Raw genomic sequence first — 72089 nt, forward strand, 5'->3', positions numbered from 1 at the left:
CGATCAGCCGTTGTACGGCCTTCACATTGTTTACCACCATGATTTCTTTAATGGCTTTGATTTTGTCGGGGTTGATCTCAATCCCCCTGTTTGACACCATGAAGCCTAAGAATTTGCCTGAACCCACTCCGAAGGCACATTTCTCGGGATTAAGTTTCATGTTGTAGCTTCTGAGGATGTCGAATGTCTCCTGCAAATGAGTCAAATGGTCCTCTGCGCGCAGGACTTAACTAGCATATCATCAATGTAAACTTCCATGGATTTGCCTATTTGATGTTCGAACATCTTATTAACTAGGCGTTGATACGTGGCTCCCGCGTTTTTTAGCCCGAAGGGCATCACATTGTAGCAATACGTACCGTACTTCGTGATGAACGAAGTTTTTTCCCTATCCTCGGGGTTCATCTGAATTTGATTATACCCCGAGTAGGCGTCGAGAAAGGTGAGGATCTCGTGGCCGGCCATGGCACTAATCAAGTGGTCGATGTTGGGCAACGGGAATGAATCTTTGGGGCACGCTCTATTTAAGTCTTTATAATCTACACATATTCTTAACTTATTCCCCTTTTTTGGAACTACCACCACATTGGCCAACTATTCGGGATATTTTACCTCCCCAATAGACCCTATTTTGAGGAGTTTTGTTACCTCGTCCTTGATGAATGCGTGTTTTACCTCGGACTGAGGTCTTCTTTTTTGCTTCAACGGTTTGAACCTGGGGTCGACACTTAGTCAATGGGTGGTTATTTCCGGCGGGATCCCTGTCATATCTAAATGGGACCAAGCAAAGCAATCGATGTTATTAATAAGAAATTTAATGAGTTTTTTCCTGAGTTCGAGGGTTAATCCCGTTCCCAGGTATACCTTCCGATCTGGGAGATACTCGATCAAAACAGCTTGCTCCAGCTCTTCAACTGTTGATTTTGTTGCATCCAATTCTTTGGGGGCAACGAAGGTTCGAGGTGCGAGGAAGTCTTCTTCATCGTCCTCGGGGGTCTATTTGCCCTCCGGCTTCTCCGAGGTGGAGGGTATGGAAGTTGGTGCCTCCCTGTGAACCACGAACATCTCCTTCGCTGCATGTTGTTCTCCATATACCGTTTTTATATCGTCTTTTGTTGGAAACTTCATCATCTAATGAAGAGTTAACGGTACTGCCCTCATGTTGTGTATCCATAGCCTTCCAAGCAATGCATTGTACCTCACGTCATCTTTGATGACATGAAATTTGGTATTTCAAACTGTACCGGACATGTTGACCGGGAGGGTGATCTCCCCCTTCATTGCTTTGTCGGCCATGTTGAAGCCGTTGAGGACTCGGGAGGTAGGTATGATTTGATCGAGCAGTCCGAGCTGTTCTACCACCTTTGTCCTGATTACGTTGGCCGAGCTACCTGGATCCACGATTACACGTTTAATTTGAATGTTATTCAAGAGAAATGAAATTACCAGCGCATCGTTATGTGGATGAGACAAGGTCTCGAAGTCCTCTTCACTGAATGCAAGGATGTCCACGGGCATGCGGCCCCAAATTTTCCCTTCTTTTGTAGCGGAGACTTTTGTCCGCTTGATCACGGGTCCTTGAGGGACGTCGGTCCCCCCAATGATCATATGAACGATGTGCTGAGGTTTTCCCGTTCCGTTCCTCCTGTCTGCCTCTCTTTCCTCCCGGGCCGGAGTTTTCCGAGATTCCTGTTGGTTTTCTTGGTGTATACTCCCGTTAATGTGGGAGCTTGTATCGACGTGGGCGTTGTGTGAGCCCACACCCATGGGGATTGGCTCTGGTGCATCCTCAGCGTTTCGCAGTGGCGCACCGGCGCCTGAAACAGCTACACCAGCCCCTCTATGGTCCTCAGGACCGTAGTTTTCATGTGCATTCACTGAGTTAGACATTTTGACCTGAAATCAAAGATTCTTGGACAAGAAAAAGTGTGAAGAATAATTTGCGTTTTTCAGTAAACCAGCACTAAAACAATCACTATTATTGATAGCCCCACGGTGGGCGCCAAACTGTTTACCTTGAAAATGGTAATTACAATTAAATTTGATTTTGTGGTTCTAAAAATTCGTAATTTATTTTAATGCTAATTTTTAAGCGATAGATGCTAAGTGTGAGTTAGGAAAATGAGATAAGAGCTCAAGGCGCATGTTATGCAAATCGAATAGCTGTAAATCGGGGTCTCGAGCTGGCCTACGCTAGGCCTCGGGGTCGAGCTAAAGTGCCTGACTGGGGATGGTTGATGAAGAACTAACAGTTCTGAGGGCCTGGATGATGGATCTTTAAGATCAATGATGGGTAATAAATGAAGAACAATTAATAAAACACAATAAATGTAAGCAATAAAACCAAAGGAGCGACAGTAGAATATGTTTAGGTTGAAGAGCAGAGAATGTTCTTGTTCTTGTATTGAATATCATATGTCTTACAAAATGATAAGGGTCCCCTTTAAATAGGAGGGGGAATCCCAACATGGTACATATGTAATTATTATAAAGAAATGTAGCTGGTACAGCTACTTGTACTATCCTTGCAGGCGTTGTCAGCTTTGACCACGTGCCTAGGGAATTTCCCGCTTATCCATGATAGCCACCGATTAGTGCTGCCCCGAAATCGAGCATAGGGAACCCTCGGGGTCGAACCTCGAGCTGTGCCTCGAGCCTTCTGGAGACGGGCTATGGAGTGTCATAATGATCATAAAATCGGACTCTCCGATTTTAGCCGTATACACATATATATATTTCTTCTTCTTAGTAAAATACATTGGGCCTTAGTTGCTAGGTTAGGCGCCGAAATCTGCGAGTAACTCTACAAGCTTGGGCCATGTTATTCATCCAATGGTTTCTGTCCCCCGAAACGTGGAAATGACACCAGTAGCTACTTTTAAGCATACTGTTTAAAATATCTTTACAGTTTATAATGTATTTAAATATTAGCTAATTCGCTCAAACTTCAAGACAAGACGTCCTGAAGTTCAAATCTCTAAGTTTAAACTTCAGGACATCGTGTCCTAAAATTCGAATATTGTGTCCAGAGATCAAAATTTATGTCTTGAAGTTTAAATTAGCAGTTTAGAAATTCATTACACTTAGTCTTGAATTTCAAATTAACAGATCAAAAATTTAGGACACTAAGTCCTGAATTCCAATTTAGCAGCTCAAAAATTTAGGAAAAAATTCAGGATACTTAGTCGTGATGTTTGGGTGAATTGGCTAATCTTCAAATATATTGTAAATTGTGAATATATTTTAAATAGCAAGCTTAAAAGTAGCCGGTAGCGCACTTTGCCCCCAAAACGCAATCTTTTTGGGCCTCAATTTTCTCCGATCTTCTGTATTCCATCCATTTTTAGGTAATATCTTTACCTTTTAATGAATTTCTTAACAAAAGCTCGGCCAAACTTGTATTTGAACTTTTACAGATACCCTTAATTGGGATTTCTTTATCTTTAATCGATCATAGATTTCGAGCTTCGAGAATGGAGTACTGCATAATAGAGAGCATTTTACCCTTTAATGGACCTACTTGATGCAAATCCTAATAAATCGAGCTGCACTCTCATTAAATCAATAGCAGCACCCACAACCACTTAATTTTTTTTTTTTGTTGATAAACAAACACAGCTAACTTATCAAATGTTCGGCACAACAGGCTTCTTGAAACTGATCAATAATTTTGGAAAACCTCATTTTTAATCATTTCTTTATGTTATCCAAACAGCCTTTTTCTTCATTGTGGAAAACTTTACAAGAAAAAAAGGCTATAACTATAATACATTTAGCTAAACAACTAAAAAAAAGTGAAGGAGTCCACTATATAGAATTTTGTCACAAATGACCGACCATATAGTTGTTGGGCATCACATGATCTTGAAAAAGAATTGTGTACCTCATCTTCATTATAACTTCGCTAGCGTTTTGCTATAGATACCAAATTTATTTTGAAAAATTTAATTTGGGTGAAGTTTGGTTTAAAGATGAAAATGTGTTTGGACATACGTTTTCAAAACATATTTTCCATATTTTTTGGAAAAACATGTATATAATTCCCAAGTTTTGGGATTTTGGCCCAAAATTAGCTCAATAGCTGATTTGGGGATTTGGGATTTGACCAAAATATGAGCAAAATTTATGGCCAAACATGAGTTTTGAAAATAAATCCCTAAACTTATGGTCAAACGGGGCCTTCAATTTTGCACTTTTTGTACCTTTTGAAGTGGGTTATCAGTTGCTTTTTGGTTGTTTCTGTAAATTAATCATATAATCACTTAATGGTCCATGAAACATCCTTTTTCTTTTAAAATAAATTGTATTAAATGGGGAATCAAAAATTATAAAATACAGTCAAATTTTGCTATAACAGTTTTGTTTGTTCCGACAATTTTTGGGTGCTCTTGTTAAGTATTATTATAGAAAACATATATTATAACATAACATGAAAAAATTAGTTCCAAAAAAAGCTTAACCGCTATAATAAAATGCTATTATAGAAAATAATTATTATAAAGAAGTCTGACTGTACAATTTTATATAGACTAAGCCCCATTTCCTTCATGTTTCCTATTATGAACTTAAATTTCTTTCTTTGTTTAACAATTCGTCTAATCATTTAGAGCCTTCTAGTCTACTAGTCTACTCTATAGTTCTGACAATACGTATGAAATATTTATATATAAAATTAGTGGTAGAGTTGGAACTTTGGCATTGAAAGGACAGGGACGAGCTATATGCAAAAAAGTTTTGGTGAAAAAGGGTTAAATTAGCAAAAAAGTAATATTAGATGAGGTACTTTACTTTTTAGTCTGTTCCAAAACAAATGATACATTTTTAAATTTGGAAATAATTCAAACTTTAAACTCTTCATTTTACTCATTTACCCTTAATGAGAAGCTTTTATAGCCACACAAATGGCATGACGCCACAAACCTTTTACCCCTTAAGCTTTTAAGACCACAAGTTTCAGAAGTCTTCTTCTTTCTTCTTAAACTCCGTGCCGAGTCAAACTACCTCATCTAATATGAAACGGAGGGAGTAATATTTTTATATGTAAAAAAATAGAAGTGAAAATGGATTGCATGCCCATATATTATATTCTAGCTTATTGGTTGCCTATTTTATATTTATATATAAATTTAAGTGCATTTTTTCCCCAAAGTGTAAGTGCATGTCGGTCGTCGTTTATGTTATTATTTTCAAGAGTAAAGTATTTTTCTATTTAACAGCTTTTGTTAATTGACAACTTTACATTTATAATGAGTAAATTATATTTCAACCTTTGGTTCTCTTCTCCTTTTGCTTTAAATTTAGACAGGGACGAACCTTTACCTATACACCAAGCAAACCTCAACAAACAATCTTCTTCTCCTTTCTTTTTATTCTTCAAAGCAAATTCAACCAAATTCAGGAATTGATGAGTTCTAGCTTTAAGTTATTTAGCATTAAAACAATTACACTTTTAAAATTCAGAATTCTGATATAATATTTAATGCAAATTTAATCGATATCAAAGTTATGTCTCACATCAAAAATATTAGGTACGTACGGATGACACTTGGTGCCAAATCGCTATATGCTATATATATCTGTCTGACAGGGGCTTCTCAATAAAGTTGGTGACCTATAAGCCAAACCTTGTTCGGAGGCCATAAAATTAATTAGTTAACCCCTGATATATAGTTAAAAAATTCACCAGCTAATATGCGTAAATAAAAGTAAAAAGAGAGCATATTTATTTCAAGAAGACTTTGCTCTTGAATAATAGCAAAGACCAAAGTTATTAGCTTTCCCAACATTTACTAGCATTTAGTGGATTAATCTCTATTAATAACAAGACTGTGAAAATCAAATGATGTAGGTGTAGGAAATTCAAAGTACGAGCATCATTTTAATGAGTTGGCATTTATAAAAGAGATAAAAGTCTTTAGTTATTTTTAGACCTATACTATGTTCCCACACATGCTAGCTAGGAGAAGCATTATTCTTTTTCAGCAGTAGCGAAGCCAAAAGTTTCTCCAAGAGTATTCAAACCTGCAGAAAGAAACAAAAAAAAAATTCCCGACAAAATGTTTTCAATATATATTATATATCTCCGATTTGTGTCAGACAACTGACCACCCTTAACTAAATGTAGCTTCGACCCCTACTTTCAGTATAACTTCTCTTGATTTAAAGTGTAAAAAGATATTTGTTACTGTCAAGTCACCTAAATAACAACTAAGAAATTCATGTTATCGTCTATTAAAAGAGAAATAAGTTCGCAACCTAAAAAGAAAAATTACATATTTCAACAAGTTTGAACACACGATAGTATAAATTTTTTTGACAGCGCTAAATATATATAAGTTTAATCTTTTTTAAAATTGAGTCCAATATGGTCAGTGTCCTAAACATATAGGTGTTAGGTAACTATTTTCAAACTTTAGACTAACCAACCCAAACAACTTACTACATTTTTGACAAATTAAAGTTCCAACCGCATTATTTACAAGCAGAACTGAGAGCAAGAAATCAGCTACAATTACGGAATTCATTTATTCGGGAACTAATAATGGTTAGATTTAGAGACAGTTCCCGGATTTAGATTATGTGGGTTCAATTTTAAAGGTTTCTAGCATTGAACCCATTGTATTTTTAAAGTTATGGGTTCAGACCTATTATTTGTTGCAATTTTAATGAATCTTTTACACATAAATTTATGCTCCCGGGCGAAAGTACTGGGTTCAGATGAACCCGGCGGCCATACTCTACATCAGCCCCTAGTTAGATTACCACGTAGGGTACAAACATTGAAGCTCATGGTGCAATACTTCAAAACCATATTTAACTAGAAGAGAAAAATGCCGCCTCTCGAGTAAAAATTTAAGCGCATCCTGTGTTTAGACCAAACAAATATAACTTTATCATGGTTAAATAACAATAAGGTAAGAATATATATTAATTAACTACACTTAGATGAGAAAAGAGTACACACATGGTCGTAAGCACCTTATCCCAAGCAGTATTATGTGACACCGCTTCGTCATACACATAATAAGAAAAATAAAAATATTGGATATAAAATAAAAAATAGTATCACTTGTTGTAACATTGATTTATTTATTTATTTAATTTTTTAAATATAACACCGTTTACTAAAGTTTCTGCGTACAGTACACAAAAGACACATACATTATGTTATAAATTGATTTAGGGGGTTGGGGTCTTCCTTTTCAGATTACAGAAATTCATAAAGATGCGAAGAATTTGGTACTTACCATCTTAACTCAAAGAATTATAATTAATGATTCTTATTCAAAGTTCAAACCCCTAACAAATGCTCAGCTCTATAAATACAAGAGAGAGGGCATTGTTGAAAGCATATGTCTAGTACTATTTGAAAGAAAAATGAATTGAAACTTTACTTCTTATAAATAACCTTGTAACGCTTTTTCCTCCTTTGAATTCACACCTTAAAAAAACCATACAACATTTGCTTCTTGTCATTGCAGAGGTATGTACATTTTCTGCTTCTTGGTTTTGTTTTGGCGTTATATTCTTCTGTATATCTTCAAGAACAAAATGGCAATGCTAAAAATATGAATTTAAGTTATACACATTCACAGTGTATCCGCGCCCGTTACTATAATACATTGTTGTTACTATTGTTTGCTACTTGAGCCAAGGGTCTATCGGAAACAACCTCTTTATCTATATAAGGTAGGGGTAAGGTTTGCGTACACACTACCCTCCCCAGACCCCATTTATGAGAATATACTGAGTTTGTTGTTGTTATTGTTGTTGTACATTAACAGTGTAAAAAAATTTCACATTATTAATGAATTTTAACATGTAAGAGCAAGTTAGTTACAGTACTATTTTTATATATTAGTTATACTTATCAAGAGATTTATCTGTCTATATAAATACAAAGAGTATTAAACTCTAAGAAACATTCAAAAGATATACTTCAAAGTAAGCTATATATATATATGACATACTAAAGTGTGTTTGCAGGGAGAGTGAAAACTGCAAAAGAGTTGGAAAAATGAAGAAAGTTGGGAGAAATATTAGAGGATGGAGTTCTGTTGTTGGATTGTTGGGTATTTTGCTTCAGCTATTCTTGCTAATTGAATGTGCAGCAACAAGGTATATTTCAGTTATTTATCTTTCTTTTGGTTTTAGTTCAAATCATTATTTCGATTATCATTAAAATATATAATACTATGGTTGTTTTGTTGTCTTCTCTATTCTGTCAACTTATGTTTTCGTAGTTACTTAACATATTATAGGAAATGGAATTCTTGGATTTTGTTTGAGATGATGAATGAGAATATAGAGAAGTGGAACTTTTATTTTTTTTGTTTGGTTTTGTTGCTTTTTGTCTGCTAGTTTGTTTTCAGGTAGTGCTGTTATCTTGTTTTTCCTTTTGGTTTAACTATTGTATATGTTAAACCCACAAACCCGACCTAACTAATTCAGATTCGCACCAAATAAGTACACTAAAAAAGTAAGTAAAATATTCTTCTGAAATTTCATTACTTTAACCCAAGAAATCCAATTAAGGTGGAGAGTTCTCAACAATTCCAAAATATACTTAGTGGTACCTATTGAACTTTTAGTTGAAGGGTCATGGGAAGGACAATGTTCACATTTTTCTGCTTTTGGCTTTTGGCTTTCTGTTTTCTTGTTCTTGTTTCTTTTTATCTTTCCTTTGAGTTTTTAAAAACTATTTAACCACATAATGAGTGAGATGGCAAACTAGCTATATAAAAAATGAGAAGTGACAAAAAGAAAGAAAAAAGAGGGTTTGATCCAAAATATTTTTCTTCTTTCTCCAACCAATTTTTCCCCACATAGTCGTTTTGGAGCTCGAATAATCCAGACTCACGCCATGAAGTCCAACTTTGGAGAAAAAACGCTCTTTATTAAATATGATTAATTCATATAGCATAAATCTAAAACCTCCGATTAAGAATGACGGGATTCTCACCACCTCATCACCACAACCGTTAGTGGTCTCCAACCAGTTACCATTTACATGTGCACCTCTGACTTAAGGACATTCTAAGTTGAAGGGCACACAAGTTGTCTTTTTCATCTTTTTCCCTCTTTTAGTACCGTCATTGATGGGCGCATGACTTAGTTTTCTTCTGCTTAGGGAAAGGTATGTCTTCCTTTCCCAAATAATGCTATTTTATTCCAAAGTGCTTAGTGAATAATGCTTTGTAGCTTTAAAGTGATTATGCTCTACCATAATTAACCTATTAATATATGGGTCCCACACCCCTTTTCCAAGAAAAGAAACATATAGAAAAACAAACAAAAATGTTTAGTGGTTCGATATTAGGAGTCTAACGTAAAAGCAATTGCATGAATATGTTGGCTTTTAAAAAAAGTTATTACTCCCTCCGGTTCAAAATAAGTGATTTTTTGGATGTTTTCACACAGATTAAGAAATCCACCTTTTAGCATTAATTAGGAATGGAATTGACCATATTAACCTTTACTATCTCACATAAACACTCCTAACACGTATTCCAACACTAATTACTCCAAGGACAATGTAGGGAAAAAATAATTAATACATTCTTGAAATCTGAAAAAATCACTTATTTTGGACCACAAGAAAAAGGCCAAAAAATCACTTATTTTGGACCGGAGGGAGTAATAAATAAAGTGTTTGTTTGGCCAAGTTTTTTTTTTTTTTTTTTAGCCTAAAGTGTTGTTTTGGGTCAAAAGTGAATTTTTTTCAAAGTTAAGGTATTTGGCCAAGCTTTTAGAAGGAGAAATAATAGTAATTGTTAGTAGAAGTAAGTAGAAACAATTTTCAATAAGCAAAAAAATAGCTTTTTCTCAAAAACACTTTTTTTGAAAGCACTTTCGAGAAAAATACAATTAGAAGCAGTTTTTAAAAAGTTTGATCAAGTTGCTGCTCAAAAGTGTTTTTCTAAATAATTAGCCAAACACAAACTGTTTCCACCAAAAATATTTTTTTGAAAAGCACTTTTGAAAATTTTTTCCTTCAAAATAAGCTAGATTTTAAAATTTTGGTCAAACACACTATAAAATAAAAAAGTTAGGGGAGATGGGACTAAAATTGTACTATTGTGGTAACTACACTATTTTGTATTGTCGAAGTTATTTTTGGAATTTCAATCTTCTCCTTTGCTGTCTTTTTATTCCTCATATTTGTCAGTCTTAATCGTACGAAAAAAGAATTAAAAAGAGAAATGAAAAATAAAAGTGAAACATGGGAGGTGGTTAAATTTTTATAATTAATCTTCAGAGTAAATTAAAGTTAACTCATCAAAACTCTTATCACATGATTTTCTTTTTTTGGTTTTCTGTATTTGTTTTTCAGGAGAATTACCAAGAAGAACAGCCAATCGGACTTGCAATCCTTATATCCTCCAGTACAATTACATAGACTGAATAATCATGTAATAACCTCTACAATGATTCTTACCACCTTATTCTTCTATTTTTTTCACCTTACTCAAATAATATAAATGCTTTTAATTAGTACAATTTTCTTTTCCCTTTCGCAGGTGTTGGTGGATAATGGCCTATTCAACATTACATTTTCTGTTCCTGGGGGAATGATCAATGCTATACAATACAATGACATCGATAATTTATTGGAAAATGAAAATAAACTAAATAATAGAGGGTACGTTAAGTCTTCTAAGCAGTCTATACTTTTTGGTTTTCGATATTTGCATTGGGATCCCGACTAATCAGGATTCGCGTCGTGTAAGACCCATATAAGCAAAAGCGCTCTCTACCATTATCTTTTTCTAACCTATGGCTCAAACCCGAGACCTTTAGTTAAGGAACGAGGGTTATTATTCATCCTCCCACCATACCTCTTGATGGTCATCTATATATTTTCACTTTTTCTAGGTCACAATATATTGTCATAAGTTGAAAAATTTACACAAAATATTTGTAGGTATTGGGATATTGTTTGGAACAAAGCAGAAAAACCAGGGATCATCTATGACAAGTAAGTTTTTTTTTCTTTATGGATTTCTATTTTGGAATTATTTAAAATTTAGCCTCAATTAGTGAATATGAGAAACTGATGAGTGTTTCCAATTTTATAATTGTAGACTTGAAGGGACAAACTTTGAGGTTATAGTGCAAGATGAAAATCAAGTAGAGCTTTCATTCACAAGGACTTGGAAGTCTTTAAATGCCTCAAATCTTTCTATGAACGTTGACAAAAGGTGCAGTGTAAGTCTTTTAATCTTTGCCTTAAAATATTAATTACCATTAATATCAACCCTTTTGAGTCTTATTTACTCACTCAGAAATTTTTGTATTCGGTATGATACAAAAAAATTACCTTATTTTGTTTGGTCACTTTAAATTAACCAAATCAAGTAATCTGTAGGCATTAATCTCTACTAGTACGGTCAGACATTTTTATAACAACATTCCTATATAACAGCCATTCACAATAAAAGTCAAGTAGGGGTGTTCACGGTTCGGTTTGGTCGGTTTTTGATTAAAATCAAAACCAAACCAATTTAATCGATTTTTAAAATTTTAAAACCAAAACCAAACCAAATTAAATACAAACCACCGGTTCGATTGTTGTTGGCTTGGTTCGGTTTGGTTCGGTTTTTCGGTTCTTAGTAAGCTAATGATAAGTCGATAATATTAAAACAACGCTAGACAACAATCTGAAAATAATTTGCCAAATTTATGCTTTTTATATATTTCTTTGACAACTGAAAGTTTATTTACATGTTTATATGAAAAGAATGAACAAAAAACAAACTATAAGGTTGCTTTTTCAAGCTTTAGTCATTGTTGTCTTGCAATTTGAATGTGCTTTCTTTACTCTTGTGGTGGTTTTTTTTTACCTCTTCTTTTAGGCAAAAGTATGTGCGGAGGGTTAGAGAATTAGAGTCTATTAATGAAAAGAAAATTGGTCGAATCCTACTGTTTTGGGATTAGACAATCTTTTAAGATATAACAGGATAAACCAAAATTCAAAATAACAATTAAAATTATTAACAAAAAGATATTATATTGTATACAAATAATTATTAAATTTTGTATATAATTAATCAGTTTGGTTCGGTTTATTTTTCGGTTTTTTAAAATAGAACCAAAACCAAACCAAATATTATCGGTTTTTAAAATTTAAAACCAAAACCAATCCAAATAAAAAAAAAAGATCGGTTTACTTAATCGGTTTTCAGTTTGGATCGGTTTTCCGTCAAACCGTGAACACCCCTAAACCCAAGTTTTTCTTGGAGCCGATTTTTATATTATGTTATAATATATGCTTTCTATAACATCACTTCACTATAGCAGCCAAAAATATCCAAACAAACGAGACTGTTATAGAGAATTTCAATTTTTACTACAGATCACTTGCTTCGAACAACATCCCGATTGTTGTCGACCTTTCAAATATCATATATTACGTAATTTTATGTGTAACCATATGCGAGAAAATGATTTCGCAAAATAATAGCAGATAACATATTTTTCGCGGAGAGAAATTTCTTGGATTTGAAATGCCAAAATCAGGAAAAACTATGTGAAATTAATGTTTTTCCTTCGCTAATATTTGGTTTAATTTTTGTAGATTTATAATTCTTCGGGGAAATAGTGGCTTTTACTCCTACGCAATTTTGGAACGCTTGGAAGGTTGGCCAGACATAGATGTCTACCAAGGAAGAATGGCTTTCAAGCTTAATGAAAAATTGTATGTAATTAACAATTATTAGTGGCCTTGTAAAGGCAGCTCGGTGCAGTAAACTCCCGCTATGCGCGGGGTTCGGGGTAGGGTCGGACCACAAGGGTCTATTGTACGCAATCTTCCCCTGTATTTCTGCAAGGAGCTGTTTCTACAGCTCGAACTCGTGACCTCCTGGTCACATGGCAGCAACTTTATCAGTTACGCCAAGGCTCCCGTTCTATTAGTGGCCTTATGTTTTTCTCTATTTATTTCCTTTTAATTGTGTGTGTATATTTATTTATACGTGAGTGTGCAAATCCGGATTAGTCGGGTTCAAGTCCTGAAAATGAAAAAATTCGTATAATTACTTATCTTTTACTTTATTGCTCCGAAAATACTAAATTATTTTTTGTAACAAGAAAGTTTTTCAAATTAGTTTTAGTATCACTACCTTAGTTTTGGCCATGGTTGTAAAATAAATAGTTGGCTAACTTTTTGGGCAGGTTCCCATATATGGCTATTTCAGATGAAAGACAGAGGATAATGCCCACAGCAAAAGATCGAGAAATGGGCCGAGAACTTGATTACCCAGAAGCTGTACTTCTTACAAGCCCAACTAATTCTTTCCTCAAAGGAGAGGTAGATTTCGTGATTATTCTTCTTATCTTCTTATTATATATTCTGAATTTAAATTAATCATACACTTCTTAACTACTATTATCTTTTATCTTCTTATTTTTTCATTTCAAATTTGATTTTCTTGCTGCTAAAATGTTTTTAGATCTTTACACAAATAGCCAGCGGATTTACTATTTATTTTTTTTTAGCATGTATATGTAAAATATATATGGTTATACATATATTATACATGGACATTTATGGAGTCAGGATTTTCATTAAAGGATGTCAAAATATAAAAAATTAAAATACACAAAAAAGGAAAAGGGATTAAACGTATAATATGTATACATAAAACTGAATTTTTTTACCTAACAACACAGGGAGTGTCAGTTTACAACCTTAGTTACACGTGGCTCTGCCAATGTACATGGATTAAGCATAAGTAATGTATATTATGATTATTTTTAATTTATACGATCGGGTAGGCGACTATTTAGGTTAATTACTCTATTATTATTTTAATCTAGGTGGATGATAAGTATCAATACTCTCTTGAAGACAAGGATAATCGGGTCCATGGGTGGATAAGCCCAAACCCGAGAACTGGGTTTTGGATGATTACACCTAGTAATGAGTTCAGAACAGGTGGGCCTGTTAAACAAGACCTCACTTCTCACACCGGCCCAATAACTCTATCTGTAAGTATATCATATGTTAGCTGCATAAAGTGTTTTTATTCTTCTTGTAAGATTATATATCCTTTATTTTTTTAATCCATATTTTAAAATGATGCTAGAAATTTCTATAAATAGAAATCATACCATATCTTGAAGAAATAAGAAAAACATAATTTTGGTTTTACCCTATGTTATATGGAAAACACCTAGAATCCGCATTATCAGTGGCGGCGGATGTAGCCTTTGTGCTGTGAATTCAATCGAATCCAGTATTTTCGATGTATGCTTTAAATATGTATGTAAAATTATTATAATTTCAATAAATATTAAATTTGAACATATAATTTTAAAAGTAAAATGAGTTTAGTGCTAAAAACTTAGAAGGTCAAACAATTGATGTAACATATGTTCACACAATTGATGTAACAGATGTTTTTCAGCACACATTATGCGGGAGATATTCTAGCACTGAGATTTCGAAATGGAGAGCCCTGGAAAAAGGTTTTTGGCCCTGTTTTTATCTACTTAAACTCTGTCTCATCAGACGATGAAGATATTCCCACACTATGGACAGATGCAAAGGAACAGGTACTTTTCTATTACAGTATGTTGCTCGAACTCTCCAAAAAATGATGCCGAGTGCATGTCAGATCCTTCAGAAGATGGAGGATTCCCACAGGCCGGCGACATATTTGGAGAGCAATCCAATTTAAAAATAGTAAAAGGTCTCTTCTTAATTATTTGACTGGACTTTAACGTGAACAGATGTTAATAGAAACCGAAAATTGGCCATACAATTTCCCTCTTTCGCAAGATTTTGTTGCAGCTGATCAACGGGGTACTGTAAGTGGCAGATTACTCGTTAGCGATAGGTACATTAACTTACTACGTACTATTTTTCTACTAGTGTATAACAAGATGCATGTTTTTTTTTTATACTTACTATTAACAAGCTACAAGTTTCTTATTGCAGCTATGTAAGTAAAAGACTTATCACAGCAAATTCTTCTTTCATTGGGTTGGCTGTACCTGGAGATGTAGGGTCATGGCAAATTGAAAATAAGGTTTGTATATTTCTTTTTTCTCAAGTATTTTTAACAGCATTGTTTTTTTAAACTTAGCTGCATTAATTTTTTTTTTCACCAATACATGATTTTTGTTATTCTTCAGGGTTATCAATTTTGGACTCAAACGGATAATGAGGGATATTTTTTGATTAAAAATATCATTCCAGGCAATTATAGCTTGTATGCTTGGGTTCCTGGATTTATTGGTGATTACAAATCCAAGAACTACATCAACATTACTCCAGGTTTGCATAAAACACTTTTAGTTGCTCCATCCACTTAAAATCCGATACCATACTAATCGATTAAATTTAGGCTCGATTTGTGAGACAGTACTTTTACTTTTAACCGATAGGTCATGAGTTCGAGCCTGATGATATATATATCAACATTTGATAAAGTTGATAAATTTAACTTCTTATACTAAAAAGAGCAGTCTGGTGCACTAACCTCTCGATATGTGCGGGGTCCGAGGAAGGGTTGGACCACAAGGGTCTATTGGACGCAATCTTACCCTGCATTTCTGCAAGAGGCTGTTTCTACAGCTCGAACACGTGATTTCTTAATCACATGGCAGCAACTTTACCAGTTACGCCAAGGTTTCCCTTCAATTTAACTTCTTACACTGACAATATAATTTTGTTCAACAATATAGGGTGACTTAAAAGCTGCACGTAACTGCGGATAATAAGTAGAAGTAGTTACTTGAAAAAAGAAAGCAGGCAACCTACTATAACAGGTTAAGTTGCACTAATAGCCTAAATATTCTCACTTGGCAGACTCTCTACCCGTTGGGGTAGGAGTAAGGTCTGTTATCGCTACTGTGTTAAAACACAAAATTAGAAAGACTGTTAGAAGATAAACTGGAAAAACAGTAAACTATAAAAAAAAATATTCCGAGTCCACAATTTTTTTGTGCGTCCTTAAGGAATTTTAACCCCCTCACACGTTACCAGGGTAATGGATTAAATCCTCCCAAGATGAAACGGAATAAACCTTCCTGCAACAGTGGCAATACAAACTGCAGGATACCAACGAACTCAAAGAACGGAGCAAAATCACACTTACGAATTTGAGAGAGAGAGACTGCAAAGTAGAATACAGTATTCAGAAGGAAGGAAGTTCTATAATTTTTCAGTGTCGAAAAAAGAAGCCATGCCTCAGATTTATAGGCAATTATCGGAAGAGGTGTGATGTCTGTTCAGGAAAAAGTGTCTGTTCAGGAGGAAAAACAACGTTCAGCAAAGGCAGCGTGAATTTGAATTCCAGTTAATTCCGTTAATGAACTGACTGGCATTTAATTAATTATTAAATAATTAATTAAATAAATTTTGTCCAAAAAATAATCTTATCGATCATTTGACAAATCCAAATCCAAATCCAAACCCGAAGCCGAGCCGATCGAGCGACGACGACGGCGCGAGGGTTCATTCTCTTCAACTCCTTTTAAGAGCTCTAAGAAGTGATCCTATATATATACACACAAATGTAGTTGTCCGTCACCAATGAGGGACAAAGTTCATGACAAAAGCTCACTTGATTCGAATTTTCATTTCCCTCCATTTTATTTCCCACCATTTCCCAATTCACACTCTTAGACTTTAAAGCCCAATGCTTAAAGTCTTTAAAGCCCAATGCTTTAAAGTCCAACAATCCCCCACATGAATGGGAATGGCTGTAACAAGAATGATCATAGATAAAAGTTGTGTGATTTGCAAGTAAGGATTAATTGCATCTGGATAAGTAGGTTTCCCTTTGAACTTTTCATAGTGAACATATGTCGGATATATTCGGTCAATCAGTAGATTTGATATCTTTGAACCGTCGAACTTTAGTGTATACCTAGACAACCATATGTCACACAACCAACCCTTAACCGTCTTTTGGTTCTCATTGTTGTGTTCGTTTCAGCCATGAACACCGCCTGGTTTCATAAGTGCGTAGAGAATTAGCCTTACAGAATTCTCATTGAAGCGGCTTCCACTTCACACTTACATAGGTGATTCCTAAACGTGTAATCCTTTAGATTGACACTATTTGATAAATACCACATCAAACTTAGGTAATCATTAAAGAACGTGTAAAGTTTTATCCTTGTTACTGAACATTGTCTTCATCACGAGAAGGGACCAAAGATTTTACTTTGACAATGTTGAACCGGTCAATCACAACTTTGTTTGAGCTCCTTGAACCTAGATCTCGGAATATTTAAAATTTTAGGTAGAGTTACCGCCATGTTGACTTGTCCTCGGCCATAGTCCCATTCCCTTAAATGACTTCTTAACTCCTTCTCTAGTTAAGCCTTTTGTAAGCGGATCCGCCACATTATCCTTTGATCTTACATAATGAATAGTGATAATTCCACTAGAAAGTAGTTGTCTAATGGTGTTATGTCTTCGTCGTATATGACGAGACTTTTCGTTATACATAACGCTCCCTGCCCGTCCTATTGCAGCCTCACTATCGCAATATATGCAAATAGGAGCCAAAGATTTTGGCCAGAACGGAATGTCTTCTAAGAAATTTCGAAGCCATTCAGCTTCTTCACCGGCTTTATCCAAACCTATAAACTCTGATTCCATTGTAGAGCGAGCAATGCACGTCTGTTTGGAAGACTTCCAAGATACTGCTCCTCCACCAACAGTAAAAACATATCCACTTGTGGACTTTGTTTCTGTTGAGCCTGTTATCCAATTTGCATCACTATATCCTTTGATAACCGCAGGATATTTATTGTAGTACAAAGCATAGTCTTGGGTATATTCCAAATATCCCAGAACTCGTTTCATTGCCACCCAGTGATGTTTGTTGGGATTACTTGTGAATCGACTAAGTTTACTTATTGCACAAGCTATATCAGGTCGTGTACAGTTCATGATATACATTAAGCTTCCCAACACACGAGCATACTCGAATTGAGACGTGCTTTCACCTTTATTCTTTATAAGATGATGGTTTAAGTCAATTGGAGTTCTTGCACTTCTAAATTCCAAGTGTTTGAATTTTTCAAGTACTATTTTCACGTAATGTGATTGAGACAAAGCTAGACCCTGAGGAGTCCTCTGGATTTTAATTCCTAAAATTACATCGGCAACTCCTAAGTCTTTCATATTAAACTTACTAGCAAGCATACGCTTAGTAGCTTGAATGTCGGCAATGTCTTTGCTCATTATTATCATATCATCTACATATAAGCAAACAATGACTATATGATTTGGGATGTTCTTAATGTAAACACATTTATCACATTCATTAATCTTAAAGCCATTTGACAATATTGTTTGGTCAAATTTCGCATGACATTGCTTGGGTGCTTGTTTTAGTCCATAAAGGGACTTAACAAGTCGACACACCTTCTTTTCTTTTCCCGGAACCACAAACCCTTCAGGTTGGTTCATGTAACTTTCTTCCTCTAGATCACCATTTAAGAAGGCTGTTTTTACATCCATTTGATGGATTTGAAGACCATACAAGGCGGCTAACGCTATTAGCATCCAAGTGGATGTAATTCTTGTTACCGGCGAGTATGTGTCAAAATAGTCAAGACCTTCTCGCTTTCTAAATCCTTTGACAACAAGTCTTGCCTTGTATTTGTCAATAGTACCATCGTCTTTCATTTTCTTCTTGAAAATCCATTTAGAACCCAATATTTTGTTACCTGGAGGAAGATCAACCAATTCCCAGGTATGGTTGCTCAATATGGATTCTATTTCACTATTGACAGCTTCTTTCCAATATTGTGCTTCTGAGGAGGACGTTGCTTCCTTGAAGGTACGAGGCTCATTTTCTAGTAGGAAAGTTAGAAAATCCGGACCGAATGAAGTAGATGTCCGTTGACGTTTACTTCTTCTCGGATTTTCCTCATTAGGCATACCATCTATTATTTTCTCCCGAGGTCGTTTTGACTTTTGGTAGGTCAATTCACTTTCCTTTTTATACGGATAAATAGTTTCAAAGAATTCAGCATTATCTGATTCTATTATTGTATTAACGTGAATCTTAGGATTTTCTGATTTATGAACCAGAAAACGATATGCCTTGCTATTGGTTACATATCCAATAAATACACAATTAACCGTTTTTGGACCTATCTTAACCCTTTTAGGTCTAGGAACTTGTACCTTAGCTAAACACCCCCACACTTTGAAGTATTTCAAGTTGGGCTTCCTTCCTTTCCATTTTTCATAAGGAATGGACTGTGTTTTACTATGAGGTACTCGGTTGATTGTTCGGTTAGCTGTAAGTATAGCTTCCCCCCACAAGTTCTGTGGTAAACCAGAACTTATCGACAACGCATTCATCATCTCTTTCAACGTTCGATTCTTTCTCTCCGCAATTCCATTAGATTGTGGAGAGTAAGGGGCAGTTTTTTGGTGAATAATACCATTTTCCAAACATATTTCTTCAAAAGGAGATTCATATTCGCTACCTCTATCACTTCTTATTATTTTGATCTTTTTGTTTAGTTGTGTTTCAACATCACTCTTGTATTGCTTGAAAGCATCAATTGCCTCATCTTTACTATTAAGTAAATAAACATAGCAATATCTCGTGCTATCGTCAATAAAAGTAATAAAATACTTTTTCCCACCGCGAGATAGTGTTGACTTCATGTCGCAAATATCTGTGTGAATTAAGTCTAAAGGACTCGAATTCCTTTCAACAGACTTATAAGGATGCTTAGCATACTTTTATTCCACACATATTTGATATTTGGAATTAATGCAATCAAATTTTGGCAATACTTCTAAATTTATCATTTTTCGCAATGTTTTGAAGTTGATGTGACCTAAGCGTGCATGCCATAAAGTGTTTGACTCAAGTAAGTAAGAAGAAGCATTAACTTTATTGATAGGAACTGCTATTACATTTAGCTTAAAAAGGCCCTCATTCAGGTAACCTTTTCCTACATACACATCATTCTTACTTAGTACAACACTATTAGAAACAAAAATACATTTGAATCCATTCTTGACAAGAAGTGAGGTAGACACAAGATTCTTGCGAATTTCTGGAACATGAAGAACTTGGTTTAGAGTCACAATTTTTCCCGACGTCATCTTCAATGCAATCTTGCCAACTCCTTCAATTTTGGCTGTAGACGAATTTTCCATGAATCTGCGGGGGCATAGGAAGAAAATAACTCCTTGTAAGCACAAACATGGCGGGTGGCCCCAGAATCAATCCACAATTCTTTAGGATTTCCTACCAAGTTGCATTCAGACAACATGGCACACAAGTCCTCCATTTCTTCAGCATTTTCAACCATGTTAGCTTGATTCTTCTTCTTCTTATCATTCTTTGGTGCACGACAATCCACGGCCTTATGCCCAGATTTTCCACAGTTGTGGCAATTACCCTTGAATTTTTTCTTGCTTGGGTAATTCTTTGGTCCAGAAGCCTTCTTTCTCTTCTTATTTTGTGGCGCCTCCTCAGCAAGGAGGTCATGCACAATGACTTGTAATTCTTGGACTTGAGTTATGACCGACCTAGTGTCAATCATCTTGAAATCCAAAAACCTTGCAGCCACGAACTTCTTAAGTCCAGCATCCCCAGTCTTGTACTTTTTCTCAAGCGCATTCTATAACGCTTTTGAAGTTTCCATGACACTATAGACATTGTACAAGCTATCTTCCAAACAACTCAAAATGTAGTTTTTGCACAAGAAATCAGAATGTTTCCATGCTTCAGTTACAACAAATCGTTCATCATCTGGTGTGTCTTCATCCAGGACTGGAGGATCCTCCTTGATGAATCGCTGCAAACTCAACGTAGTAAGATAGAAGAGCATCTTCATTTGCCAACGTTTGAAGTCGATACCGGAAAACTTTCCGGGTTTTTCTGCTGGTGCCATAGCATGAGCAGGAGTTGAACGGCTTGACGAGGCAGCAACATTCGTAACAGTAGCACCCGTTCCCGCGACATTTCCATTAGTTTGGTTTTCATTCGTCATTTTTCTGTAGAGTTGGAAACAAAACAGAACTTTGTTAAATCAGTGAAGTTTTGATATCTTCAAACTGAATACCAAACCAAACATACAACACGTAACAATGGTGAAGTTTTTATATACTTCAAACTCGTACGTTTATTATTCCGGTAAAGTTTTGATATACTTTAAACCGGAAAGAACAATTATAGAAAGCACGAAGGCTTTAGTCTCCAAACCAGTATACAAAATATAGATAACAATTTAATATATATTTCAACACAGAAACGTTAGATAAAATTCCTTAAGCTTGTTGTCGCTACTGTGTTAAAACAAAAAATTAGAAAGACTGTTAGAAGATAAACTGGAAAAACAGTAAACTATAAAAAAAATATTCCGAGTCCACAATTTGCTTGTGCGTCCTTAAGGAATTTTAACCCCCTCACACGTTGCCAAGGTAATGGATTAAATCCTCCCAGGATGAAACGGAATAAACCTTCCTGCAACAGTGGCAATACAAACTGCAGGATACCAACGAACTCAAAGAACGGAGCAAAATCACACTTACGAATTTGAGAGAGAGAGACTGCAAAGTAGAATACAGTATTCAGAAGGAAGGAAGTTCTATAATTTTTCAGTGTCGAAAAAAGAAGCTATGCCTCAGAATTTAAAGGCAATTATCGGAAGAGGTGTGATGTCTGTTCAGGAAAAAGTGTCTGTTCAGGAGGAAAAACAACGTTCAGCAAAGGCAGCGTGAATTTGAATTCCAGTTAATTCCGTTAATGAACTGACTGGCATTTAGTTAATTATTAAATAATTAATTAAATAAATTTTGTCCAAAAAATAATCTTATCGATCATTTGACAAAGCCGAAGCCGAAGCCGAGCCGAGCCGAGCGAGCGAGCGACGGCGATAGCGCGAAGGTTCATTATCTTCAACTCCTTTTAAGAGCTCTAAGAAGTGATCCTATATATATACACACAAATGTAGTTGTCCCTCACCAATGAGGGACAAAGTTCACGACAAAAGCTCACTTGATTCAAATTTTCATTTCCCTCCATTTTATTTCCCACCATTTCCCAATTCACACTCTTAGACTTTAAAGCCCAATGATTAAAGTCTTTAAAGCCCAATGCTTTAAAGTCCAACAAGGTCTGCATACACTCTACCCTCCCCAGACTCCACTTGTGAGATTTTACTGGGATGTTGCTGTTGTTGTTGTTGACATACAGTGGATATTTGTTAAATACAAAGTTAATGTACCTTGATTTTCATACTTTTGGTATAGTAGTAGTAATAATTTTCACATGTCTAAAATGGCTATATATGTAAAAACAGGATCAAGAACTAGGCTGCAAACTCTAGTGTATAACCCTCCAAGGAATGGACCAACATTGTGGGAAATAGGCATTCCAGATAGAACTGCTGCAGAATTCTTCATTCCCAATCCACAACCAAGACTTCAGAACCAGTTATACATCGAACATTACGCAGAAAAGTGAGTCAACTTCATTTAAATTATGCATCTTATTTTTTTCTCAAGTTTTTTCTTGACTCAATCAGAACTTGTTCTGTTCGTTTTTTCAGGTTTAGGCAATATGGATTATGGGATCGTTACACAGAACTATACCCTAATGATGATTTAATCTACACTGTTGGATCAAGCAACTATCAAACAGATTGGTTCTTTGCTCATGTAAATAGATATACTTTCAAGTATGTCCAAAACATCCTTTTTCCTTTAGTTTTTTTATTGTTCACAAATATTATTGCAGTGGTAATGAGAAATAGAGTTATGTCTTCAAATGCCTAACCTATATATACCTAAAGAAGGATAAAATTAACTTATTTACATCGACGACAATGTAAATAATTCTTAAAATATCAGTGTAATTTAATCTATTATAGCAGGGAAAAAAATAAAAAAATAGCCAGAATTACAAGTGTAGTTGAAAAATAGCCACAATTTAAAAAATAATCGAAATTTAGCCACTTTTTTATGTAAAGATAAAATCTGAACAAAAATAACCTTAAAAATCCAGAATTATTCAACCATAATATGCTAGAGTTTGAATGTTTTACCTATGAGCTTCCAGCATAATGTGCTGGAGTTCCAACACAATGGGCAGGAAGTTTATATGCAGGAGCTCCATAATCCAACATATTATGTTGTAACTTTCCGTATGCTGGAGTTCCAGCATAGTTTATACGCAGGAGCTCCATAATTCCCATATTATACTGGAACTTTCCGTATTTCAGCAAAACATTGGCTATTTTTGTTTTAATAATTTGCATGTGTTGTTCTCTGCCCTATTCTATTGTTTTAATATTGATTGTAATATTTTTGCCAAACAGTGATGAAGGGAACAAAACATATATACCAACAACATGGCAAATTGTGTTTGATCTTCAAGAAGTGGAGAAGTCCTCAAATTATACACTTCAGCTAGCATTGGCTTCAACAAATGAAGCTGAATTACAAGTATGGACTAACAAATTTTCACATGCTTTGTATACCTGCAAAATTTCTCTTGTATCTATTGTATTTTTTCGACTCACTCTGTGTTTTAATTGTTTAGATTCGAGTAAACGATCACGATGCAGATCATGTTCCTCACTTTACGACAGGGTTGATAGGCAAGGATAACGCGATTGCAAGACACGGAATTCATGGATTGTATTGGTTGTATAGTATAGATGTCCCTGGATCTGTTCTTGCTACTGGAAATAATGTTATATTTCTTAAGCAAAGTAGAGGTTCAAGCCCCTGGAGTGGACTAATGTATGATTATATTCGTCTTGAAGGCCCTTCTGCAAATGATTAAACAAAATTCGCAAGCTGATTCAAAGTAATCGTTGTTATTCATTGGATTTTAGAGGAGCTACTTTGTTAGGAATGGGAGTTGCTATGATTCTTCGTAAATAGTTTGTATTCATTAGACTCAGGGGCGGATGTACATGGGAAGGGGTGAGTTCACATAAACTCATCCTCCTCCTCGAAATCATGTATAGCACTCGTAAATTTCAACTCAATACTTAAATTAATATGGGTAAACCCAAGCTCAAGTGAACACTTTAGTACATTGGAAAGGAGTGCCTTTTAATCAGGGGTTCGATCCCGTACTTTTCTTCTTTGAAATTATATTTTAATTAATAAATAGGGCTAAATCCCCATGCTCTACTGCTTTTTCTAATAAAATACACTTTTGTTTCTTTTTTCCCCTTTTATATTAGTTACACGTTTTTGTTTTTCGTTCTCTTTTTGTCTTCGTTTTGATCTTTAAAATTCCTAAACCAAAATTACGTCTCTCAGACACCCTCTAAAAAACTCGGGTCTCTGGTGCTCGTGGTGCACTCATGCCTTTGAAATCTTGGATACGCCTTTAATTAGACTCTCATCTTTTTATAGAAAAGCAAAACTCGAATGGGTATAACAGATGGTCAAATTACATAACTTTTTTTTTGGTGGATATAATATAAAGGAAAAATTGGGGGATGTTGATACAATTAGAAATTCAGATTTAGCTTACCTGGAAATGTTTACTGCAGCATCTGTTCTTGCTAAGGCATATATGACTCAATGGTTCAAAGATTGTAACTTATTTGGTACGATAACTGGAAAAAAGGTTAACAATGTTTTTTTTTTGCTTAGCAATGAAAGTTTATTATTAAGCACGTAATTAAGAAGTGTTATTACAGCATAGGACTGATCTTAACGATGCAGTCCCTAATAAGTTTTTATGGAAAATTAAGAAAGCAAGTAAAGGTGGTTCACACGAGAAGGAGTCTTCGCGTTCAACATAAGTATGTGATTTTCAGGTACTCCCATATTTTGCCAGTGTATGTGCCACTTGGTTTCCCTTCACGGTAGATGTGCCTAACAGCTGGTTGGCCCATTGCGCCGAGCAGGAATCTGCAATCATGTAGAAAGTTAATGTAAGCTTTGTTATCGCATGTGTTATTTAATAAGAAAATTAATACCTGACAGTCCGTCTCCACTATTAGTGGTATTCGATTTTTTGTGAAAGCGAGTTCCAAACCTGTGAGTAGTTGATATGTGGCTATAATTCATGGTTTAGCATATTATGTGCCTTGCATTTTACATGCTTTAATGATAAATTACATTTTGTTTGCGCGTAATGGAGTCTATTTTATGTGTAGGTGAATTGGAGATGAAAGTAGAGTAAAAGGGATACTTAAACGTTGAAAGTGTGCTCGAGAACAGTGAAAATAAGAGGCCAGGCAAAAGCCAGCTCAACCAGGTAGCCTGGCGAGGCCAGCCAAAGGCCAGGCTGAGGCTGGCGTTAGGCTGGCGACGCCAGGCCTGGTGCCAGGTCCAATCCGAGTTTTGAAGACTTAATTTGTTTCCCGGCTTGACTAGGATTTGACCTACACGTTTAGGTCTTGGCCTAAACATATAAATAGACCCAAAAACGCCACTTTGAAAGACTTTAGACCTAGACAGACGAGAGGGAGATCGAGATGGGACAGATTTGAGAGGGGATTCGACCTAAGGAGGCAAGAACACACTAGGAGCAAGGCGGAGAATTCTTCTACGAGTTTTTCACTTCTTTTTTTTTTATTTTCATTATTGGTTATGAATTCTAGTATTGTAGTTATGCATGATATTATGAATTGCTAATTTGTTATCTAGGGTTTTGATGGAACCTATTGAAGGATGATTTTCCTGTTACGTTAATATAGATTTGCTGTAGCTTTTTCTCTATTTGTTCAACTACGTTTATATTGTGGTTGGTTGAAGAGCTCTCAATCGGCTGTGCCTATTTGGTGTGTATTACTCGGGAGAGAGTGCATATTTAGGTAGTTGTTGAACAACATCACTCCTAACGTATATGAGGGATCAATACGGAGGGTTAAAGGTGGATTAGGGATAATGAAACCTTGGGGCGATCCGAGTGAGCTGTAGTTAATGCCAGCTAGCGTAATTTGGGAGAATATGTCTAGTAAATTGTGGTAATTACTCGGGAGAGAGTTACGACAGTCAGAGTGCTCATGATCGGTAGAGAAAACTTAGGCAAATTTATAGAAAACGTAGCGGAAAGGATTCCGACAATAGGGAAAATCATAACTCTAGACCTCGGTAATCTTGTCTCTAATCCTTATCCTTCTTAATTGATAGTTTTACTGCTTTCTAGTATTTGTTAGTTAATTAGATAAAAATAAATATTATAATCTTTATAATTAGGAAATTGTTTGGACTTGTGTTCTTAGCGATATTGAGCAACTGCAGCTAAGCTTTAGTTCTCTGTGGGATTCGACTCCGGATTTGTAAACCGGCCGGATTATATTTGCAACGACCGCTTAGACCTTTTTATAAGGCATAGTAGGGCGTGATCAGTAGTGCAATTATTTCTGCTTGTATTGGTGATGAGGCCACTATATGTGGCTAGGGAGTCCATCAATCTGCTTGAAAGGTTAACAATGTTTTTTCACCTAACATTCTATTTTTATGCCATTTGCGAAGATGTTGTTTGAAATATAGCAAAGCAATGTTCGGTTGGCAAACCAAGGAAGACATTATTCCTATTTTAATAAATATAGACTTTTTTTTTGACTTCCCAATAATTTACTTAAAGTATTAAAATTTTACTTCTATTATATTCCTTTCCTAGCGTCTGTTGTATAGGGATGGTGTCTCAATTCCATTTAGCTTAGCCTAAAATAATTGGTATTTTGCCAAAGTTTGGCTCAACCACCAAAACGGAGTTTGAAAGGAAAAAGATATATAAACCTAAATAAATGCCCATCCAAAAAAAAAAAGAATAAATGGTATATATATATATATATATATATATATATATATATATATATATATATATATATATTGTATTTTTTTGAGACATGCTCTTAAAATAGTTGTTCCATTCTGAGTGCCTATTCCCAACACCATCTAATTTGATTTTAGGATATACACCTAATTTTTCTGGGATGATATTTCAAAGATAATAAACCTGTAATTATATCTCAAGTGATCTGATACTATAAAAAATATCGGACTAACAATGTATATAAGTTAAATTACGAATCGTAAAAGAATAGCATATGTTTTCACAAAACCTAGTACAAATGTAATTCAATAATCTTTCTTTACTTTAACAGATAATATTAATACTCCGTAAATTAAGATATATACGATAATACATTATAGTTCAATACTAGTAATATTTCCATGAAAATATAACATAAACACGTAACATGCCCGACTAAGTTTTTTCCCCAAAGATATTTCCAAAATCTAAATCTCTAAAAAGTAAACTAAAACTAAATCCAAATACCATCAGAAAATTCATAGAATTTTTATCTGTAAATTGTACTAACTTTCTAGCAACTGCTATATATTGGAAAAAATCCTAATTTGTCTGCGTTCTTGTCGTAAGACGTACTTCAACCGTCAACGGTAAATACCTAATACAAGTGGAAGTCAAGGTTCTAATCTTAATGAAATACTACTTATATATTTGACAACAATAAAATAAAAATATGGATACGTACGCATGTACTTTTAAACCAAAAATATTTCAAAAGTTCCATTCAACTTGTATATATATACCCAAATATCCTCAAGAACTTCAAAATCCAAAGCAATTTTAACTTTCTCTAAGGTATGAAGCTCTCTTCCTTTTTTTTCTTTCTTTTATGTCGTTGATCAGTGGCGGAGCCACCTTATGCTAAGGGGTATCAATTTTCCGGAAAATTACATTATTTAGCTAGGTTAAAAATTTATTTTTGTATATATTACTATATGTATGTTGACTCCACTTATTTTCTTCATATGTTTTATATATATATTTTGATATCAAATTCCTGACTCTGCCACTACCGTTGATACTTCTTGCATGGTTTGTGATAATATTCATCTATGTTCCTTCGTCAAATTGTTCAACCACTTCATCTAAGATTAAAAGTTTAAGTTGTTAGTGTTAATAATTGATGCCTGTGTGAACTAAACCATTAAGTTTTCTGCATATTCTGATACCATATTAAATTGAATACGCTTTTATTCACTTAATTATATTCTTAACATTGATAGTTGTTCTTTTGCAGTGTTTTTATGCTAGGAGAGATGGTTGGAAAGAGGTTACAACGACAAACATTATTATGGTTTACAATTATTATCCAGCTTTTCTCGATTTTCACTAGTTCGAGGATGCTGCATGCTAGGTATATACATATAATAATAAGATACTAATAACTTTCTATTTTTTCTTTTTTCCTTTTCCCATTGTGAAATTTTAAGCTCAAACACTTAGCTATATTTATCGAGAATTTCTTTTATTTTTTCCTTCTATTATCTGCATAAAAAAAGAAGAAGAAGTATTTATAAAGAAAACCAAAAAAACAAAAACACTGGTATATTGTAATTTCTCCAATTTGTTGTACGTTGTTGAATGGATGTTAATTATAACATGATCATTAACGCTGTTACTATGTTGAGTTTAATATATGACTCATATATCGTCTGACCTTTTTTTTTTTTTTTTTTGATCTCCTAATTACAGGCATACTCCATTAATGAAGGATCCTCCAGTCAAATTGCACATCTCACATCACCATGTAAAGTCCCATAATGACTTTTTGACTTTGTTCCTTGACTAATTAGTCGGTAGGGGTGTACAAAGGAAACCGACAAACCGCACCAACCTGATAATCTGAGTCAAATCGAGAAAAAAAATTCTACTATGGTTTGGTTTGATTTGGTTTGGTGTTGGAAAAAAAAACCCGACCATAATTGGTTTGGTTTGGTTTTAACTAAAGAAAGTCAAATCGAAACCAAACCAACCCGACATTACACATATGAAAATTTTAGATATATTTAATATATAAATATACTTATTGTGATGTAATTTATAAATATTTCTTAAAAAATTTCATAATTTTATCTTTTAAGGTATTATTTCAAGGTTGGACTTAGAACTTTTGAATATTCCAATAAGTTTTATAGCCATTAACATTAGTAAATTAAATAATGCTAACAAAAGCCCAAACCAAAATCAAATCAATATTAATGCTAACAAAAGACGTTCAATTCAATACTACGAACGGGAATGTATTGAATATTTATTCTTTGTTTTGCAATAATTTAGATAAAAATGCATAACCTATTTTTATTTTTTCTTTAGCGTTTAGTCATGTAATTAATACTCCCTTATTAGTCTACTTATTTTAGCATGACTTAGTACTTTTAGATTATGTTTATTTTTATTATGGCTTTATAATTAGCAATATTTAGGATAATGCCATGCCACATCTCATATTTTGTATTATTTTCTTGTAAAATACTTTATATAGTTGTATCTTACTAGGATTAAAGAAATATTTTGAGCACAATTTATATATTTTGTTCTACGAAGATTTTACCGGAAAAAAAAAACCCAAAAAAATCCGAATAATCCGAAAACCCGAGAAAAATTGAGAGCGAAAAACCCGAGTTTTATTAGTTTGGTTTGGTCTTTAAATTTAATAACCCGACACAATTGGTTTGGTTTGGTAATTGTAAAATCCGAACTAACCCGGCCTATGTACACCCCTATTAGTCCGGATCTTTACACAAATAGCTGACTAGATTTACTTTTTATTTTTCTTAACCAGTATACAAAAATTATATACTGATTATATATGGTTAATGGCTATATACATAATATAATACATGGATTATAAATCTATATATTATACATTTTGTGATTATTTTTAGTTTAAGCGGTTGGATGGACGGCTAATAAGAGGCGGACCTAGAATTTGAAAGTCGGGGGTGCATTTTTGGATTCAATCAAAATCTATTTTGTATAAAGAGTGTCCATTACTAATAATGTATCACTATTTTCTAAAGACATATGCATGTATATATATACTAATTTTCCGAACTTTACGAGTGTCAGTGATCCCTCTACGTACAGCATAGGTTCGCCTCTGCTTCTAATAGTTCTCCTATGTGATTGAAAGACTTATATTCATGTATTTATCAGGTGATAATAGATAATGGAATCGTCCAACTTACCCTATCAAATCCAACTGGACACATTGCTGGGGTAAGTTACAAAGGCATTGATAATCTCATGGAGAAAAGGTTTCCAGAATCAAGGAGAGGGTAAGTTATTTTTGATTTTTCCTTTTCATACTTAGCTTTTCACCATTACATGAAAGAATTAAACTAATGTTATTGTGAACCCATATTGGATCTTTACACAAATAGCCACCCGGATTTACTATTTACTTTTTCTTAGCCGGTATACATAAATTATACGCTAATTATACATGGTTATACACGCGCGCGCACACACATATATAATACTCCATCGACTACTTTTAGTTTAGGCGGTTGGATATACGGCTATTTAGGTTAATTCTTCAAAATTTTAATAATACAATAAGTTCAGTACTAAACTTTTAAGTATGAATTATCAAGTTCAAATCTTGGATCTGCCACCGTAAACGAGTGCTTGTTTCCTTTGTCGCCGGATATGGTAACAGTATTACCACCTTCAACTAGTTATCATGTTTGGATGATTATTTTTAAATGCAGATACTGGGATACCATGTGGAAATCTCCAGAAGACAAAGATAGCACTTTTGATACGTAAGTTATTTAATTTGGTTTTTAAGTTAATTGCAATTAACACCATATAGTTTAGCTTCATATAAAATGTTATATACATAAACATATGTGTGACGTTTTATGGTATATATGCAAAAATATTCTCAGGTTTTTCATGACAAATTTCCAAGTTATAGCAAAAGATGATAATAAAGTCGAAGTTTCTTTTACAAAAACGTGGAATTCCAATGCTGACCATGATCTTCCTCTAAACATCGACAAAAGGTGAGTTCTTTTACATGATTAATATTATATTCTCCATAATGTGAGTTTTGTGAATGCCAACTGAGTATCATAACTAAATTGTCTTTTAATTATATAATAAAAAATATGGGTTAATTATTTTACATGAAAAATTACAGGTTTGTGATGCTGCGAGGAAGTTCTGGATTCTACTCATATGGTATATTTGAACGTCCAGAAGGAATGCCTGAACTTAGACTAGAGGAAGCCAGGATCGCAATTAAGCTCAGACAGAGTTTGTAAGATTTAAATCTTAGCCCTAAAGCCTACTGACTATTTATAATTTAGCCATATATGTGTAGAAGTGTTATTTGACATACAGTGAAAAATGTAATTGTATAATTGACCACCATGTGACTCCGTAACAATAGCACGGGCTAGCCAGTTTTCGGACTGGTCATTCAAAAATAGTCATCGTTTGCAAAGTCATTGAAATATAGTCACTATTTTGCTGCAACAGGGACCGGTCCAGTATAATATACTGGAGATCTGTGCACCTGTGTATGAACTTTCAGCATATTATGTTGGAACTCCAACAGGCGGAAGTTCCAGCATAATATACTGGAGATTGGAGCACCTGTGTATGAACTTCCAGCATATTATGCTGGACCGGTATATTATAACTGGAACTCCAGTATATTATGCTGGAGTTCCAGCATAAGTATGCTGGAACTCCAGTATATTATGTTGGAGTATTTTCCGGATTATAAAAAGTGTTTTCGTTCAGATTTATCTTTACATGAAAAGTGGCTAAATTTCGATTACCTTTGAAACTGTGGCTATTTTTGAATGACCACTTATAAATCTGGCTATTTTTTAATTTCTCCCTATGACTCCGCCCCTGCTCTTTAATCTCGAGTTGTAGTTGGAAGCGCATATATATATATATATATATATATATATATATATATATATATATTAGTGGTCAAGAGGTCACAATTCAAACTGCAATGGACGAGTTTTAATTTAGATATTAGTGATCTCAAGAGTACCATCGTTGTCCATTGAAGCATTCCATTATTCTTTGTTAACTATGTGAAGAAAAATTACATTTAATTAGTATTTTAAATTGTTATTTAGCTGAATTAATTTCCTATATTTAGGTTCCTCTATATGGCTGTATCAGACGATATGCAAAGGGTAATGCCAACAGATCAAGATCGTTCAACTGGCAAAGTCCTTGGTTTCAGAGAAGCTGTTAAAATAACACATCCATCCAACCCTAAACTCAAGAATGAGGTAATAATTAAGTGATTTTCTCCATAATTAACTGCATTATTTAAACTTAATTAAAAAAAATTGCAATTAATGATTAATATTGAATATTATTATGATTTAGGTTGATGACAAGTACCAATATTCGTCCGATAATAAGGATATCAAGGTACATGGATGGATTTGCAATCGTCCTCATGTAGGGTTTTGGGTGATTACACCAACCAATGAATATCGTAGTGGTGGACCAATGAAGCAAGATCTTACTTCTCATGCCGGTGCAACATCCTTAGCGGTAAGTGATTTTATTACTATTTGAGAAGTCAAACAGTTTTTTCTTTATATGTTTCGCTTTAATTATATAAGTTGCACAAGCATATGATGATTAAGTTCTAATAGAGGAGACGTTAGAACTACAAATTTCGAGGGTTAACCCTTTGTAAACGTCACAACTGATGAACCTAGAGCCTTTATTATAGAAATTATATTGTAATTGAGAGATTGGGCCATGTCTCAGCCCTAGTACGACAGATCATGTCTCACAGATCAACTACTGATTATCGCCTTGGTAAGTTATCACGTTGTATGTATTTTATAAATATGCTAAATATTCGTAAATATTTAATTGTGAATCCAGTTACTTATTGTATATTTACTTGAGGTCATTGTAGGAACTTATAAACTTCAAATCATGAATACGCATCTGCTCTAAACCTCATTATTATTTTTGAACCGTGGGAGTATTTGATGGCACAAACAATAAGTAATACAATAATTTGAAGAACTTATATAATAATATTAATGCATTTTGTTTTTATGTTTTTTGCAGACATTTTTCAGTGGACATTATGCAGGTCCAGAATTAGGAGTTAGTCTCAAAGAAGGAGAGCCATGGAAAAAAGTATTTGGTCCTGTTTTCTTTTATCTCAACTCTGATTCTGGTAACAACCATCGTACTCTTTGGGAGGATGCTAAAAGACAGGTAAATTGATAATAATTTTCAAAAGTAGAACTAGGATTTGAAGCTTACAGGTTTAGAATTTTAATATTTTTAAGTTAATGAGCACTGAATTAATAATTTATACATATTCAATAGATTACTTAAGACAGATACAAGGTTTCGCGAGCTATTATACAGTGAACAGGTTACCCGGTACGCACCCGAAGAGTAGCGGTTGCGGATTTCCCTGGGAATTTTCAAAAATATAGGGTTTGCCTAAAATTATTAGGATAGGCCAAACCCATAACTTTGACTCTAGCTCCGTCCCTGATAATTTTACTAGTATGATTTTCTTACAAAATAATAACAATAAACTAACATAGAGCATGAAATTTTATTCATTAATTTGCAGATGTTTGAAGAAACTGCAAAATGGCCATATGATTTCCCAGAATCAAAAGACTATCCCAAGGCCAATGAACGTGGCACAATTAGTGGTCGATTATTGGTCGATGACAGGTACTTATTTCCTCAGTTTCTTAATCTCGCGATTTTTGAATCATTTTAGAGTTTAATTAATTTATTAGTAAGCTCAAATTTAGATTGGTTATAATAAAGTGTTTTAGAAAAAAAATGAAGGTTTCTGTAACTTCGTTTTATTATTAGGTACATAAGCAACGATCCTATCTTTGCTAAATCTGCATATATTGGATTGGCTTTGCCTGGAGATACTGGATCATGGCAAACAGAGACCAAGGTAAGCCCTATTAAATATTTACTATATTCAGGAAAAATGACATTGTATTGCCGCTATAAAAATAATAGTCGAAAAAATATATATAATTTGTATATTTTTTTATATATACACTCTATATGTTATATACAAAAATTATACAAGTTTTATACACTTTTTCGGCTACCAGATGTAAATAGTTTCTGGCACGGGCTAAAAGTGATAATACGCCTAATATTTATGTGTAAATTTTTTATATTAACTGTATATATAACTTAAACTCTTTTTATAAATGTCATGATTAAAGTATTTTTTAATGAGTTATTCTCTTTTTTTAACTTTTTCTTTTCTTTTTCTTATTTGCTCTCAGGGTTATCAATTTTGGACTCAAGCAGATGAGACCGGATATTTTAAGATTACTGGAATTATACCCGGAACTTATAACTTGTACTCTTGGGTCCCTGGAGTTATTGGAGATTACAAATACAACCAAACCTTGAGCATTACTCAAGGTTCTTTTTGGCATTATAACTATTGTTACCGTTCAGTTATTTTGTTTTTGATTATTCCTTCCGCAAGTTTAGTTCATTTTTCCGCACTTGTTAGGCTTACCTAGTCGTGGAGACTAGGTGCCGTCACGACAGTTCACTGAGGGCGAACTGGGGTCGTGACAAGTTGTTGTTCTCCTTTTTCCCCTTTTTTCCAATTACAAAACTACTTGCTTAAGAATCAAAATAACTTTTTTTTTGTTGCAAAAATAACCATTATGTGTGCAGGAAGTGAAATTAATCTAGGTCATTTAATTTATAATCCTCCAAGAAATGGTCCAACTCTATGGGAAATAGGCATCCCTGATAGAACTGCTGCTGAATTCTTTGTCCCCGATCCATTGCCCGGCTTCACTAACCGCGTTCTCAGCAATAGTACACAAAAGTAAGCTTCTATTAAACATAACTAATTTTGTTTCTCGTTATTCACAAAAAAAATTACGAGTTTAAGTTCTATGTACCGATAGTGTAATAAGTATGTATAAGAAAACTTTTATCATATCGATTATAACTCGATTTGGTTATCTTTTATTATTTGCAGGTTTAGACAATATGGTTTATGGGATCGTTATACAGATTTATATCCTGAAGAAGATTTAGTATACAAAATTGGTGTTAGTGATTACACAAAGGATTGGTTCTACGCCCATGTAACTAGGTAATTAATTAAAGTAGTATATTGTTTAAAACATTAATATTTTTGTAGTACTAATAGCCATATAATTATTGGCGTTTTTTTTTAAATTTTTTGTGGAATTTTCCCATTGCAGGAGAACTGAAAACAAGAAATATATACCAACAACATGGCAAATATCATTTGAACTTCCAACTGTGGATAAAACGGGCTCTTATACACTCCATGTGGCATTGGCTTCTGCCACTTATTCCCATTTGCAAGTATGTAGCCAAACTCCTCTCTCACTAACATTTTTTTTTAAGAATTAAATAGTCGTTAACTTTTTCACTTAAATTGAATATAGCCGGTTGAAGTATAATATATATATCACCTATATATAATATGTGTATAATCGTATATAAATAAGGTATATACTATATATACCGGTTAGAATAAATTATCGACCGGCTATTTGTATAAACAGTAATTCGACCGGCCGGTTATTTGTGTAAAGAATCCCTTTTTTTTTCAAACCAACCAAAATTTTTTTGGGTCATCCAACCAAATAAGTACACTTACAATGCAACTCTTTTTTTGGAGAAAATCTCACTTTATACCTATTAATTTCAAACTATTTACCCTTTAATGCCTAGGCCTAAACTATTTATCACTCCTACCCATATTCCCCAAATTATTTACCCGCTAATTTCAGATAAGAAACTAACTCCCGCTTCCTTTAGCTTCTCCAGGACAAATGTGGCTGTGTCACCTTGCCCAACTGGTAGTATTTTATTTCTTCTTATATTATATTAAATAATATTAATATTATTTTTTTTCTTATTCTCATTGAGTTCATTTGACGTGAACTCTAACTTACCACTCTAGTCACGTAGAGGCAATTTTCGAGTTAAACATGTCTTTAAATAATATTAATATTATATTTTTTTCTTATTCTCATTGAGTTCATTTGACGTGAACTCTTACTTACCGCTCTAGTCACGTAGAGGTAGTTTTCGAGTTAAACAAGTCTCTATCTTTTCTCATTCAACTCTCACTCTTCAAAGTAGGGGTATACAAAGAAAATCGATAAACCGCACTAGATCGATAATCCAAGTCAAACCATTTTTATTTATCATAATCGATAAGCCGCACTAATACCTTCTGGAAGTTCATACTGAAATTTGATAGCATTTGGAGCTGATTTAAGGTGATTGAGATCGAAATTTTCAGCCGAAAATCGAAAAGAACACAACTACCCAATAGTATACTGCTATGGTATACAATATGCTGTAGGAGTATATAGCTATACTGCAACAATATACTATTATACTTTACAATATACTGCAATGATATATTGTAATAATCGAAGAAGAACACAATTACTTAACAGTATACCGCTACAGTATACAATATACTATAGGAGTATATAGTTATACTGCAATAGTATACTATTATAGTATACAATATATTTGTTATAATATACTGTAACAATATGCAATATACTATAACAGTATGTTGTAATTGTATACAATATACTATAATAATATACTTATTACTTGTAAATTCACTTGCCTTTTCCCTTTTAATTTGCTTTAAGCTTTTACCTAGCGTCAGGGGCAAATCGAAAATGCGAAAAAAAAAAAAAATATTATAGTATACTATATAATGTAATGGTATGCTCTTACAATTAGATCCTTTGAGAATTTTTTAAAATTTTTATTGACAAGTGATATTATTTCAGTTTAATAATTGAATTAAATTTTTTTAACTCTTTGCGTACAATTGTATACCCTGTTGGTATAGCTATATACTATACTGGTATCATATGTTTGTTAATATTTTTTGGTTGTATTAGCTACATTTACTTGGTACACAATTTGATTTTCTTTAGTAATAATATAAAAAAATAATAAAAAATAGTGAAAACAGTAAATGAAATTAGATTATGAAGAGAAAAAGAATATATAAAAAAAAAGTTAAATGAAATTAGAAAAGGAAAAAAAAGAAGAAGAAGAAAACGAGAAAAAGAAAAGGAGAAAAGAAAAAAAAAGAAAAAAAAAAGAAAAGAAATAGAAAAGATTTGGAGAATAAAGAAAAAATTCCCCACAAAAACTACTATAGGTAGGAAATGTAATTAGTTTATGGGTAGAAAAACAAATGGGTAGACAAGGGTAAATAGTTTTGTTTTTGTGGGTAACTGTATCAAAACCCCCTTTTTTTACACTGACAATGCAGAATTGTCTTAACACTATCAAATCATATAAAAGGTAATTAAAGCTAATTATCCGTAAAAAGAAATTAGTAACCTGAAATATTGGAAGTAAACCTTCTACAGCAAGTTAAACTGCACTGACTGTGGTAAATTTCATTTACATTATCCGTGGTTTTTAAGTTAAATCCTATTACAAAATAGATTAGTGCATTGCTTTTCTCTTAATTTAATTTGTTTCTCATTACAAGTATATATTTGGATAATAATATGTTGTTTTTGGTTTTCTGAATTATAGGGAAGAATAAACAACCCTGATAGACCAAGGCCAAATTTTGAAACCCCAGGAATTGGGAGGAGTAATGCAATAGCAAGACATGGAATTCATGGATTGTACAGTCTTTTCAGTTTTCAAATTCCAGGATATGAATTACAAAATGGAGAAAATATCATATATTTAAAGCAAGTTAAAGGTGGTAGTCCTTTTAATGGAGTCATGTATGACTATATTCGACTCGAAGGCCCTCCACAGTAAAATTAGATTATATATATTCAGAAAATTTAGGAGTGCAGTACAATTTTTTCACTTTTTTTTTTTTTTTGTAATTTTTTATTCTTTCTAGCGCAATAATTTGGTCTTTTGTATTCTTTTGTGGGTTGAATGGGAGAAGCAGATTTGTTTTCCCTAAAAGGGGATATATTGATTCAACTTTATCTAACTGCAGTTACAATTCTTTGTATTTTTGGGAAAATTTATTACATTTCTTAAAAGAATCTAAGGTTGAGTGTATAAAATTATTTTCGTAGTCTACAGGTGTGTAACAGGGATTTAGGTACAAGTTCAGATGGTAATCTATGTATTTCGCCTACATAAATTTATACTAATTTAATAAGATTACAACGAATAGGAACCCATAATTTTGAAGAAAAAAATAATAGATTCAATATTAAAAATCTTATAGGTTGAACCCATAAAGAATACATCTATTTGTCGACTAAACTCTATAGAATTTAAATCGTGAATCCCAAAGAGATGAACTCTCTCTTCCCTAATGCTCATTTTCATACTGAATTTATTAGATCAAAAGAAATAATTACAGAGATCAAGATTGTTTACTGTGAGCCTAGACAATTATCATTATGAATAAAATATAGATTAAGTCATTAAGATATCCAGAAAACATAAATTCAACAAATGTTTTTATCATGTCTACCTCATACTTATGTCACAGGGACATGTTTTGATCCTTAACCATTGGAAATCTGACGAGAATTTCTCACACAAAATTTTCCTTATTTGTTGGAAAAGCCGACTGTTTCCTACATAGACAACATCATTGGGCAAAGAGAGCTTTGGGTTTGCTTGTTTAACAGCATTTTGATTAGTAGGTTATCAAAAGTAGAGAAATAAAGCAAACAGTAGAGATCGGTTTAACTAAACCAGACTGTACTTTTTGTGGTTTTCCATAGGATTTAACATAAATAAATTGTTGGCTAACCCACGATTTAAACTTTGTGTTCAAGTTCAAAATTCTATCACAACATGTTGAAGATGATGTTACGCAGCATTCAGAGAAGCTTCTAGAGATTGCCGCTTAGGTATGACAATTGAGGTTGCTCCTGCTATAGGTCGGAAGTCGGCAGAAAATGCTTTAAAAAGCTGTTGACCTGAAGAGTAAAGTAAATCCATAACATACCCGGCCCGACTCACGTCATTCCAACCACCTAGGTCCAGGTATTCTGAAGAGAGAGAGAGAGAGAGAGAGAGAGAGAGAGAGAGAGAGTGCCAGCATGAGGTCAAGAATCCGTTTATTCAACAATATCTCTATTGGGCAAGCGAAGACCAGTCGAAAGTGAGCTTCCCGATAGTCTCTCCCTTCCTAGAAATAAAATTCTAACTATCCCGTTCCTGTCTCCTTACTCGAGAAATATATTAATTGCACTAATTTTTTACTGAATTTTTTACACATATACAAATTCATGGCTAAAACAAAGTTTACCTCTACAAGTAGTGTAAAAGTTCTTTTTATAGACTTAATGTATAAAAGTTAAACTCATATTCAGAATAATATCGATATCAACAACATGAATAACCGATCTCATAATAAGCTTGTCCGTAATACAAAGTATGCTTCCAGTGTCGAATTAAAATTACAACAGCTAGCAAACTTGAACATCATACATGCTCCTTTAGTAAGCTTCATCTTCTCCCTATCCAAGAAAATAAACTGTTAATTATACTTATTACTCCCTTCGGTCCAAAATAAGTAATTTTTTGGCTTTTTTCTTGTGGTCCAAAATAAGTGATTTTTTCAGATTTCAAGAATGAATTAATTATTTTTTTCCTACATTGCCCATGGAGTAAATAATATTGGAGTATGTGTTAGGAGTGTTTATGTGAAGAGATAGTAAAGGTTAATATGGTCAATTTCATTGTTAATTAATGTTAACGGTAAATTTTTTAATATGTGTGAAAACAACCAAAAAATCACTTATTTTGGATCGGAGGGAGTAACAGTTTAGGATTGAGGCGTTATTGTTGTTGTTGAATGTTGATGTTGTTTACCCTAAAAACTTAAGTATTTTGATAATTAAACATAAATTATAGATAAACATACTCATAATTTGCTTGATCAAATTAACTCACCTTCATTGGAGTAATGAAGTGTACAGATTTCTTTTTGGCCTTAACCTCAGGAGACTTATACTGATGTGATTCTCCATATTTCTTGATTAGCTTTTCCCTAACGTAGGTTTCATATATAAAAGTAGCTCCTCTAAACTGGGGCAAAACTAGCCATGCCACACCAATCAACTTCACATCGTACCATATTGGTATCCTAAATCAAAATTCATAAAACAAAATTAAAGTAAATAAATAAATATATATATATCTTCACCTTCTATTTCAAATTTTTAAAAAAAAACAACAATAAACTTGCTACTATAGTATGGAAAAACATTTTTTTTTATAAGCGGTCCTTGAGGAGTTCAGAAAGGATCTCATCATAAACTTTTTGAGATAGTGGCGGAATTATAGCCAAGAGGATATATAAAGCAATGGTGTAAATTAATCCACCGCAACAGTTATTTGGACCGTTTAAAAATAAAATGAGTCGATAAACTCTTCTATTCTACTCTCTTTGGAAATGCGAAGATTTTTCCGAAAAGTCAAAAGAGAGCTTACCAATCAAGAATGGGTTGAAGTAGCATCTCCACAAGTGTAAGAAAGGAATAGAGAATCCAATAAGAAAGCCATTGCTCGTCATCCAACTTGGAAGTGCTCTCTATAGCTATTATTGATGCATATCTACACAACATATATTCAAAAGGTATACAACAATATCAACCTAAAACAATCTAACTTAATAAGGAAAGAAGGGCACTTTTTTTATATACTCCCTCTTTTTCAATTTAGATATTCAAAAACTATACGAGAAATACAATAAGTTGTAATTATTCTCATGTCAATATGATAAAAAAAATACTTTAAAATGTTGGTCAAACTTTATACAATTTAACTTTCGATAAACGAAATATGTCATCTAATTTGAAACGGAGGGAGTAATAATATTACGTACAGAGGATAGAGCAACATCGTCACTGGCCTGCAATTTTAGTGCAAAATATACAACTGTCACTTTTCAAGAATTTTTGAACAAGTACTAAACATAGATAAAGAATTAAAGACCCCATAAGAAAAAGAATACAGGATTTTTTTTAAAAAAAAATATTGCATTACCCGGCAATAGTATGAAGATGAGTGATCAAAGTCCAAAAATGACCCATTATTATTTCCTTTTGAAAAGGAAATGATATGATTCAGATGAAACTTCAAAAAAGAAGAAGAACAAATGTGTTTGAGTGAGAGGAAGAAATGCGGAGCAGAGACTTTATTGAACAAAAGAAAACAATTGTCGGGTCTAAGATGGACATTAATCCGTATCAGATACTTACTTTGACGTAGTGTCCTAGGTTTAGCACATGACAGATCAAGTGAACTTTGAACATGAATTCAAGTACAAGATCCAAAGTAATTAATCACATCATTAGATTGAGTTTTAACAACAACAACCCAATTGAGTAATACTAATTAAAATGAAAAGACAACTGAGAGTGCGAATTGAACGAGAAACAGCTCATTGCACATACGGAACGTAGCTTATTCAGATAGCCTTATTTTATAATTTCTTACGAGTACTCTATCATCAACAAACAACGTTAAAAAGATAATCCTACCAATTACTTTTCACATGCAAAATTCTTTTTCGTACATCTAATATATACTATATAAAAAATTATTTAAATATAATTATCCTCGCCATTACAAAGGGCCACAAGAAATCTGAAAATAACACACAATAGATCTCAAAAAATAATTATTTTTTATTTAAATAATAAGTGGCCACAAGAGATCATTTTCTGAAAGATATGTTATATTTGTCCTTATTAAGTAATAGGAAACTATTGAAGAATTCCCTATGAAAAACATGAACATAATAATAAAAGCTCTGCTGAAGGTATGCTTCTCTCTCGGTGCAGGTAACTAACGTGAGCCAGCCATGGGAGGAGAGCTCATGTACCATCTCAGGAGGCAGTAATGGCAATGTCATCCTCGACGCGAGGGAGGAATAATGGAGGAAAAAGTGCGAGCACTAAAATAGAATTGGGAAACAACAGATCTGAGCTGGAAACCAATGAAACACTAAATACTAAGGCGATTGAGGAGAAATTACAGCAGAAACAAGCTGTGAAGCAATGGAACAAAGTGATTCAAGCAACTGCGAGATGTGAGAAATCAAATCCATCTAGTAGTGGTACGAAATCATGGGCAGATGAGGTGGAGGAGGAACTAGGGTTACCGGAACAGAAGAGCTCAATTTGGGATGAATACAATTGAATTGGAAGATATATCTAGTGAAATTTAGTACTGGAAAAATGCAATAGTATGTTATGTACTTGGTGCAGACCCCCCATTTGCTGTGATTAAAGGCTATATACAGAGGATCTGGGCTAAATAAGGAATAAACAAGATTTCAATGCTTAAAAATGGAGTTATTCTACTAAGGTTTGAAACTGAGAATGGGAAAAATGAAGCTCTCAATGGTGGAATATATCATTTCGATAATAAACCATTAATAGTGAAAGCATGGACTCCAGATATGGAGTTCACGAGGGAGGAGCTACTCACAGTTCCAATTTGGTTGAAGTTTCGAGGCCTAGATTTTAAGTGCTGGAGCCCTAAAGATTTTAGCAAAATAGGCAGCCTAGTAGCCATTGATGGTTGATCAAAACATAGAAAATAAGGTTGGCCTGCAGTTTGCTAGACTCTTGGTAGAAGTGGAAATGGATGTTACATTGCCAGAAGCGGTTCAAATTGGTTAAATCTTTCTCAATCATCCTGGCCGGAACTTGTATGCAGCACGTGCATGCATAAAAAAGTGTTGTTTAGGAATGAAAAAGGGCAGCTGATCGAGCAAAAGGTGACTTATGACTAGAAACCTACCTTATGTAAGTTTTGCCAGGCTTATGGACATGTAGAAGAGAATTGCAGGAAGAAGAAAGCACCTAAACCTGCTGTTCAGAAGGAGAAAGAGGAACAACAGGTGAACAGGAAACATGATAAACAAGCAGAGAAAACAGATGATAAGTTGGCGAAGAACAATGGCAAACAACAAATTGAAAACAGAGAGACAACATCAAATGTTGCTAGGATAACACCTTCAAGAGTGAGCAAAAGCACTCAAATCCAATGCCAACAGATTGTGAGGACAAACACATTTCAGGTGCTGGATAAGCCTGAGAAAAGCAGACAAGGGAGAAAGAAGTAGGTGGAAAAGAGGAAAGTGTGACCATACCCCACTCAGGGGATAGTTAACATGCTATGTTGGAATACAAAGGGCTTAAATGCCCCTATTAAGCAAAATGAGGTATAACTCCTTTGCAATGCTGAACAAGTTGATTTAATATGTCTTTTGAAAATAAAAATAAAGAAAGATAGAATGGACCAAGTAGTCCAAAAAATATTTGGGGGATGGCAATAGATCACAAATTTAGAGTTTCACTATGATAGTAAGATCCTGATTATATGGAGGCATGATTATTACAAGGTAATACCTGCGTAAATAACTGCTCAAATGACAACATGTGAGGTGAAATTCATTCCTTAACAAATGACCTTTATGTTATCAGTAATCTATGCTTTAACACTAAGGAAGAAAGGAGGAATTTATGGGAGAATATCATGGAGCAATGTAAGGTGTGCACAAGACCATGGATGCTTGTAGGTGATTTTAACTCAGTGCTAAACGAGGATGATAGAATAGGGAGCAACCCTGTTCCATGGGCAGAAATAGTGAATTTCCATAATTGTGTCGACGTTTGTGGACTAATAGCAATGACTCACTTAGGGAATCATTATACATGGAATGATAAACATGCTGACCAAAGGATCTTCTCAAAGATAGACTGAGTGTTTATAAATGGGGATTGGCTTGAAGATATGCCTCAATGCAAAGTAAGATATTTGCTTGAGGGTAGTAGTGATCACTGCCCAACAAAGGTAACATTAATAGCAGAGAAAGCCAGAGCTAAGAGGTCATTACAATACTGCAATGTATGGGTTCAACATCCACTCTTTTTAGACAGGGTAAGAGTCGGATGGGAAGTGCAGATCCAGGGGTGCAAAATATTGCAGGTAGTTAAGAAACTAAAAATGATGAAAAGAGGATTAAAGCAGTTGAATGCTCAATATTTTAGAAACATAGGGACAGATGCAGATGGAGACAAAGCAAAAACTTAAAAAAGCTCAAGAGCAACTACAGAGGTGCCCTATGAATACTGAATCTTAACAACAGGGGAGAGAGGCATACAAGAAGTTTAGGTCTTATTTGGAAAATTTATATCTCCAACAGCAAAGCAAGGCAAATTTGATACAGTTAGGAGATGACAACACAAAGTATTTTCATTCAGTAATCAAGTACAAGAGGTTGAAGCAGGAAATAACTCAACTAAAAGATGAACAAGGAGAGTGGAAAAGTGATCTAGATATAATTGCAAGAATTTTTGTGGACTAGTATGTAGAGCTACTAGGGAAAAATACTCCAACTAGAGTTAAAGAAAAAGAAGAATTCTTAAAAATGGGACCAATGCTTGCCATAGAGAATCAGGTAGACTTGATAAGACCATATAATGCTAAGGAAGTCAAGGACACAATATTTCAGATTGACAGTAGTAAAAGCCTAGGGCCAGATGGTTTTGGAAGTGGTTTTTTCAAGGCAGCGTGGAGTATAGTAGGAGAGGATATCATTGCAGCAATATTGAAATTCTTCCATAATGGGAAGTTACTGAAGCAACTGAATGCAACAAACATAGCATTGATACCAAAGGTAGAGGTCCTGGAATATGCCATCCAATACAGGCCCATATCTTGTTGAAATGCAGTGTATAAAGGGATCTCAAAGATGTTATAGAGCAGACTTAAACATCAGTTAGCTAGTTAATAGCAGACAATCAGGATGCATTCATTCAAAGCAGATCCATGATGCACAATGTTCATATGCGCCATGACCTATTGAGACACTATAGTAGGAAAACTTCCGCTAAATGCTTAATGAAGATAGATTTGAGAAAAATCTATGATATGGTGGATTGCTGGTTCTTGGAAGAAGTACTGAGAGGATTTGGGTTCCCTGAGAGGTTCCTACAACTGATCATGACTTGTGTGACATCAACAAAGTTTTCTATCAAGATCAATGGAGAAGATCATGGATACTTTGAAGGCAGAAAGGGGCTTATGCAAGGAGATCTTATGTCTCCTCTATTGTTTGTTTTAGTGATAGAATACTTTTCCAGAACATTGAAGTTCATGTGTGGTTTACCTGACTTCCAGCTTCATCCTATGTGTAAAAAACTTAAACTAACTCATTTAATCTTTGCAGATGATCTTATGATCTTCTACAAAGGTAACATTGCCTTAGTAACAAGAGTCATGGAAGCACTATCGCACTTCAGCAAAGCATCTGGTCTGATTGCAAACCTAGAAAAGTTAAATATTTTTATAGCAGGGGTTGATGAGGTGACTAAGGAGCAGTTGCTAACTAGGACATGATTCATACAAGGTACATTTCTTATAAGATGCCTTGGGGTGCCTCTGTCATCCAAGAAATGGAGCAAAATGGAGTGCTATCAATTAGTGAATAAAATAACAAGTAGGATTAAAGTTGTATATGCCAAGCAGTTATCCTATGCAGGAAGACTTCAAATAATCAACTCAATGTTGTTCTCCATTTATAATTTCTGGGGGGGGGGGGGGGAGGCAGTTTTCATCCTGCCCAGAGTGTGGTTAAGGAAGTTGATAAAATCTATGGGGGAGTTCAGAGGAAAAGAAAAAAGTTTTCCTTGTGTCTTGGGAAAAGAATGCTTCCCCAAGAAATATGGAGGTTTGAATGTGAAAGGAAGTAGACTTTTCAATGTAGCATATGTTGGAAAATTATTATGGCAACTGATTGATAAACAAGATTCCTTGTGGGTGAGTGGGTGCATGGAATCTATATGAAGACTAATAATAATATTTGGAACCACAAGCCACATTTGGATAACAGCTGGTACCGGAGGAAACTCAACTCCTTAAAAGATGAAATGCATTCATGGTATGAGCAAGATCACTATTCTCTAACTTTTGAAGGAGTGTAAACTAGAAGTTATTCAGCTCTACTAGGAGATATGCACAGATTGAAAATAGCAGACTTAATATGGAGTGTTATTGCACAACCAAAGCATATATTCTTTATGTGGTTAGGAGCATAGGGCAAACTATTAATAAAGGATAAGATTCGAAAATTGCATATCCAGGTTGAAGATGGAAGTTGTTGTTTATGTGATGCAAGAACAGGAAAAAAAAACACTCACTTGTTTGTATGTAGCTGGATCACAACACTCAGAGGAGCAATTACAGCTTGGGCTGGTGCTCAAATACATGAGAGAGACATTAGGAAGATCTTCGAGAGTATAAAGAGGAAGAACTGGAAGCAGAACAAGAAAGAAATAGTAGCAGCAATATTTGGATTAATGTTCTACCATACATGGAGGGTTAGAAACTGGAGAATGTTCAAAGGTGTCAGTGTAAATATAGAGGATGTAAAAAGACAGATAAAGCAGGATGTTATAGAAAAAATAGATACATCAGGTAGATCAAAAAAGGCTCATAAATGTAGAGAGTTTCTGCAAAAGATCACTACATAATTGTAAGTAGTATATGTCTGGAGGCTTAGTTTCCACAACACCCTTCCTAGAAGGTGGCTGTGGTATTAAGTGATCTTTAGATGTAATAAATTTGTTATAAATGGTAATATTCACAGTTGTTATGAAAAAAAGAACTATTGAAGAACCAATCTCTGATTGGATTGATTATCGATCATCAAAATTTGTCACATGTCCAGACTTAACCCGCCTCAAGCTAAATTACAGCAATACCGGTTCATCATTTTCTCCTCCTTACATTGAAACACCATAGCTGTTATTACTCAACTTCAATTGTTAATTAATCAACCTAGTTATCCGAGGGACTTATTCATGTTAATGAACTAGGTTGATTAATTGACATAGTCATATGGAGAGACCTCCTGTTAATTAACTAGGTTGATTAATCGACCTAGTTAATTAGCCGACTCCAGATGACATAAAAATTAGCATATTTCTTGATGTTTAGTTAATATTTGTCAAGAATATGTAACAATATAAAAATAAAGAAAAGCAAAAAATAAAAATAACAATAAACGAGAAAATATCTAACTTGATTTGATTTTAATTGTTTTTAAAAAAACGAAAATGATCGATATGATTCGAAATTTGAAAAAATCAAATCAAACTGCTTTATACAAATATTATTTTATGATTTTTTTTAATGATATTTTGATAGGTAATTTAAGAAAAATATATGTTTTTAACAATAATAAAATTGTATAAGCATAGTCATGATACTAGGTTAATATTCCTCATTGACATTCTTCATCACTAAGAGAAAAAATTAGAAATAAATAAAAGAAAAAAAGGAAAAAAGCTTAGTAAGATATAAAAAGAACTAATTTTTTTTGGTAACTAAAATTTTATATATGCTAGGGAAAATATATTTACAAATCGAGACAGAACCCTTTCAAAATTTTATTGTACTTCCTTCCCTCCCCTATACATTCTTCCTACTATCCTTCTAATATTCACTCTACTTCGGATAGTAGTCTAATCTATTCAGTATTTTCTCTATTTTCTTGTTGCCTCGACAATGCACTTCTTGTACAATCAACTTGGTGTCTCACAATTCCTTGACTTGGCTTGAAATAGTCCTGCATTCCTCTCCTGCCACACAAAGTATACGCAGCCTGCTAGCACTACCTTGAACAATTCTGCTTTTGCACTTCTGTTTTCCGCCCAGTTCTCTGCCCAAAGTAGTTCTACAGCCAAACTATAGTTGTTCCTGTAGATACCTTGCCAGTTAAGCATCCTTTTTCATAGTTCTGCAGCATATTGACATTCAAAGAATAGATGTTGAATAGTTTCATTTACATGTGAACATAAGGGACATAGTTGATCACTATGAATGCCCCATTTTAGCAGCCTATCCTTTGTGTATAGCCTGCCATGAGCCACTAATATTAGAGTGAAGACCCACCTAGGACAACCTGAATTGTTGCATACCAACTCCATCCGGCTCACTTTGTTGAAATCACCTTGCAGTTTATGGTATATGTGTTTTATAGAGCACGTTTGCATCTGTATTAGATCCCCGTAGGTGTAGCCCACTTTCTCAATGTTCTCCTTGTCTTTCAGAAACTTACTCATAATCCATGAGGCTTGGCTAGGTTGCACCTCCCATACATGTTTGCTTTTTATATAGTAACAATGCACCCATTGTATCCATAGCTTATTCTTCTCCTTGCATAGGTTCCATAGCTGCTTGGTGATGGCTGCTTTGTTCCATAGGCCTATGTCCATAGCATTGAATCCCCCTGTTGATTTGGGTGACAGACTTTCTCCCAAGCTAGGAGAGCTTTCTTTGAAATAGTGTTATCCCATGTCCATAGGAAGCTCCTGCAAATTGCCTTTACCAGTTTGGTAATCTTCTTTGGTAGCATGAATATTTGAGCCCAGTAAGTTTGGATGGACATTAGGACACTCTTGATGAGTTGTAGCCTCCCTGTATATGATAGTAATTTGGCTGTCCAAGATGTGATTATTCCCACTAGTTTGTCAATAAGAGGTTGACACTGAATTATTGACACTCTTTTAGAGCTTAAAGGTACTCCAAGATGTCGTATTGTCAACTCCCCTCTTTGCATTCTAAGGAAATCCAATATTTCTTTTTGAATGTCTTGTGAAACTCCACCAAAGAAGATGGAACTTTTCTGCTTATTAATTTCTAGTCCTGATGCTCTTGAGAAATCCAGAAAACACTTGTATAGCAGCAAAGCTGAGACTGTACCTCATCTGCAAAACAATAAGAGGTCATCTGCAAATCCAAGTTGCATAATTTGCATCTTGGCACATTTGGGATGAAAGTTGAAGTCCGGGATACAGTACAGTGCCTTCACTCTTTTATTGAGGTATTCCATTGCTAGTACAAATAGAAAGAGGGATAGGGGATCCCCTTGTCTAAGCTCCTTTGTGGCCTCAAATGGTTGATTTGGTGAACCATTCAAGATGATGGTGTAAGTAACACTTCATACAAAAGTCATTATCCATTTCACAAATTTCTCTGGAAATGCTAATGCACACAAACTTGTTCAAGAAAAGGCCATTCAAGTGAATCATATGCCTTCTGCATGTCCAGCTTCATCATGCATCATGGTGAGACCCCTTTCCTTCCATACCCTTTTACTAACTCATGGCTCGGTATAATATTATCCATAATAACTCTTCCAGGAACAAAAGCAGATTGATTCTTATCGACTAAATCATCCATGACTCCTTGTAGTCAACTAGTCAGGACCTTTGAAATGATTTAGTAGATTGTAGTGCAGCAGGAAATATGTCTATATTCCTTTATGGTAGCAGGATTTCTGACTTTGGGTATAAGAGTTATTGATGTACAGTTAAATGGTTTGAACATTTGTGATGATTGAAAGAAATCCAGTACAGTTTGTGTTACCTCCTCCCCTATGATATTCCATGATTTCTTGAAGAATACTAGATTGAGTCCATCATATCCTGGGGCCTTCATGTCATCTATATCTTGCAAACATTTCCATACCTCATTCCTTGTGACAAGTTGTATCAATTGAAGTTATTGTTCTCTTTTGAGCATTGTACCTCTTTGCATGACATTTGGATCTATTGCTGGGATTGCAGGAGCATTTGACCCTAGCAACTATTTATAATAGCCAAGTATTTCAGTCTCTATTTCCTCCTCCATATGTACCTGAACCCCTAGATTAGTAGTGAGAGCATGGATTCCATTTAAGGTGTTCTTGTTCTTCATATGTGCAAAGAAATATGCAGATTTAGAATCTCCCAGCTTCAGCCATTGTACCCTTGACCTTTGCCTATGTATACTTTCTTTAATAAATATCCACTTCTCTAGATTACTTTTCGGTTCTTTTTCCTTCTCAACTAAATCTGTATTCAGCTTTCTACATCCCATTTTCTCCTGCACTTCATGTAGTTCCCTTCTTATTTCTTTGATTCTGCCATCAACACCCTTGTATTGTTATGTGTTGAGGCCCTTAATAACTTGCTTAACTCTCTTGAGTTTATTCCACACTCCTTGTAATTTTCCAATATCTCCAGTTGTACTCCATGCTTGTTCTACTTCTGATAGGAATTGGGGGTGATCAGCTAGGCAGTTAAAGAATCTGAACAAACTAGCTTTCTCTCTGGATTTGTGAGATCTCAGCTTTAGGGGTGAATGGTTAGAGAAAGATGGTTCTAGATTTTGTATATATAGATTGGGCATTGTCATCATCTAATTTGTGTTAACTATTCCCCTGTCTATCCTGCTATAAGTATGATTATTTGTCCATGTATAGTATTTGCCAATAGTAGGTAATTCATTCATGCCAGTGTCATTCATGAATTCCCTGAAATCCTTTGTTTCCATATCTTGAATTACAGTACCATACTATCTATCTTGGCTATGAAGTACTGAATTGAAGTCTCCCATTGCTATCCATGGTCCCTGTTGTAAACTGTTTATTTGCCTCAGTTTTTGCTACATACTCGACCTATCTTTAATAATATGAAACCATATACTGCAGTAAAACCAAATGCTATCAATCTTGAGTGAGTTCTGACTTTTCCATGTATGTACTGGCAATCCATGTCAATTAGTTCAAAGTCAAAAATTCTTGGGTCCCAAAGAATCCATATTCTGCTCTTATTGTTGTTGCTGAAGTTTGATATCAGTGCCAACCTGGTGCAATTTTGTTGATAGTATTACTAGATTTTTGCTCCTTTATTCTGTGTCCTATTAGTTCAATCACTGCCTTTTTATTCTGCTTTATTGACTCCTTTGTCTCCTTTTGCTTGTATGCTTTATTTATTCCTCTAAACATTCCATGTAATTACACTCATACTGGGATGAATTGCGTATCATGATATAGCTCTTGTCCCCTGTATGGCCCCGTCTGCACATTGCTTGGTCCTGGATCATTGGTTGTGTTCTCTTGTCCCCTTTCTAAGGACTGGAATCCGTTACTGTCACCAAGAGCCTTGCCTTCAGCTAGCTTTGTTTTTGCCATCCTTGTTGCTGATTTCCCACTTACTATTGTCCACCCTTCTTCTGCAGGTTGTTCAATAGCTGCACTAATCTTCATTGTACTGTCCTTTAGATGTTTTGGTGTTTCCACCCTCATTATTTGCTCCTTCTCCTGATCATTCTCCATAGGTACAGCCCTCTCAATCTTTTGCTAGATTTGCTTGACTTTATTCCCCCTCCCTCTATATGTCTGCCTTTGTGGCTGCTGCATTATGTTCTCATTGCCATTGTGGCCTATCTGTAGACATTTGGTGCAGTATGTAGGTTCCCAGTCATAGGCTATCTCTTGCTCAATTGTTCTCCCCATTGGATCCTGCAGCTTCACCCTTCTAGGTTGGGGTTTAGTAATGTCTATCTCAATCAGCATTCTAGCATAAGATATTCTTACTATACTAGTTATACATTCATCAGCATATACTGGATTACCCAGGGTGCTTCCAATTTTGCTTAAAGCCTTTACACTCCAGCAATTCAGGGGAAGATTTGGAAACTTCACCCATAGTATGGTTCTAAGTACTTCTTCTTGCAAATTGAGGTCTGGTATCCATGCTTTCATTACAATGGGACGATTGTTTATGGTATGATGCCCAATATATAAGACTTGGTTTCTTTCCTCCAAATTTGCAAATCGAATTACAAAATAGTCTTCATTATGATAATAGATTTGAGGTTTCATGGAGTACTTACCCACTAAGTTAAGGAATTGTTCCATTGCTCCTATGGATGGTGAATTCCCAATGACATACAGAACAAGTGTTGTGCTCCATTTTTCATTTTCCTGCTCAACATCCTCTAGGTCTAATTGCACAATTTTCTACCCATCTTGTATTATTGGTGCAATATATTGAAGATTCATACCTCTCGATGCCAGCTTATTCCCTGCTAAAACATTTGCCCATAATTGAATTCCACTTGCCTTCACCAATTGGTTAGTGTTTTTGGTATTTTCAGCCTTATCAGATTTGCACGGCACTGTTGCATTGGTTTTGGTGTTTTTGAGTTCATCTCTTCCGTTCCACTCCCAGATCTACGGTCTATTGCACTACTACTTTCAGGTGTTGCTATCACTGCTTTCTGCTTGCCATTGTTGATTGCTGGATCTGAAACTATACTGCTCTGTTCATTCGTCCTGTTCCTCGAAGTGGTGTTTTCAGTTGGCTCCTCAATTCTCACCCCTTTGGGTGAAACAAAAAGTTCCATTACTGCCTTCTTTGCATCAGTGGACGGAAATTTTGCTGAGTTCCGTTTAGGTCGTCCTCTTCCTCCCATGGTTTCTAGCTGCGTAAGTTACCTAAGCCACATTAACATGCACCGAGAGAAAACTTCAGAAGAGAGAGGATCAAGTTTTTTGGGAAGCATATTATTATTAATAAAAGAATTAAATATGCACGAAAACAGAAAAGAAATAAAGAAAATGTTATAAATATATTATATTATGGATGTTCATTTAGTACTCCGTTGTAAATAAGCTTTCTGAAGAAGCTTATCCATATGGGACTCCGCCGTAAATATGTTTATCTATTTAGTACTCTATTGGAAATAAGCCTCCTGAAGAAGCTTATTACTTCGGTACCCGGTTATGGATAAATATTACCCCCAGTAGAAGATTATCCATACCGGGTATAATAAGCTTATCATTTCGATACTCCGTTATGGATAAACATTACCCCCGGTAGAAGATTATCCATACCGGGTACAATGAGCTTATCCTTTCAGTAATCCGTTATAGATAAATATTACCCCCAGTAGAAGATTATCCATACCGGGTACAATGAGCTTATCCTTTCAATACTCCGTTATGGATAAACATTACCCCCAGTAGAAGATTATCTATACCTGGAACAATGAGCTTATCCTTTCAGTACTCCATTATGGATAAACATTACTCTCAGTAGAAGATTATCCATATCTGGTATGTAGCAGCTTACAGTAGTAGCTTACACATCAGCTTCCTTTCTTCTATAAATAGAAGAGATTTCAGTTCATTATGTACATCAGTTTGGAATTCGAATAATATATCAGTTTCTCTCTATACTTGTCTTTACTTTACAGTCTTTATTTTATAACACGTTATCAGCACGAGACTCTGCCATCTCGAGCAAATACTTTGAAAGTATCTGAGGTACGAACTTTCTTTTTCTATATAATGTCAAATCTTTCTAAACTTGAATTTGTAGCCCTGGATATATCGGGAAAAAGCTACATGTCTTAAATGCTTGATGCTGAAATTCATCTTGATGCGATGGGTCTGGAAGACACCATCAAGGATAAAAATCAGGCATCAAACCAAGACCGTGCCAAAGCAATGATATTCCTACGCCATCACCTTGATGAGGGCCTGAAAATGGAATATCTTTCTGTTAAAGATCCAGTCATACTGTGGAATAATTTGAAAGATAGATATGACCACCTGAAGATGGTCGTTCTTCCACAGGCACATTATGATTGGACTCATCTAAGGCTACAAGATTTTAAATCTATCAGTGATTATAATTCTGCTATGTTCAGAATTATTTCCCAATTGAAATTATGTGGTGATAATATTACTGATCATGATATGTTGGAGAAAACTTTCACCACTTTTCATGCCTCGAATATGCTCCTGCAGCAGCAATATCGAGAGATGGGATTCAAAAAGTATTCTAAACTTATCTCACATCTTCTTGTAGCCGAGCAACATAATGAGCTATTAATGAAAAACCATGAAAGTCGACCTACTGGTTCTTGTCCATTCCCTGAAGTGAATGAGACGAACTTCCACCAAGCTAAGCGCGGAAGAGGTCGTGGTCATGACCGTGGTCGGGGAAGAAACTTTAATCATGGTAATAATAATGCACCAAAGAACCCTCCTTACCACCAGCAGTGGAAAAGGAAGGAACAAAAGCATGAAGCGGTGCAAGCACCAAATGCAGAAAATGCATGCTATAGATGTGGAGGAAAAGGGCACCGGTCACGTACTTGTCGTACTTCAAAGCGCCTGGTTGAGATTTATCAAGCCTCCCTAAATAAGACTGAGAAAAATGTTGAAGCAAATTTTATTTCTGAAGATAATTTAGACTTCATGCATTTAGATGTAGCTGATTACCTTGCACTCCCAGATGGAGAAACAAGTCATGTGATCGGTGGTGAATCTGTAGAAATGTAAATATTTTAATTTTTGTTATTTGTAATAGATAGTATGGTTACGTAATTGTTGTACATAAAGAAAAATTATGATTTGATAATGATGTTTACTATAATATATCTTATTTATGTCATTTTGAAGAATATGGATAACATTATTAGATCAACTTAAACTCTAGCAGAGTTTGCAAGAAATATACAACCACCAGAAGTGGTTATATTTCGTATATCTCATTGTAATTATATTTTGTTAACCACCAGAAGTGGTATATGCCTATGATCACCAGAAGTGATAATTTAGGCTTTATATGGTTACAATTGAAGATAAGCTACATAAATATTCTCTATATTAAATGCACCCCTCGATTTGCTCCTGAAGTAGTAAATATTTTAAAAGAGGATGAGGCATCACAATTTGATGTGATTAATGCGCATTCAGATAATTATGTTCGATTTTCCTGAAAGATGAGAACTTTTGATAATAATAATCCATTCCCTGAAGTGAATGTGACAATATTAATAAATCTGGTAAATATGAACGCGCTCTTGATGTAAATATATTACAATTCACCTCCAGAAGAGGTAATATAATTGAGAGAATATATACTTAATATTTCGTATTTTAAATTTGCTCCTGAAGAAATAATACAATTGAAATTGCCTCCTGAAGTAGGAAAATATTATGAAGAGGAGTTTTCTTATGCTTAAACAATTGTTTATTTGATTGTGATTTTCTCTTATGATACCAGAAGTGTCTGAGCAATATTTGATAGTCCAAAATGTATCAACAACTCCTGAAGAGCTAACTGTTTGCCTAGAAGACACATGACACCAGTAGTGTCCGATAAATATTAGATTGTGGATAATAAATGAAGGCTCTCGAAGAGCTTATTTACAAATATGTCATTCATATTATATGATTATGGTCAAAACATATGTTGTAGTAAACCCGAAATTTACTAAAATAAATGGCTATCATATTGAGACTATAAATAATTGGAAGATTGAAAATCTTCATGTTTCCACAATCATAGGGGGTAAAATAATATGTATATGAGAAGTTACCCGCCTTATTCTTCGATTTGTACTACATCATATATCACGGTAAACCAGAAGTTTACTAATACAAAAGTAGCCACAGTAAATCAGAAGTTTACTAATGCAAAAGTTTATGTCATAGTAAACCAGAAGTTTACTAAGAGATATCACATGCCATGATAAACTTGAAGTTTTCATTTGCCATTTTTAAATGAGCTATTTGAGAATTTAGATAAGCATATACTGAAGAACTAGAAGATTCTTCAAGAATTCTCCTGTGTTGCTTGTTCTCATAATAAATTGATTATACCAGCTAAAGTTGGGACTAAGACCCCTGATTCTGAAATATATAAAAGGTGAATATGGGTTCATTCACCTATCATGTGAACCACTTATAGATGCATATATAAGATGGTTACATGTATGTTTATTGTCAACCTGCAGTTTGGCATTTGAAATTGCTTTTCTCACTTAAGAGCATAATTTTCAGATTCTGAAATCAAGACGGTTCATCTTGATAATGCTGGTTTATATACAAGCTAGTTTAGCAGTGAATACCTCCTATTAATGGCTAAACTATTGTTTATGAGAACAAAGCTTCATGTGTTGGTCTAAGATTTTCTAAATTGCATATAGCAGCTGATGTTCTTAACGTCAATACCACACAAGAGGGGGGGGGGGGGGAGAGTGATTTGTGTGGTACCCAATTTTCGTTCTAGAAGAACCTGGTTCTTCTATGTGTACTTACTACTACTGTTTGCGGAATTAAGAGTACATAAAATAAAGAACACAAAGATTTTTACGTGAAAAACACCTGGCTCAAAAGGTAAAAAAAACCACGACCTACTGCTCAGTAGGATTTTCCCAAACTTCCACTAAAATCACTGAGCCAAAACAGCATTTACAAAACTCTTGTAAACCTAAGGATTAAACTTTAATCCCAGTGTAGCACACAGCCTCAACTCTTGCGACACCTTCAAGTTAACTCTAACTTGAATACTCAAAGTACCTAATACAATTGCTTCTATGAAAGCTGGAACGGTACAACTTTAAAACACCTACTACAATTGAAATAAAATAAAAGAAAGACACAATGGAATTGGTTCTTCTATCTTGTCCAAGTAGCTTCAGGAATGCACACTTGAATCTCACATAAATTGCTTGCAAAATTGCCTCGCTCTTTTGCTCTCAATTTAGTTTAACTTCTGCGTTTGTGCAATACCTGTAAAAGAGAACAATTACTGTTATTTAATGAATTAGTAATCAGAGTTTGATTGAGACTCAATTGCTGATCTTCCATCGCAGTTGAGTCCTTGAACAATACAAACTCCAACCCTATCCTTTATCAGGATTGTGTCCTCTTCCCATGAGAAGACTTTCTCTCCTCATCCAATATGCAACCTTTTCTATTAGTTCAGGAGATATTGCTGCTTGATGACTGAGACTTATCTCCTTCACGTGTATCTCACATGTCTAGGTTGTTAAATACTGTGCCTCACATGATGGACCTGGTCCATGACTGAGTTCATTTGTCATTCTTCAAAACTTCAATTGGAATGACAACTCCCTAGAGTCTACAAATTAAATTATTTCGGGATTATGGTCTTGAGATTATAATATATGGATTAACTTATCCCACCCGAGTGATAGAATAAAATAATAATACCAAATTTGATGGAATAAGGTGGAATAAGATGGAATATCCATAATCGAATCAATTCCCTATATGCTCATTCATGTTATGTAAATTACTCAAGAAAGTCACTTTTTTTTAGGACTATAAAATCACTCATGTTTGCCTATATATCTCAAGAGGTCACTACTCACTTACTCACTAGAATAATTTCATGTCATTTAATATACCTATTTATACAAGAATAACCTATTTTTTAGTCCACAATATGTAATTCGATCCAAGATCCAAGATATATGTTAAATGACTGTTTTTCAGGGACACTTTTCAAAATCTTATCTATATCTATACTATATTAAAAATACGAAGACCCTTAGTGAAATGTTATTTGCCTTTTTTACCCTTCAAAAATTAATTTCACACTAGACAAAATAGTCATTTAATTATTTTCTCCAATATTTAGGCCTATGAATTAAATCATTTCCTTATTGAAATTAGGTAAAAACTCCTAATATTTGGGAATTTAAATCGAGTAAATTCTACCCTTCTGGTTGTTATAAAAGTGCTAATCTAAATAGGAATCGATTATAAATGCACATATCTATACTATATTAAAAGCACGAAGGCCCTTAGCGAAATGTCGTTCGTCTTTTTTGCCCTTTAAAAAAGATATCACACTAGATAAAATTGTCATTTACCCTTAACATCAAATAAAACTATATTTATTAAAACTTCCCATATTTGAATTATTATGTAGGAAACACTAATATTTAGGACATTAAAATCAACTAAATTTCTTTCATGTACAAAGTAAAGTTCTAATTTAGGACCAAATATATTAACTAACTTACGTTGAAATACATTAGAAACTCAAAATCTTTAATATCTCTCCAGAAACCATTAGACTTAGGATTCAAAACCATTAACGGAAAAAATTGAACAACTACTGAAACTTTTTTTTATTTGAAGAAAAGAGGTTCTAATTAATAACAATTTTTATGTTATTAATTTTTGGAGTTGAAAACAATTTAATTCTATCTTGAAAAGGTATTTTTCTCTTTTCGTTACGTTATATTTTAAGAATTAAATATAATTTAATCATTTTTGAAATTTTTTTTTTGTTTATTTTACTTCTCACCTAGATCAGCGATATCAATATTCATCATTTCAATAACTTATATATTTTTTAAACTTTTATTTTATAACTTAAATATGTTATTTTAATAATATTTCTATATTTTGAAATAATTATATAGTTATTGATATAGGTATATGCACAAAACGTGTACCTTAAGTACAAAGGTCATTAGCCCCTTTAAAAATATATTTTATATTGGACAAAGTAGTAATTTTAGTTATTTTCCTAATACAACAACAACAACAACAACAACAACAACAACAACAACAAATCCAGTATGATCCCAATAGGTGGGGTCTTGGAAGGGTAGTCTGTACGCAGACCTTACCCCTACCTAATGTAGGTAGAGAGGCTCTTTCCAATAGACCCTCGGCTCAGGAAGGGAAAGAAGAAGAAGAGGAAAGCAAGGAAGGAAGAAAGAAGGAAGATAAAAGAAAAAGGGAGAGATAAATGATAAGTAGTACCAAATAATAGCAACGGTGAATACAATACCTGAGATGAACAAAACCACATAACGTAATAAAAATCTAAGAATATGAAGGGACATGGATGCTACTAAGATTATCGGTGAACAACTAAAAACTACCCACTAACCTTCTACCTTAATCCTTGACCTCCACACCCTCTTATCAAGGGTCATGTCCTTAGTGAGCTGAAGCAGCGCCATGTCCTGTCTAATTACCTCTTCCCAGTACTTCTTAGGCCTACCTCGACCTCTTCTCAAACTCTCCATGGACAACCTCTCACACCTCCTGACAGGAGCATCAATGCTTCTTCTCTTAACATGTCCGAACCATCTCAACCTCGACTCTCGCATCTTGTCCTCTATGGAGGTTACTCCTACTTTGTCCCGGATAGCTTCATTCTTAATCATATCTCTCCTGTTACACCCACATATCCATCTCAACATTCTCATCTCTGCTACTTTCATCTTCTGCACGTGGGAGTCTTGACTGGCCAACACTCAACCCCATACAGCATAACCGGTCGAACCACCACTCGATAAAACTTACTCTTAAGTCTTGGCGGCACATTCTTATCACATAAAACACCGGAAGGGAGCCTCCACTTCATCCATCCCGCTCTGATGCGATGTGCGACATCTTCGTCAATCTCCCCCTTACCCTGGATAATAGACCCGAGATACTTAAAACTCGCCCTCTTGGGGATAACTTGAGCATCAAGCTTAACCTCTACGTCTGCATCATGGGTTCCGTCACTGAATTCACACTCCAAGTATTCTGTCTTGGTTCTACTCAGTTTGAAACCTTTAGACTCCAAGGTCTGTCTCCAAACCTCCAACCTCGCGTTAATTCCGCTTCTCGCCAATCAACACTATATCATCGGCAAATAGCATGCACCAAGGAACCTCCTCTTGGATGTGTCGCGGCAGCACATCCATTGCCAAGGAAAATAAAAATGGGCTAAGAGCCGATCCCTGGTGCAACCCCATCTCCACAGGGAAATGCTCTGAGTCACCAACCACAGTTCTCACCTCAGTCTTAGCATCATCATACATATCCTTAATCACCCTAATGTATGCTACCGGTATGCCACTAACCTCCAAACACTTCCACAGGACCTCCTTCGGGACTTTATCGTAGCTTTCTCAAGGTCAATAAACACCATATGCAAATCCTTCTTCCTTTCCCTGTACTGCTCCACTAATCTCCTTCCCAGATGAATCGCTTCCGTAGTCGAACGCCCCGGCATGAATCCAAACTGATTCTCGAAAATAGACATGCACCTCCTTAGTCCTCACCCTGGCCTCTACCACCCTTTCCCAAACCTTCATAGCGTGACTCAACAACTTGATACCCTTATAATTGTTGCAATTTTGGATATCACCCTTGTTCTTGTAAAGCGAAACCATCGTACTCCACCTACATTCTTCGGGAATCTTCTTCGTCTTAAAAATAACATTAAACAGCCCAGTGAGCCACTCCAAACCTGCCCCTGCACATCTTATGCATCGCCCCTTCCATCTCCTCTACCGTAATCCGCCTATAGTACCCAAAATCCCGCCGACTCTCGGAGTGCTCCAACTCACCCAGCACAATGCGTCTATTCCCCTCCTCGTTCAACAATTTAGTTATTTTCCTAATATGTAAGAATAATCATTAATTATTTTTCTCATATTTAGGGACAATCATTTAATTAGTTGCCTACTATTTAGGACTTTGACATGGAAAATCATATAATTATCTTTTTGTCATAAAAATACTCCCTCCGTTCCAGTTTATGTGAACCTATTTCCTTTTTGGTCCGTTCCAGAAAGAATGAACCCTTTCTAAATTTGGAAACAATTTAGCTTAAACTTACAATTCTACCCTTAATGAGAAGGTTTTATAACCACACAAATATTCTGGACCCCATTTTAACTCATTTGGGACCACAAATTCCAAAAGTCTTCATTTTTTCTTAAACTTCGTGCCCAGTCAAACAAGTTCACATAAATTGGAACGAAGGGAGTATTTGTCTAAGAGTCCTTGACGAGCTCTTTTGTTTTGGTTAAACAGTTTTAGTTTTAGTATTATTTATTTTTATTTTCTTTTTCAGAACTCCTTTTTTCGTATAATTATGTAATTTGATTATACATGAACTTCAGTAACTTATTTTTTCTAATCTGTTGGAAATAATTCATATAATATTTATTATTAATTAAAAATTAAATAATTTGCATTTTACTCTCGGTAAAAAATTGTTATTTCTATCAATTTGTTAATCCTGTTTGAGTCTTCTAAAATGAAGTAGTGAATAACTTTTTAAAAAGAATTAAAAAAATTCTTAAGTTTTCAAGGATTATATGTGTTGCTGAAATTGAAAAGAAAGAATGATAACTTATGAATTTAAAGCGTTTGAACTAAAAAATTAAAATAAATTTTTAGTCGAATACATTGACCGATGATTGAAATTTGTATGAAGATTCATCATTTTAGAGAATATTAGCTTTTACTTTATTATTCTAACATAATATTTTAATATATTATTTATATAATATTTTAAAATTCTTTCTTATTGAGATAGTGTACACGCGCAAAGCATGTACCCTAACACTAGTAAACTAAAATAGTGGCGTCGGAGGAGATCATTAGCTAAAAGATCATATTTCTTTCTATTTTGACTTTGTATTCAAGTTGGGAATTCTTATTTCATTATTTTAGATTGTTTCGTTTGATAATTAAGGATTGCCGTTTTGTTTCATTTTTAGAAGATTTTTTTATTTTTATTTAGAAGAAATCTACTTGTGGACTAAGTGGTACTCGCTCCTTTCCAATTTATGTGAACATGTTTGACTGGACACGAAATTTAAAAAAAAATAAAGACTTTTGGAATTTGTGATCCTAAACAAGTCTAAAAGGGGTCCAGAGTATTTGTGTGGTTATAATCATTAAGGGTAGAATAGAAAGTTTAAACTAAATTGTTTCCAATTTAGAAAGGGGCATTCTTTTTAAAACGAACCAAAAAGGAAATAAGTTCACATAACTGGAACGGAGGGAGTACCTATTAAAAATATATTTCACGGTGACAAACTTAATTTAGTTTTTCTATAATATTTAGGACTTTAAGATCAATTAAAAAAATTCTTTTAAAGTTATTTCTTATTTGAATTATTTAATAGTATAACTAGTACATTCCATATTACTTTTGCCACGGATTCATCTCCACAGTAAATTTAAGTTCTTTCCAAGTTTTATTGCAAAATTTTAAGAAGATTTTTAGATCCGGTGTTTTGCCTATTCTTTTATGTACGTCAAGAATCATTAAAAAGGTTTATATATTCAAGTTTTATTTATTTATTTTTATGATTTAGAATGAGTTTTGCTCATTTTTGAACGACTAGATTATATAACAAATTTTACATGTGGTGACAAATTACAAATTACAAATATATTTAACCATTACTATTCATTAAAGTAAGATAAACAAATAGTATCTAAAAATACTTAAATTACCTAATGAATTTCAAAATTACAAAGATGAGAAAGAGAGATATTTATATAAATTTTATAATGACTAACAGAATATGTGCGAAGCACTAATCTATATCTATTTTATATCAAATAAAATTATAACAATAATAAATTTCAGTTGTATATACTAACTGAATATTGAGAACTTCTATTGGAGTAATTTATTTTTTTATTGACTGACAAATATATGATCAATATTCATCATTTTCAGGGATATATACTTTATTTTATAACTCACACGCAATATTTAATATAATATATACGCTTTTTAAAAGTCTTATACTCATTGAGATAGTGTACACGCGCAACGCGCATAACGTAAGACTAGTTATGATAATAGTCGTTAAGGCAATATACGATTTAGTCGTAAATAGGAGAAGTAATCACCGTAGTGGAAAGTTTTATCAGTTGGAACAAGAAAGTAATCGAAGTCATGTGATACATAATTTGATGATTGATCTCTAATAGACAAAAAAGCTAGTCAAACTTTCAAATATTTAGCCCGACAAATTAAAATGACAAGTTAAAAGAAAGTAGTTTGGCTGGGTTAGAATGTTAATATATTGATAAGATTCTAAATTTCTTTTATATCTTAAAAAGAATATCGAAATAGGACTGTCAGTCACCAGAATCAATGAAAAAATTTTCACGAAAGACTTTTGTGACGACATTAAGGTAAGTGAAATTAGTATTGTGATTGAAAATTATTTGTGACGATCCTTAGAAGTGGTCACAATTAAAGAATAAAATTGTCACAAGAGTAATAGAGATCACCACTAGAAAAAAAAAAGATGCACATGAGTGATTTTATTATCCTAAAAAATAATTATACAATGGGTTATTCTTGTATAAATAGGTATCTTAAATGATATGGCAAATGATTTTAGTGAGAGAGTGTGAGTAGTAACCTTTTGAGATATATAAGCAAACATGAGTGATTTTTATTGTCCTAGAAAAAATAAAAGTGACTTTCTTGAGTAATTTCTACAGCATGGATGACCATCCAGGAAATTTATTGAAGGAGCAGTAACTTGAGGGACACGTGTCAATAGGGTGTAGTTAGTAGCTAATTATGTAGTTAGTTAGTTAGTTGGTTAAGTTGTTATATTAGTTGTTGACAGTTGTCATTAGAGGTTAGAACACGTGTATATAAAATAGCATTGTATCTCTTCTTCAGTAATGAATCAATTTCTCATTTCCTAAACACATCTCTTATGCTCTGCTTTCTCTCTTAGTTAAGCTCGCTCACTAGCACTAGCTAGGGTTCCTAATTGTGGTAGAGTAAGGTCGTTAATGGCGATTCTCGACATAGTATCAGAGCCAATGGGCTACTAGTGTGGTCGTCTTACTTGATCGGAGCTTTTCGCAGGAATTTGCAGGTGCATTCAACTAATGGCGCTCGACGGTGAATTACCGGAAAAGCTAAGTCATAATCATCCGCTTTTTCTGAATGCTAATGATAATTCAGGAGCTGTGTTAATATCTCTGCAATTGAGAGGATCGGAGAACTACTTTGTGTGGAGCCGAGCGATGCGAATAGCGATTTTATGTCGCAATAAGTTAGGGTTCATCGAAGGCACATGCAAAAGAGAAAGTTGTAGTCCGAATCTAGTTGATCTCTGGGAACGATGCAATGCCATAGTGTTGTCGTGGATAATGAACTGTGTTTCACCTGATTTGCTCAGTGGAATTGTATACTCTTCGAGTGCTAGTGCAGTTTAGGGAGAATTGAAAGAACGATTTGACAAAATTGATTGCTCAAGGATTTTTCAGATTCATAAACAAATTGCAACAATCAATCAGAGAACAAGCTCAGTTTCTATGTATTTTTTGAAATTGAAGTTGCTCTGAGCAGAATTTGACTCCTTAGCCCCGATTATAGGTTGTGATTGTACAAAATCGTGGGAATTTGTCACTTTCATGGAGCGTTTGAAACTCTTACAGTTTCTTATGGAACTGAATAATTCCTATGAGCAAGCTCAAAGACAAATCCTCATGATGATTCCAGTTCCTACCATAAACAAGGCGTATTCAATGCTTACAGGAAGAGAAAGTCAAAGGAGCATGTCAAATTCTTTTACTTCAATCGAAGAAGGTGAAGTAACAACCTTAATGACAGCAAGGGCAGGACCTATACAGAGGCCAAAGAAGAACTTCAATGTTCAATGTGATTATTGCAAGATGAAAGGGTACACACGCGAGGAAAGTACTGGCGCTGGAGAAAGTATTGGTGCTGGAGAAAGTTCAGCTAACATGGCAGGTGTCACGACCCAAACTCCGTTAAAAGTCGTGATGGCGCCAGACACCACTGTCAGGAAAGCCAACACTAAATAGTTAATTAAATTCTCATTTTAATATTTTTTATGAAATCATAAATTTCCTTCAACTTAACTAGTAAAAAGGCGAACTTTACAGAATAATAATAATGTTTTACAATTTCAATACTGAGTATCCCATAATCTCCCTAGAATCCGGTGTCACAAGTACATGAGCATTTACTAAAAAATAAAATAAAATATAATGACAGTTCGAAATACAAATTTGGACAGAAAAGAAAAATACAAGTACTATGAAGGAGACTCTGCTGGCTGCGAATCGTCTCATACGATGCAGCTCACCTAACTCCCCGTATCAACCACACAGTTGCGCCCACAAGGACAATAGATATACATGTGCATGTACAGCAAGTGTAGCATGAGTACGAAAATAACGCGTACCCAGTAAGTATCCAGTCTAATCTCGAAGAAGTAGTGACGAGAGGTTGACTCCGACACTTACTATAGCCAACAATAATATACCGATAATATGATAAATTATGGATTTTATAAGGCAACTGTAAACTCAATAACATGAAGCAGGTAAACAATTCTTTTGTTAATAGGAGATTTCCAAATTTATTTTCATCTTTTAACAATTTATATCTCCGGCCAATGAGGCCACATCAATTATCAATAATTCCAAAACAATCAATGAAGTCATGCGCAAATCATGCCGAGGTCGTACGTCCCGATCCAACATAATGTTAAAGTGTGCACTGCCTAAGGGTCATCGGCGTGAACCATAGATGCATCTATTTAATCTGCCAAGGCGTTCGGCCCGTTCCACAAAAGATAAACACATTCAAACAACCAAATCAAGGATTTATTTAGGTTTGATGTTCAAAGAAATATCAATTCTCATTAACGGTCAAGTGACCCGTCCAAAACCCAAGTAGGTGAAGTTTAACCTTTTGAAATTCCTTTATCAAGTTCCAATATATTTTAAACGGTTAAATTAACAAGTAGGATGCAAGCATCGCAAATATAACGTGATTTGGGTCCTAGACTACTCGGACATAAGCATAATAGTAGCTACGCACGGACTCTCGTCACCTCGTGCGTACGTAGCCCCCACAAATAGAAGCACATATTGAGTTATTTTACCTATGGGGTAAATTCCCTCTTACAATGTTAGAAAGAGACTTACCTCGCTCCGAAGTTTCATATTCGGCTCCCAAGCCCTTCCGACGACTCAAACCGATGCCCAACGCCCCAAGACTAGTCAATAATTGTGCAAACCCATAAATATATACTCAATACTCATTATAATCCAATTTATAACAATTTCTACCCCCGATCGAAAAGTCGATAAAAATCACCCTCGGGCCCACATGCCCGAATTTCGAAAATTTTCGAAGATAGACATTACCCATAACATCATGAACTCAAATATATAATTTATTCTCAATTCGTGCCCAAATTCGTGGTCAAAATCCAAAAATACTAATTTTTTAGGTTTTCCACCAAAACCCCAAATGTCCACTAATTTTCCATGAATTTCCATGTTAAAATCTATATATAATCCAAGTATTTAACTTGCAATAGGTGAGAATCACTTACCTTGACATAGATGATGAAGACGGAGCTCCAAAATCTCTCCTAGGTCCTCTCCCATGGAGAAAATGAGATTAAATGAGCCAAACCCATTTTTGCAAACATATACACTGCCAGAAAACCCTTCTTCGCGTTCGCGATGAACAAAATTCTCGAAAGCCATTTCCAAACTCTTCTCAAACAACCTCTAGTATAATAGTCATAACTTTTTGTACAAAACTCCAAATGACAAATGGTTTATTTTTCTGAGAACTATACACCAGGATCTACAACTTTCATGTTTGGGTCATCTCCCAATTCCTTATAGATTTTGAAATATAAGTTGCTAAGTCAGCCCTGTGCAACACAAATTTCTTCTTCATCTCCTCGGACAGCATGTAGTGTACCAGCCATAACTCTTTGTACACAAATCCAAATGCTAAATGGTTTACTTTTCGGAAAACTAGACACAAATGGATATATCTTTAATTTTTGGATCATCTCTACATTCCTTATAGATTGCGAGATATGAGCCTCCGAAGTCAGACATGTGCAATAGAGATTTCCTTTTTCACGGACGCGAGAGTCTCTTTGCGAACGCGAAGAACCCAAAATCCCAGAAGCCAAATCCTTCTTCGCGAACGCGGGAGGATCCTCGCGAACGCGTAGAACAACACCAGATATCAGTATATCAGCATCCAAAGTGGCGCAAAATGATCCGAAGCACACCCGAGACCCCCGTGACCCCGTCCAATCACACCAACCTGTCCCAAAACATGCCACGAACTTGCTCGAGCACTCAAACAACATCAAAATCATGAATCGCACCACAATTCAAGCTTAATGAACTTTAGAACCTCAAACTTCTATATTCGATGCCGAAACCTATCAAATCACATCCGATTGACCTCAAATTTTGCACACAAGTCACATTCAACATTACCGACCTACTCCAACTTCCGTAATCGAAATCCGACCCCGATATCAAAAAATCCACTCCCGGTCAAACTTCTCAAAAACCTTCACTCCGAAATGACATACGAACCTCCAAATCCACATCCGGACGCGCTCCCAATACCAGAATCACCATACGGAGCTATTCTCATAGTCGGAATCCCAAACGGACATCGATAACATTGAAATGCACTTCAACCCAAATTTATGAATTTCTTCGAAAATGCCAACTTCCACAATAGACGCTGAAACGCTCCCGGATCATCCAAAACCTGATTCGAACATGCGCCCAAGTCCGAAATCATTATAGGAACCTGCTTTACCCTTCAAATCTCAATTCTGAGGTCGTTTACTTAGAATCCTACCTTAGTCAATTCTTCCAACTTAAAGCTTTCGAAATGATAATTCTCTTTCCAAATCAACTCTGAACTTCCAAAATTACAGTTCTGACCACACGTACAAGTCATAATACCTGAAGTGAAGCTGCTCAAGGCCTCAAATCACCAAACGAAGCGCTAGAGCTCAAAACAACTGGTCGGGTCTTTACATTCTCTCCCACTTAAATATATGTTCGTCCTCGAACGTGCTAAGAACTGCGCTGGAGTTGTCCGAAATCACTGTTTAACGCCTCATGCACCTACCCATGCTACCACAACTCAGTTGAGCACATTTGCTCGAACAAATATGAAGATTCTCCCATTTTTACTTAGCCAAATAAGCCTTAGAGCTAAATTCTAACAGCCGGAATTCTCTACCATGACTATTTCCAACATACGAACGATGTATCAATCACCACACGATGTACCAAAATATGATTTCATGCCTTTGCTGAATTAAATGCACCGCATAATCACATAACCATAATAACATTCTCATGACTCATATAAGTTTTGTTCCAACTCTTGCAATACTTCCACAACTGAAGAGATGTGTAGAAATTAATGACCAACTGCCGAGTCAATAATTCATTGAGTTTTTTTCTCTTGACAAGAACCATTGCCTCATTATGAACCAAATAACTATATTTGCTCTTTAATATACTTCATATAAATTCGATCGCACTGATCCCAGGTTCAATAATCTCGTCTCACCCAGTACAAGCTGCTCAGGCAATAAGCCACCTCAAACATTGCCAAAAGTCTCATATGATGCCACAAAGTGACAACAAGCTACAAACTCGAACGTGATACATAAGGAGAACAAACTCTGGAAAGAACCACTCGACCCACATAACTAATAGAACAACCGAAAGGATGTCATGAACCTCCCTCAGAAAATGGGAAACAAAGCACGCAAGAATAGATATAGGGGACTGTAATCAACATCACCGTTGCGGTGTGCAACCCGATCCACACATAATACCGTATAAGGATAGACTTAACCGAGCTAAAATGCTCATGACTATGAAATACCCGAATATCAGCCACAAGCACGCTAAGTGCATAATACAAATCCTGGAGAGACAGATAGCGTCGTGCGCTACAAAACTCAAACACGACTAAGGTGCGATATATGATCTGCATCTCGAGAGTTATCCTGCTCACGTAACACCATCGCTACATGGAACCTCAACACATGTGTAATTAATCAAGTCGTCTCACAACCCACACGGCATAATAGAGTATTACATGAAATAGCCAACGACAAAATAACATCTAACGTCCGAATACTCCTTCATAAGGAGTGCTATGCCAAAATGAACACAGCCGGCCTGATATAGAGCCCACATTCATATTTCAGATCCATCCACGGACCTCAAGCCGATTCTGACCGTACTGTACTGGGCCAATAACCTTTCGAGGATCCATAATAACCCTTCTTACCATGACACACAAGAACAGCCATCGATTTCGGAACAAACTTCCACAGTCCATAACCAAATGAACCGAGCGCCCTTCAGGCATAAATTCTCACATGAATGATAGCACCACAATCTCCATACTAGGTTTCAATCCTTCATTCAATCAAGTGACTACATGTTACACTGATATAATCTTCCCGTGGGATACACTCCCATGACCTTATGCACCGATTAACAAGTCTACAACTCCATACCACAGGCCATACTAATGTTATAAAGCGAATCAAGGATCCGCAAATCAATACACGAAGCCTCTAACACATGACACCGATCTCAGGTGACGCTGAAGACAATACCCGCTTACTCTAATCATCTGAATCCCTTTTCCCTACTCGTCCGAGCTGGTGACATTCTTGTCAACACCAAACTGCAACCTTGATCCTCAACTTCCAAATCCCATGCTACTCAATGCACTTAATCATGCCAATGTGCAAGAGTACAAGAATTGCATCATAACTCCTGAACCACTAATAGGGTAAACACTTCATCATATAAAAACCTTTTACTCAACTCATTTCAAGAGAAACATGGCAACACGTGACTGAATTCTCATATCCGTTGAAAATACTAACCTCAAGTAGTGGTTTAAACCACCATAACTCTTCCGGGATCCATCTACACATAACAGGCCATAATATTCGAATGCCTCCAAATAAAATCAATTACGACGGCCGTCAAGCCTCGCACGTACCACCGCAAAGCACATGTGTAACCCAACACGCTGAAGGAACTGATCATTGCCACCATCATGCCAATCCAACCGTTGCTAACCGATATGACTTCTTCTAATTTACTCTAGACTTGCCTTAGGAATAATAATAGCTTCATTTAAAACATCGCGAACCCAAATCCGCACTCTGAGTGACCTTATATCACGAGACCATGCTGTATTAAATCCCACGAACCATCTCATACCCTCCTTGCGCATATTCACATCCTAAACTAGTACACCCATTCTGAAAATTCCTCTACGAATCCGAAGTCATTTTCCCTCATTCCTCCAAATGCTACACTGCAAGCCGAAGATAACATAGAACACTCTAAGCCCTTTTTTCATAATCCGCTGCAAAAGCTCTATTCTTAACCATACTGCGGGCTTGAAATCCTTAGGCACCGCATTTTAACTTTTGAATTCACTAAGAGCGTTGCTGAGAGTCACCCACTCTGACTTGGTCCCGAATATAATCAACTCCAAGGCTCTACTAGAACATGAACCGATAAGGCCCAATATAGCACACATTCCTCAATCCTTTGCTCAAATACCACTAATGTTTCATTTCCGTTAGTCGTAATAACCTGCCAATACACTAATGACTAGAAACCTCGCAAGTAGATAACCATGCAATCCAATCGTAGGCAGTGGGCCTCTCCCACTTAGCTCGAAGCTACCATTGCCTAACTCTGGAAACCACCAAGGTTCTTTCTTCCTCTCTGACATGACCTCGCATCATCGACCTGCCAAATTCCTCGAAACCTTCCAACGGTATTCCACCGAGCACTATCACTACGAAACCAATAAACTATCCTGGGTCCGTGCCCATTCACCAGCTGTACAAACCTATTCACTCCCCATTGACATCAACTAAAGGTGCGATGACACATTCGAATCCAAAGTCATGTTACATACTTCTTCATATCAAGCAACTCCTTCCTGTCGTATCCAATCTCCCCCGTATAATAGCCAATATTCCAAATTAAGTCTGTAGACCTAGTCACTATCCATTATGAATCCCAAATCTCTATACACTTTGCTCAAGGCGTGTAGTCATCGTACCACAGAACCCATATGCTACTCCGCCACTCTCCCACTTTGGTCAAACTCATCCTTTAAGTAACTACTCGACTCTTGCTTCTCACACTTGGCCTTCTAGAAGTTTAACCACCGCCAGACACCTCCCACATGTCCTTCCTCATCCTTCGCCTCCCAGTTGTTGCCTTAAGTCAAAATCCATCTCTGTAGCACTTGAACTAACAGATCGCCACCAACTCTAAACCCTTCCTAAAATCATCTTTCTCGAGCCATCAACACTAGGAACGCCGATTCAATCCTGAACCATCGCACACTGCGATCTGTGATAGCCACTTCCTCCGCACCTTTCACAATACTCTGTTCCAAAGGCGAATTGACGAAAACCATAACACTGGCGAACTTAACACTTTATATTCAATCAAGGACGAAGACACCACATCACAAATGAAGATTCCACCACGCTCGAAAATACCAAGTATCGTTACTCCATCAACCTAACCTGAATACTCATAGTCCTGTTACCTTTCCTCTGCCGCAAATAAAATACTGGATCTCTGAATCTTGCACTAAGTAAACATCCTTCCAAGTCATTCACTGCTTTGACGCATAGACAAGCATCCTACTATTACACAACAGTGTGCGATAGCAACACACAAATCGTCATAACAATCAATGCCAAATCTCAAAACATTAGGTAATACTGATACTGAGCTGAAACGATAGTACGGCCTTCCGCAAGGCGACGATAATAGCCCAATCAAATACGCAGGGAGAAACGTCTTGCACCACATCTGTAGTACCATTACAATTCCTCAGTTCCCAATTTATAGCAAGCGCTTCGCGTCGCATAAGATTAAAATGAATGAAACAAAGGCATAAGCCTCAAAGGAATCAAATTGCACGATGAGGAATTAATAAGGGGAGTGCTCCTAACAGCCCTGTAGCCTCTCGAAGATAAGTACATACGTCTCCATACCGATCTGCAGGACTCGACTAGACTCGCTCATGACTCGTGAGACCTATGTAAACATAGGGTATTGTCGTCACCTTCCACAAGGCGACGATAATAGCCCAATCAAATACGTAGGGAGAAACATCATGCACCACATCTGTAGTACCATTACAATTCAACAATTCCTGATTTATAACAAGCGCTTCGCGTCGCATAATATTGAATAGGAAAGAAACAAAATCATAAGCCTCAAAGGAATCAAATCGCACGATGGGGAATCAAGAAGAGGAGTGCTCCTAACAGCCCTGTAGCTAGGGGTGGGCATTCGATATTTCAGTTTGGTATTTAAGAATCTCGGTTCGGTATTTCGGTATTCGGTTTATCAATTGTGTATACCAAATACCGTACCAAATTATTTCGGTACGGTTCGGTATTTATTATTTTGGTTCGGTACGATTTCGGTTTAATGCTGCCATTCATAATAACGAAATGCTGCCAACCATTAGTTCAAAACTTTGGGAGTGTATTAAAGACATGCCTATGACCTATCACTAATCTGAACATGAGTGTTGCTATGAGTGTTCAAAACTCCGGGTAACATGATTAGAATGTCTTTAAATACATGCCTATGATCTGTAACCATTAAGTATCTGAACGACTGAACCTAAACAAAAACAATCAATGACAAAATTGAAAATCATTAAGTCATTAACAACATTTTCACAGAAAAGAAGTTCAACAGTGCAATAACAGTAGCAGTTTACACCTGAACGATTGAACCTAAACATTTTCACAGCAGCTTACAGTTTAACAGGCTGCAAATTTTAGTGTTTAAACAGCATTGTAGCAGCATTAANAGTCAATAATATGAAGCAGGTAACAATTCTTTGTTAAAGGACATTTCCAAATTTATTTTCATCTTTTATCAATTTATATCTCCGGCCAATGAGGCCACATCAATTATCAATAATTCCAAAACAATCAATTAAG

At 35.0% G+C, this 72089-nt stretch overlaps 4 protein-coding genes across 5 annotated transcripts; 3 read left to right on the top strand and 1 right to left on the bottom strand.

Annotated features, from left to right (window-relative positions):
• Nucleotides 1-7228: 7228 nt before the first annotated feature.
• Nucleotides 7229-24159, top strand: LOC109208604 (rhamnogalacturonate lyase-like). 2 transcript variants are annotated; one of them, XM_019371730.1, is made up of 17 exons: nt 7229-7483; nt 7987-8118; nt 10334-10412; nt 10521-10642; nt 10925-10978; nt 11085-11201; nt 12578-12697; nt 13174-13309; nt 13819-13989; nt 14398-14556; nt 14734-14840; nt 14942-15032; nt 15139-15280; nt 22300-22459; nt 22549-22677; nt 23317-23443; nt 23541-24159. In XM_019371730.1, the coding sequence occupies exons 2-17, from the start codon at nt 8018-8020 to the stop codon at nt 23784-23786; spliced, it is 2061 nt and encodes a 686-aa protein (XP_019227275.1). In that variant the 5' UTR covers nt 7229-7483; nt 7987-8017; the 3' UTR covers nt 23787-24159. The 2 variants fall into 2 exon arrangements, with proteins under 2 accessions (XP_019227275.1, XP_019227276.1); XM_019371731.1 differs by lacking the exon at nt 12578-12697.
• Nucleotides 24160-24398: 239 nt separating this feature from the next.
• LOC109208608 (rhamnogalacturonate lyase-like) lies at nt 24399-37613 on the top strand. Its single transcript, XM_019371737.1, has 15 exons — nt 24399-24587; nt 29946-30067; nt 30503-30556; nt 30683-30799; nt 30937-31056; nt 31921-32056; nt 32157-32327; nt 32862-33014; nt 33385-33491; nt 33639-33729; nt 34076-34217; nt 34482-34638; nt 34795-34911; nt 35024-35150; nt 37377-37613. Exons 1-15 carry the CDS (start codon nt 24399-24401, stop codon nt 37611-37613), a joined length of 2040 nt encoding a protein of 679 aa, XP_019227282.1.
• A 1474-nt stretch (nt 37614-39087) lies between these two features.
• LOC109208610 (HVA22-like protein e) lies at nt 39088-40970 on the bottom strand. The gene is made up of 5 exons (XM_019371739.1): nt 40821-40970; nt 40660-40686; nt 40266-40388; nt 39726-39918; nt 39088-39289 (listed from the first exon to the last, which is right to left on the bottom strand). The coding sequence occupies exons 1-5, from the start codon at nt 40865-40867 to the stop codon at nt 39269-39271; spliced, it is 411 nt and encodes a 136-aa protein (XP_019227284.1). The 5' UTR covers nt 40868-40970; the 3' UTR covers nt 39088-39268.
• Nucleotides 40971-53241: 12271 nt separating this feature from the next.
• Nucleotides 53242-53970, top strand: LOC109208609. Its single transcript, XM_019371738.1, has one exon. The coding sequence runs from the start codon at nt 53242-53244 to the stop codon at nt 53968-53970; it is 729 nt and encodes a 242-aa protein (XP_019227283.1).
• Nucleotides 53971-72089: the final 18119 nt, after the last annotated feature.

This window comes from Nicotiana attenuata, unplaced genomic scaffold, assembly GCF_001879085.1.
Source record: "Nicotiana attenuata strain UT unplaced genomic scaffold, NIATTr2, whole genome shotgun sequence".
In the NCBI taxonomy this organism is placed as follows: Eukaryota; Viridiplantae; Streptophyta; class Magnoliopsida; order Solanales; family Solanaceae; genus Nicotiana; species Nicotiana attenuata.

Excerpts from the sequence above, each read along its gene's own strand:
- LOC109208609 (XM_019371738.1), top strand. The coding sequence starts at position 53,242 with ATGGTCGTTCTTCCACAGGCACATTATGATTGGACTCATCTAAGGCTA.
- LOC109208610 (XM_019371739.1), bottom strand. The coding sequence starts at position 40,867 with ATGGGTCATTTTTGGACTTTGATCACTCATCTTCATACTATTGCCGG. Across the intron at positions 40,389-40,659 it reads ACGATGTTGCTCTATCCTCT|ATATGCATCAATAATAGCTA; the intron begins GTACGTAATATT and ends TATGTTGTGTAG. Across the intron at positions 39,919-40,265 it reads CTTCAACCCATTCTTGATTG|GATACCAATATGGTACGATG; the intron begins GTAAGCTCTCTT and ends ATTTTGATTTAG.
- LOC109208604 (XM_019371730.1), top strand. The coding sequence starts at position 8,018 with ATGAAGAAAGTTGGGAGAAATATTAGAGGATGGAGTTCTGTTGTTGGA. Across the intron at positions 13,310-13,818 it reads ATTCTTTCCTCAAAGGAGAG|GTGGATGATAAGTATCAATA; the intron begins GTAGATTTCGTG and ends ATTTTAATCTAG. Across the intron at positions 22,460-22,548 it reads ATCGAACATTACGCAGAAAA|GTTTAGGCAATATGGATTAT; the intron begins GTGAGTCAACTT and ends TCGTTTTTTCAG.
- LOC109208608 (XM_019371737.1), top strand. The coding sequence starts at position 24,399 with ATGGTCAAATTACATAACTTTTTTTTTGGTGGATATAATATAAAGGAA. Across the intron at positions 31,057-31,920 it reads ATTAAGCTCAGACAGAGTTT|GTTCCTCTATATGGCTGTAT; the intron begins GTAAGATTTAAA and ends TCCTATATTTAG. Across the intron at positions 32,328-32,861 it reads CCGGTGCAACATCCTTAGCG|ACATTTTTCAGTGGACATTA; the intron begins GTAAGTGATTTT and ends TGTTTTTTGCAG.